The 72,089-nt window shown below is 34.6% G+C and overlaps 1 protein-coding gene across 1 annotated transcript; it reads left to right on the top strand.

Moving 5' to 3' along the window:
* The first annotated feature begins 27,371 nt into the window (after positions 1–27,371).
* On the top strand, positions 27,372–27,854 carry LOC124915860 (agamous-like MADS-box protein AGL62). Its single transcript, XM_047456608.1, has one exon. It carries the CDS (start codon positions 27,372–27,374, stop codon positions 27,852–27,854), a length of 483 nt encoding a protein of 160 aa, XP_047312564.1.
* Positions 27,855–72,089: the final 44,235 nt, after the last annotated feature.

The following is a 72,089-nucleotide window of genomic DNA, read 5'->3' as shown; positions in this document are numbered from 1 at the left end:
ATCAGAGGAGGAGGAGGAGGAGGAGACGGTGGACTAAGTTATTTTTGTTCAATACTATTAAATAAATAAATTTATGTTTTTTTATTTTTTATGTTAAAATAATATAATAAAAAAATAACATTTGACAATAATCTTAAATAAGTTAACAGTGTTTTTAAATCATAAAATATTAGGAGGGTTATAAATTTAACAAAATTATTAAACTATTGTACTAAATTTGTTATTTATCCAAAACAATGAGACTATAAACCTCTAAATATGTTACTAGATTAGACTTGGATAAAAATAATATTTTAAATTTTTTTAACTATAAACCTCTAAATATGTTACTAGATTAGACTTGGATAAAAATAATATTTTAAATTTTTTTAAAAATTATTGTTTTAAATATTTTATTGAGATTTTAATTTAGATAGATTATTATTCTGATATATATTTTAATTATGTATATATTGAATTTATCCGTTAAAAATCAACTCCACTTCCCTTTTAGTGAATTGAATTTAAGAGATTTTTAGTGAAATATTTTTATGATATATTTTCTTCTTCATTTTAAAATTGTCATTCTCTCCAATTAAACCACTTTTTTTAAATCTGCTCACATCTTTATTGACTTTTCGATCCTCCTCCATCCTTGGCCAGTCAAATAGGTAACACTTTATAAAATGTTATGTTTTAAAAAAAATATAGTTTATTGTCATTTCATTAAAAAAACTCAAAAGTTTGGAAAATAATTTTAGAGTTAAGATCAAACCTAGACAATTTATTTCTTTGACTAAGAAACAAACAATAAACCAAAATTACAAACAACTAAGAGAAACAAAAATTGTCTAAAGCGTTTTGAATCTAATTTTGTTGGTGAATATTCTATAGGAGATATTCTATCTTTGGCTTAAGCTACAGTTTTATTCATTTTTCTGAATTCTTCTCAAAGTATGAATTAGTGCATTTCTATATGCAACTACATCTTCTCAGACTTTCTTCACTGATTTGCGCATTGTACTGTAAATTCTTGCATTTCTTTCCCTCCATACATTGTAAATAAATGCTCCAAAGAAGCATTTGGACAATTTAATGTAGAAGTTGTCTCTCTTCCCTTTTACTGTAATCATTTCTTTGATTTCATTCCATGTTCAGGGAAGTTAGAGACATATGTTATGTAATTATACTCCTATTTTCTTTTTATCTTTTCTACCTACTTCATATGTTGATACTTTTTTTTTTAGAAGGTTGATACTTTTTGATTTGCCTTAATGGAGAATCATATATTCATTAGTCTTCTTTTCTTCTGATATTTATTTTTGTTTCTCTAACTATAATTTTTTATTTTGATTGATCTACTTGCTGCTTCACTTTTCTTATTATGTTTTTTGTTATGTTTTTTGTGCTGCTTCAATTTGCTTATCAATCAAAGTTTCATTAATTTCCTCTTACAATTATTCACAATGCAGTTCACTTAAGTTGATACATTATTATAGACATTTATTTTTTACTTCTCAATAATATAGTGTATATATTTTAAAAAATCCTGAATTTATTTTTATACAAAATTCATATACATTCTTCATTCATGAATTATTAAATGAGAAATTGCTTTTAGAGCCATTGATGTGTAAATTGGGTTACAAAATAATTAATGACATATTTTTAATAAAAGTATGGTGGTAATAATTTAAATTGAAATAATTTTGGCTATTATTATACTTACAATCATTATAAAATACTTAATTAGTTTTGGAAAAAAATTTGTTTTACAATTAAGTAAAAAATTGATTTATGAGTTTGAAATAGATTTTTTTTAAATAAATTAATCCTGAGAATATAAATTGATTTTAAATAATTAGTATTATAAATAATTTTGACTTGATTTTTCTTTTACAATTATGTAATATGTTTTGGGAATTTATTAGGTGTAAATGAAGACTCCTTAGAAAATTATAAATTGTTTCAGGGAAATACTAAGTCTTTCGTTTTTCATATAATGAATATGTTAGTTATAATCGATTTTAAAATAAATGATTTTATGTTTAAAATATTTATTTTATTTTCGTAGGGTTTTTGAAAAAAAAAATGAAGAGAATAAATAGAGGAACCAATCAATTTGGGAATTGGAGAGAAATACTAGAATTTCAATTCTCGGTGAGGAAGAAGATTGAAACAACGTCGTTTCATTGGACGCAGTCTGCGTGCCATTCGTCATTTTCATTGGACGCAGTCTGCGTTCCATTCGCAGTCAATGACCTTGACTAACATGATTAGTCCAACCCGTTAGTTGATCCAGTGGGGATAGGCACTCGGTTTCGCTGCATTCAGATGTGTGGTGCATTCCCGCCGGCGTTGGATGATGCTTGGATACTCATTTGATGGACCAGGATCCTAATGCAAAATTTAAAAAAAAACATCTATTATAGTAGATTACAATATTTATTTTTTATAAAAAGATTATTTGAAATCAATTTTTAATCCTTTTTTCATGTTTTTTTTTCATCAAAAATTTCACTAAAATTATTTCTATCAACAAAATAAAAATTATGTTCATTTTTTATTTTTTTTGTTATTTTGGGGATTTTTTGAGTATTTATATAATTATTTTAAGTAATAAATTAAACATAATTCATTATTAAATTACAATTAAATATTAAACCTCTTCTTTGGTATATTTTGAGTAAAATAAATACAATACTTTAATTTCAAATTATTTTTGAATTTAAGAATGTTTTTTTAATTAGATTTAATTATCATAATAATTAACCCTTAATTATGTTTTAATTCATTCTATAGTTATTTTGAATATAAAAATTCAAAATATTATTTTAATATTATTAAAAATAATAATATTATTTAAAAATATAGATAGGTTAAATTTTTATGTTTACAATAATTTTATTTATTTTAATTATTTTATAATTTATATAATTATATATATACATCAATTATATTCAAATATTATATATATATATATATTCAAATTTTAATTTTCAATATATTTAAATAAAAATAAATTAAACTTTTTGATTTTTTATTTACCTTTAATATTAATATTTTCTTTTACATTCTAAAATTATTAAACAGATCATTATTTTAACTTTTTTTTTATATTAATTTTTTAACTTTTATATATTTTTTTCACAATAAATATCATGATATGTATATATATCAAAAAAATATATTTGTATTAATTATTTTATTATTTATATAACGGTCATTTAAAAAAATTATATATATATATACATATAACAAGTTTTTCAAAATTTAATTTATAATATATTTAAAGAAAAATAATTTAATCATTTTTAATATTTGTTTCTATTTTATATTAATATTTGTTTTAATTCTCTCCATATTTATTAGATACATATTTATTATTACTCTTTTTTAAAATCTAATTTTTTTATCTTTATATTACTTTTTCAATATATAATTTTTAATAAATAATAATATAATTAGATGCACATGAACTATTTTATAAAATTATATATATATATATAACAACTTAAATAAAAATATATTAATCTTTTTAATTATTTGTCTCTCTTTTATATTAATATTTGTTTTACTTCTCTTTATATTTATCAATTACATTATTTTTAACTAATTTTCTTGATTTAAGTTTTTTGTTTTTTCTTTAAAAGTATTTTTTATTAATAAATATATATATATATATATATTATCAATAATTCTATTTGTTTTCATTATAATATATTTTCAAATAATATATATATAAATAAATAAAATAATAATATTTCTTTATTATTTATCACCTTTATATATTAATATTATTTTTTATTTCTCTGAAAAATCATAGTTTAATTTTTTTTCTTAATTTAATTCTTTAACTCTTATAACTTTTATTCACTATATTGGTTTTAACAAATAATTATATATATATATATATTATATTATATATATATATATAAATAATTATTTTGTCCAAATTATTTTATAATTAATTTAATTATATATATATAACAATATATTCAAAATTTATTTGGTGAATATATTTAAATAAATATAAATTAATATTTATGATTATTTGTCCCCCTTTTATATTAATATTTTTTTTATTTCTCTATATTTATTAAATACATCACTATTTTAACTATTTTTCTTAATTTAATTGTTTTACTTTTATATTTTTTATTCACTATATTGTTTTTAATAAATACTTGTATATATATATATAAATAATTTTATTTATATTAATTATTTTATAATATATATAATTATATATACATAAATAATATTTTATTTATATTCTTATTCGTAGAAATGTGTGTGATTCATCATAGTTTATGTAATAATATTTAATTAATTATTAATATTTTTAATTCATAAATAAAAATGTTGATGGAACTTAAGTATGTCATTTCTTTATAACAAAATTTAATAAATTTTAGATCTTATCTTGATGGTAATAATTTATATTACGTTAAAAGAAATTTATACTAAGAGTCATGTTTTTAGATAACTTGCTTGAAGTAATATATATATATATATCAATTCAATTGAAAATTTATATTTATTGTATTGGATAATATTTAAAAAAAATTTGATATATTATTTATTGCTATTTCAAATTAGTTTTTTATTATGTTTTTTCTAAATTGTTTTGCTTATAAATTTTTCTGCGAGCATCACACATAAATCTCCAGTATAAATAAACTATGTATATATATAATAAATAATTAAATTAAAATAAGAAAATAATCTTTCAAATATAAAATTTTAAAAAAGTCTCCATATTTAAACGATAAAAGTTTTATATTAAACTCATCTTCTTTCCTAACACAAGAAACCATTGTTTTATAGATTTAAAATTTTTCTTACTAAAAACCTCCACCATTCTCTGTTTGATACTGTATCCGCAATAGAGTATAACTATAAGGGATCATCCACATCATACATGTCATCAAGAACTTTGGAGCATTCATCTAAGTTCGGTTCATCCGCTTCTTTTAAATTCTTAAGAAATTTTAATATTTAATTATCAATATTTTAATCTTTGTTTGTCATGTCGTTAAGGCTTTGAAAGTTTGATGTTAGCGAGAGATACAAGACTATTAGGTATTGTAACCCCCGTGAATACCTTGTCTCGGAAAATCCCGAGTTTCAATAAATTTTAATATAGGTTTGTGTATCGAGTATCATTTGAATAAAACATTATTTAGAAATATTTATAAAAACATGTCTCAACATTTTGAAATTAATTATAACAATAATTGATTTTGATCAAATCTAGATAATCTTTTAAATTTAAAACAATCAAATTTGATTAAAGAAATATGTATCTTAAATTAACTAAAAATATTTAATTTAAAAAATTATTGATTTGATGAAAGAGTCTCCAATTGATTTTTAATTTAAAATTAATAAAATTATACGTTTACAAACGCATATTTAACTAGATATTCTTTTAAGTTCCCGTTAAAAACAGTCTCTACTTTATAAAGTCTTGTCTTTTAAAAATTTGTTTTATTACGTTTTGTTAGGAAATGAGTCAACAATAACAGGGGATTGACCAAGTATTGTTAACCGCGAAAAACCTTCACTTTGATATTAACTTTGTGAGAAGTTAATATATGTTTTATTCTTCACAACTCTTCATAAACTCTTGAACAAAATCAAGTGAAGAACTGTTTGTTTAGACTTGAAACGACAGAAAAATGGTTGGAAGATTCGGAATGTAAAGAATAGAAGAAACAAAGTTTGTTTATGGATGTTCGGAACAAACTCTCATACGTCACCCCGTCTTCTCAACCTCGAGAAGGATTCCACTAGATCTTTTGATTTGAATAGCACCTCTACACAAATCCAGTAAGAAAACAGGTCTTAAACACTTCCTATTTCTGAACTCCTAGCTCATACAACACTTTTTGAATATATACTATCTATTCAACTTACAAGGAGCTCAAAATTAAAGAAAAGTGATACAATAATTTTCGGTATGAACAATCTCTCACAGAAAATTACTAAGGAAAAAACTTGAATATATATTTGTAGAGAGAAAATTTTAATTAGTAAGAGAGCCAAGAGCATCAAAGTCTACTTTTTGTTTAGATATTCTTTTATATCCAAGGCACAACAACGGTCAGATCTTCTTCAATGGACACTTGTCCTCCTTCCGTTGGATGTGTGCCAAGATAGTACATCAGAGAACATTCCTGAGATCGTAGTGTACATGATAGTATATCACATGCAATTTGAATGATAGCGCATATGTGGTAGTTTCGGGTTGTCGGATGCGCATATGTGGCAGTTTCGGTTTGCCGGATGCATTGTTCATTTCGGTCAGTCGGATGCGCATACTTGGCAGTTTCGTTATTTGCAATTTGAATGATTGCGCATACGTGGAAGTTTCGATTTGCCGGATGCATTGTTCATTTCAGTCAGCCGGTTGCGCATACATGGTAGTTTCAGTATTTGCTCAACTTCCGTTTTTCCTCATCAAGTCGAATGCACTATAGAGAGAGCCAAACCGGACGCGCACAACTAAACTTGCATCCAGAAATAATAAAACTCCAATTATTATTTGCACATGATGAGATTCGAATTCTGGTCACCAGTGTGACAGGAGGAAGTACTTACCACTATACTACAACACCTTGTTGTTATCTTTATATATATATTTATATAATTGATATGACTTAACAATTATATATATATATATATATAATATTTTAACTTATATATAATTAAAACATAGTTTTATCCATTCATTATCAAAGCCATTTCATAAATTATAATCTAACAATTTCTACCTTTTTAATTATTTAAATTAAATTATGAAAACCAAGTGAAATCATTTATAACTTATAAAATCGATTAGGTTAATTATCCTAAGTTAATTAAAACCTTAGTCTAACAATTTCTCTATTTTTGATTGTTGAGAATAAATTATCAAAACCAGTGACTTCATTCTAACAATTTCTCCATTTTTTATTATTTAAACTAAATTATCAAAGACAAGCGAATTTATAATTAAATCAGTTTAGGCATTATCGTAATCTAACATTCCTAAAATATTTACAAGGTAAGAAAACTTAGACTCGGGAAATGGCTACGTGAGGATGTTAACCACTTCATGTTTGTTGCCTGTCATATGCTATGTCGGTCATTAGTCGGCTGTCCAGATATCATGCATAACCTTCCACGTTGTAGTCCTGTTTTATCTGCATTCATAGACAGTAGAAAATCTAGTTCCCAATTTGCTTTGGGTCCGTGATGGATTAGTCCCTTAGAAATCCATACCTTAATTATGCTTATAGATTTCCCATTGTGTGTGAGTGTGGTAAATTTGGTAGATCCCTTACTACATGTTAATGATTCTTTAGCTTCAAATCATGATTTTTGGTAAACATTTCTTGACTTACTGTCATGTTTTTCCTTGCCATACCAACTGATTGTCCTTCTCTCAAGTTTCAAGCAGCTTGAAGTTGGCTTAACATAAATTACTTCATTATTTGAAGTCAAATTATCACAACTTGAATCAGTTCCCTTTTCAATTGATTGTCCCTTGACAAAACATATTGAAGAAAGTTTGACTTTGTTAGGTTTCAACTTCTTGGTGGACATGCTTGGGTTGTTATTATCATAGCCTAGACCAAATTTACATTTGGCAGGCCTTAGTTAAATTGTCATCTAATTGACTGCATCCCCATATTTTTTCCATGCATCGATCACGTATTTAGCTCTCTCGTTTTCTTTAGTCAACATTTGAACTGTCTTATTGAGCTTCTCATTCTTAGAGGATAGTTAATTTGTCTTACTAATCATGACATTTTATTGAAACGAGATCAGATAATTTCTTTTACTCAATGACATTTCATTGAGTGTAGTAATCAAGTCTTCCCGAATGAACACTTTAGAGGAGAAATCAAATACATCATCATCGTTCGCCATGAAACATTTGATGTCCTTATCATTTATGTCGCTAGATTAGCTTGAGTCCGAATCGCTTTTGGACCATTTACTTTTTCTTTCTTCAGCCATCAACATCTTCTGATCCTTTTTATGCATGGATGTTTTATGATTCGCCTTATATTTCTGATCAGTAGGCTTCTTGTCGTTTTTTCTTGGCTTTCGGAATTCAAACTTGAAGTGACCTAGCGTATCACAATTTAAACATTGTATGTTAACCTTAGAGTCATTATAGTTATTATATAAAGAATAGTTAGATTGATCATTCCTCATATATTTGACAAAATTCTTGACAAATAAAGTCATCTTCGCTGATCTGCTCAGCTAACTTGATGGTGTTAGAAATAATGTCTTGAAATAACATAAAATATATATAAAATGATGTTACAAATAAATTAAATAAATACTGTTAAATAAAATTAGACCGGTTCACATAACCTAACTTAAATAAACCTTCCATGCAGGAACAAGGAACCAGACCGGTCAAACAAATAAACCGGTTAAAGAAAACTAGCCGGTCAAGTCACTAAACCGACCAGGAACACTTAGAACATGACCGCACAAAAAAGGATCGGCCAAAGCTTAAAACCAGAAATATTAGACAGCCGATCAGCCACAAGGCAGAGGAATAACCGGAAGCTGTCCGGTTAAACCCCTCACACCGGAAGCCATCCGGTTAAAGACAAATGACCGACCAAGTACAAGAAGACAATTTGGGTATCTGTTGAAGATGATACCCAAGGTACAGACTGAACACTTCTATATCCATACATGTCTGAGGGAAGCCTGCAGGTTGCAGAAGACAGTCCTACAGGATCTTTCCACTTCGGGATAAGTCAGAAAGGAGATCTTCCAAGTACAGACAACTGTTTAACAGACAGTGTCCACATTGAGTAAAAGACAAACCTAGCAGGTTTGTCTTACACACCGGAAGAACAGACTGCCAAGTCTGTGATATTGACCGCCAGGTCTGACCAATTGACCGTAGGGTCTGAAACACTAAATCACTGAACCTCTGAACCTCTGCTCAGCCAATCAGATTCAAGGAATTGAAATATGACCGTTGACATATTTCATCTATAAAAGGGGCAGTTGAAGAAGAGTAAATGCGGGACACCGTGAACAATTAATTTACAAGTGATAAGATTGTGTTCTCTCTCTAGAAAAGGTCTAAGTGCTAAAGTTGAAGTTTGTATTTACAATTTCAGTGTAAATTGTAAGAGTGTTATCAAGCAGGAAATAAGTCTTGATCGGATTGTACTTGTATTCCTTAGTGAATATCCTTCTCGCGGTTTCGAGAGGAAGGGGTGACGTAGGAGCTTTATCTCCGAACATCCATAAAATCTGTCTTGTTACTTACTTTTTGCCGGTTCCATTTTCTAACCGACTGACACCTCTCTAACCTATTTGACCCTACTCAAACCGGACCGTCAGGCTACAAAAACCGACCCATCAATTTTTCAAACCTTCATCATCCGAAACCGGTTCTGCCTATCATACACGTGTGCTGCTTCAACCTAAAACAAACCTCTTCCGCACTTGAACCTAGTTCAAGGGTTTGTGACAGTTTGTGTAGTATTGAAACCCCGGTGTTAATCTCTAACAAGATTAACCACCACCCTTTGAGTGAGAACTGGTGACCGGTTCAACCCCGGTCCTCCAACGGCTACCTAGATCCTAACAATTGGTATCAGAGCAGTTAGTTTCAATACTCAAGCAAGCATGTCTTTCGATAGGCCTCCAATGCTAGAAGGTGATGACTTTGCCAACTGGAAGGCACGCATGCACCTACACTTAATCACTTTGGATGATGAGATGGAGTCCATTCTGACCGAAGGACCGATATTCATTGATAAGGACAGAAAGGAATGGACAGCTGAAGACAGGAGAAGAAACAACCTGGATAATCATGCTAGAAACCGGATCTCCAACAGTGTGAATAAAAACACATACTGCAAGATCAGAGACTGCAAAACCGCGAAGGAGACATGGAACACGGTTATTCCGATCTTTGAGAGAAATGAAAGAACAAAGGAAAACAAGGTAATGGTAGCTACTCAGAAGTTTGAAAGCATCAAAATGAAACCGGGAGAAACAATGAAAGAGTACAGTGACCGGTTCACTGGTGTGTTAGATGATCTAGCAACTCTTGGCAAGAGGTATGACAACAAAGAGGTTATCATGAAAGCTTTGAGATCTCTTCCAAGTGCTTGGGACATAAAGACAATGGTAATGAGGGAATAAAAAAGCCTACGTAAGATGAAACTACATGATGTATTCGAAGATCTTAAGGCATATGAGTTCGAAATGAGATCTAGGACTGAAGAAGAAGTCTCGGCCTCAACATCAACCAGAGCACTAATCACATCTACAGAACCACCGGCACCGGCACCTGCACCTGCACCTATAAGAACCGCCGAATAGTTCACCGAGGATGCCATGGCTATGCTTGCACAGAAATTTGGGAGGTTCATTAAAAGAAGCCAACCGACAAACAACTACTATGGTGATAAATCCAATGTAAGATGCTATTACTGCAACTGTTTGGGACACTTCAAGTGGGAATGCAGAAAACTGAGGAGGGATGACCGGAAACCGGATTACCAAAATAACCGAAACAATTATCAACAAACTGGTGAAGGAAGTGAGATTCAGAAAGCATTGATAGCCGATGATGGAGGAAGTCTATGGGCTCACAGTGATCGTACTCCTAAACATGCATGCTTAGTTAAGAACTCTCAAGGTATCGTACTCCTAACCGGAAATAGGCTAGGTAATATTTACAAGGTAGACTGAAAAACTAAGGCAGAACACCCTATATGCATGATATCTAAGACTGATCAAACCTGGTTATGGCATAAAAGACTAAACCACCTAAACATGAAAACCTTAAACTACATTCGCGGTAAAAAGCTAGTTGAGGGTATTCCTGACATAGTATTTAACCAGGACAAAGTTTGCTCAGCATGTCAAATGAGTAAACAAACTAAGTCAACCTTTAAGAGTAAAGGAAATATCCAATCTAGCCGATGCTTAGATCTCTTACACATGGATTTATTTGGACCGATTCAGGTCGTTAGCCTAGGAGGTATGTTGTACACCATGGTAGTTATTAATGATTACTCTAGGTTTACATGGGTAATATTTTTACCATATAAAAGTGAAACCGCATCAAACCTGATCATACTTCTTAAACGTTTGCAAAATGAAAAATCAACTCGCATTAATAGCATCAGAAGTGATCGAGGTACCGAATTTACCAATAGTACTTTAACCGCATTTCTTGATGAATCTGGCATTAGACACGAGTTGTCTAGTGCTAGGACTCCTCAATAAAATGGCATGGCCGAGAGAAGAAACCGGACTCTCAAGGAAGCCGCACGGTCCATGATAGCCGATTCGGGCATTGCTCAGAAATTTTGGGCTGAGGCTATCAACACTGCATGTTATACACAAAACCGGTCTTTGATTAACAAGTTTCATAACAAAATACCATATGAGGTTTATTTTAATAGAGTTCCCAATCTTAAGTACCTCAAGATTTTTGGTTGTAAATGTTATATTCATATAAATGGTAAAACATATCTTTCTTCTTTTGATGCAAAAATCGATACTGGGATCATGCTAGGATACTCAGCAGTAAGTAAGGCATATAGAGTGTATAACAATAGAACTTTAACCATGGAGGAAACACTTCACGTTGTTTTGGATGAATCGGTTGAAAGTAATACTGCATCATGCTTTGATCTACACAACAGATTGGAAAACAACAATATCCACTCTGATAGTGAAGATGAGACACCGATCTTCAGGCGGTTTGTCCATGACCAGATGGGTAATATTGAAACCCAGCCGGATAAAGCTGTCCCACGACAGGAAGCTGACACTTTGGTCCAATCCGAGGAAGTCGGTCGATCTGACAATCTTGTTCAGCCTACTGACATGTCTAGCCTTGATCAAATAAACGGTAATATGGTAGACATCCCTGAACCTAACTTCAAAAGGAACACCAAACATCCTCCTGAACAAATCATAGGTGATCCTTCAGAACCTGTTCGAACTAGGGGTCAACTAATGGAGGAATACCTTAATTCCGCTTTTATATCCCAGATTGAGCCGAAAAGAATAGATGAAGCATTGTCAGATCCGGATTGGATCTTGGGAATGCAAGAAGAGTTAAACCAGTTCGAGAGTAATAAAGTCTGGTACCTAGTCCCTAGAGCGAAAGATCATCCGTTCATAGGAACAAGATGAGTATTTAGAAACAAACTCAATGAGGACGGTTTGGTCACAAGGAACAAAGCCAGATTAGTGGAACAAGGTTATAAACAAGAAGAAGGCATTGATTTTGAAGAATCATTTGCCCCTGTAGCTAGGATTGAGGCCATTAGGATTTTCTAGCCTTTGCTGCTTTCAAAAATTTAAGGTTTTTCAAATGGATGTTAAAAGTGCATTTTTGAACGGTGACCTACGTGAGGAGGTATATGTTGAACAACCACCCGGTTTTAAAAGTGCATAATTTTCAAACCATGTATACCGGCTAAACAAAGCTTTATACGGTCTAAAGCAAACACCTAGAGCCTGGTATGACACTCTAACCGCATTCTTAATTGCACATGATTTCACGATCGGCTCGGTGGATAAAACGTTGTTTAAATTTGAAAAGAAGGAACATATCCTACTTGTTCAAATCTATGTAGATGATATCATTTTCGGTTCAACCGATCCTAAATTGTGTGATAAATTTTCAAAACTGATGACTAACAAGTTTGAAATGAGTATGATGGGCGAATTAAGTTTCTTCCTAGGTCTTCAGGTTAAGCAACTCGAAGAAGGAACTTTCATTAGCCAACCTAAGTACACCAAGGAGCTCCTAAAGAAGTTTGGGATGGACACATGCTCCTCAGCGGCTACTCCAATGAGCTCATCAGTTAAATTGGACAAGGATGATGAGGGTCAATCGGTAGAACAGATAGCTTACCGGGGCATCATCGGTTCTCTCCTATACCTAACAGCGAGTAAATCGGACATTCTATTTGCAGTCGGTGTGTGTGGGAGATTCCAAGCAAATCCAAAACAATCCCACTACACAGCCGCAAAGAGGATATTGAAGTACCTAAAGGGGACACCTGATGTCGGCCTGTGGTATCCAAAGGACTCGTCCTTTAATCTAACAAGTTATTCAGATGCAGACTATGCAGGTTGTAAGATTGACAGAAAAAGAACCAGCGGAACATGTCAGTTTCTAGGTGACCGGCTTATTTCATGGCATAGCAAGAAACAGACATCGGTGGCCACATCAACCGCAGAAGCTGAATACCTGGCGGCCGGAAGTTGTTGTTCACAACTCCTTTGGATTCAACAACAACTGACGGATTTCGGTGTCGTAGCCGAAGAGTCTCCGATCTTCTGTGATAACACAAATGCCATAGCAATCACCTACAATCCGGTTCTCCACTCCAGAACCAAGCACATTGACATAAGACACCATTTCATCCGGGAACATGTCATGCTGAAGCATATCCGGCTAGAATACGTACCGACAGATCAACAAGTAGCCGATATCTTCACCAAGCCTCTACAGGAAGCTAAGTTCTCTCAATTCAGACTTACTCTCGGTTTAACCGACATTAGTCAAATCTTTCCTAAGGATGCTTAAAAAGTAAAACCGGTTCGAACAGACAAAACCGGTAGTTCTTCCTAACCTGTTGGACTTCAAATTTTCTTGGTATCTATGGAAGAACCGCCCAGCTTATCAGATAGAGTAAACCGATCGGCTACTTGGTGCATGCACCAAATAACCGCATCGGGATGAACAACTGATAGCTGACCGGTTCGGAAATAGGCTATCTTAGATCATTTGAAATTCAAACAAAAGTGGAATAACTATCAGTGTTTAAAGATATCTGTTCTGAAACATTGCCTTTTCAAAGTAAAATGGTCGCACCTAAAAAGACGTGAAGATCTGATGATATCTTTCATAGTCCAAGTCTATGACCAACATCCTAGACTGGAAACATACCTATTTCGTGCAATATCCTTTATCCTGCAGTTAATAGACATCATCTCATGTAATACCTGGACATTAGGATCCTCCCACAACTAGTATTTAAGAAGCAAATATTGACTAAAACACTCACAAGACAAAAGATCATTCTCTCAGTAAGGCAAAAATGTCTCAGTTTCCTAACATCTTTCAAGTTGATTTCCAATCTGCCTTGAGCACCGAACACTATGAGGTGTACAAAGTGATCAAATCCCTGGAAGATATTGGTCTTCGGTACTTCCTGGATGATAAGCAGACTATATACTCTAAATCAGTCCTGGAATTTCTGTATAATGCCAGGGTGTTCAGAGGAACTCCTCATTTCGATACTCATATCCAATCGAAAGTAGGAGATATAGTCTTTGACTTCACCGAGAACGACTTCGCTAGGTGCTTCAGCTTACCGAAGCAAGGGTTAACAGATCTAAATGTTCCGGCCGATGTCAAGGCCGAAATTTCCCTCACCTTCGCACGTTCAAACGAACCTGTCGATGATCATGGCACTAAATCACTCTTGAGAGCTGAATATCAGCTCCTCAACGATGTGATAGGAAGAAGCATCTTGAGAAGAGATGTAACAAACACTTACTGCACAGCGGCTTTCAACATGATGGCAGCCATCACCACCGGTACACCGGTGAACTGGTCAAGGGTCATGTTCGATGTCCTGATCTGGATGATTGGGGTGCGAACAGTCGGCCTGGTTCCACAACTAAGCTGCCTACTAGTTGAACTTGGGGTACCGACCTGTCCGGGCGAAGGTCTAAACCAGTCTCAAGTGCTGACTAAAGAGATAACCGACTCCTTCTACGAGCGGTTCGAAAGGGCTTGGAGGAGAAGGAACCGCCGCAACAACCCCAACGGTGTCGTCAATTCCCACGAACACTAAGTTACTCCTTCCTACACCCGGTCATTTTGTTGCACGTACCGGGTGTATCGTTGTCCAATTCCATTATGATTCTTCGGTTTTATCCTTGTTCTCTTCGGTTTTATCCGTGCCTTCTTCGGCTTTATCTATGTTATTCTCGGTCTCTTTTGATTAATCTCTTGTGTGTTGGTGCATTAATGAAAAGTAATATTTAATTAATGTGGTAACCCCTAACCACCTGAATAATTACTATCCAACTAACTTGGTTACTTCTCAACTAACACCTACCTCGGGCTTCGCAATCAGCCTCTTCCCAATAAACCTTGGAAACATAAAGATTCTCTTTCCTAATAAAACAAAACTGACATTCAATGCTAATATTTCCCCCCAAAACCGACCCTATATATAAAGGGCCTTCCTCTAATCAACTCCACACATCCTAAAATCACAAAACTCTCTTGAAGTCTTTTGAATTCTATCTCTTAGCAAAAATCATGCCGAGCCGAACCTTATGAAACTTTTTAAGCGTTGATTTCAACTCATGTATGGAAGAGTGGGACGGAAATCATGGAAAGGAGTTCATGTTTCACTCTCTCATTGTCACCGGTCTTCGACCCTTTCTCGAAGAATCCGGTCTCATACTCCTAGAAGATGTCAAGACCTTCTTCAGAAGCGCTTGCATCAGGGGAAACTACATCGTCTCTACGGTAAGAGACCATACCTTCTGGCTTGATGAAGCCGAATTTGCTCACTTGCTCAACCTGCCCACAGAAGGGTTTTCTGATTTTCTATCAATAGAGGGACTTGCGGCATTTGAACACGCATTATACCTCTCTGCCACTATTGAACCGGTGGAAAACTATGGGTTAAAAACCCGACTCGCTAGTCACTCTCAACTCCTTCTTGAGATTGTGACCCGGTCTATCCTGTGTCAGTCACCGAATCAGCGGTACTCCAAAAACACATACAACATAATGACTCATATTGTTGGCAAGACGGCCATCAACTGGTCAACGGTCATCTTTCAAAACCTGAAGAACAAGGTGCTTACCAAGAAAGGTCTCGGTTATGCACCTCACATAAGTAAGCTGATTCTCAAGTACCGGCCAGAGTTTGGACCGGGTACAACGACATCCCCTTCGAACATCCTTGACGTGGATGGGGTAGAAGAGAATTTCTCCAAAATGGTTTTTACATAAGTTGTATTTTTTCATCTTTTGTATGTCTGTTTTCGCACCATTTTATCTTTCGGTTTCCTTTCTGTAATGTTTCTTGAATACAATTCCATTTCAGTTTAAATGACTGAGTCATCTTGAATATCTATCTAAGTAACCGGTTAATATTGTCAAAATAACCGCGCCCCTATCCGGTCTCAAAGAAAAACCGCTTAAATCAAAAGATTGCAAAATTTTCCTATAACCGGTTAACTTTAGAAAACCGAAGCATCAATCGGTCTCAAAAGAAGATTGCGTCATCAATGTCGAAAACAAAATTTTTGGAGGGAAATTTCCCGCCCAAAACTCCCGCCTCCTGGTTTACCGCCATGGGATTGGCGCCTATTCGTTTACCGCCCTTGGTTTCCCGCCCATGGTTTGCCGCCCATTCGGCTTGGAGGGAAAACTCCCGCCAAATGTTGATGGGAAGGTTGGGTTTCCAAACCGCACCTATAAAAGGGCTCTCGGCCATTTCATTTCATTCTCACGCGAAACAACTTTCTCTCTCTAAACTCTCAAACTCTCTCAAGCGGTTATCTGCCCTTGTATTCTTCAAACTCTCTTAAACTTCTAAAATGGGGCGCAACTCGGTCTTGTTCAAACACATGACTCAAGTGGATTTCGAGGAAATCCGACAGAAGGGAACGCCTGCAGTAGTAGAAGTCATTAACCGGGTAGCCGAGGCCGGACTTGAGTACTTTCTCGGCGGTCCTCACGTTCTTTATAGAAATGCGGTTGAAGAATTTTTCAACACCGCAACTCTTTCGGGCAACAAAATTACCGCGACCGTAGGCGGTACTAAATTCGAGCTAACCGAAGAATCGGTAGCGGAGAGCCTGCGCCTTCAAACAGCCGGTCAAGATGCAACGGCGGACATAGAACTTAAAACGTTCGAAGAAGCTTGCCAGATACTCTCAGCGACTAAGGAGCCGATAAAGGTATCCGGTAACAAAGCAACATTGCGACCGGAGTACATACCGATTTGTGATATCTTCACAAAGGCGGTTCAAGCAAGAGGAGGAAACTTCAGCAGCCTCACCAAGGACAAAATCAGGATGCTAGTCGGCCTGATAGAAGGCACACAAAAGTGAACTGGGCGAAGGAAGTGTTCAACAACTTGAAGAAAATGGTGAAACCGGACTCAACCCGGTCATGGGCATACGCCATCCCTCATGGTAAAATATTTCTTCACCACAACATCAACACCGGTCCCGGTGTCATTATCTCATCCGGAAGGTTAATTAGATCCAAACAATTCCTGGAAAGGAGTAAGCCAGCCCCCGGTGCCACAGGTGGCCGAAAGAAGACATCCAAGAAATCGGCCGCGGCTAAAGAAAAGGTCGAAGGCAAGGGCAAGGAGAAGGTAGTCTTCTCGGAACCGCCCCAACAAACAGAGGAGGAAGAGTCGGCTTCCACATCTGAAAGAACCGAATCGGAGAAGACCGATGACGAAAGACCGGATGATGAAGAGCATTCGGGCCCAAGTCCCGATAACACCGGTACGGGTGCAAATCCTGAGACCGCCGAGGGCGGTGAAGAAAGCAGTGAAGAAGAGGAGGAGGACGACGAACCGACAAAGGCCGATACTATAGCGCGCAAAATCCTGAAGGTCATTGAACAGTGAGCTGACAAGGTTGGCGAGATATACCGGGAATGGCACGAGCACCGGTTCAGCAAACGTTACAGACACATTCTACCGGGCTTCACCGACGAAGAGTGTTTCCAAAGGCTGAAGGAAATAGAGGACGTAGTCATGGACCTCACAAACTCCGAAACCATTCACGAAGCCCTGGGCCGAACCTTCGTCTTAAGACCGCGAGCATAGCTACGGAAGCTAACCATACGGATCCGGAAGATTACGGCAAGGTTCGAAGAGGTAACAACGGAGGATACCTTAACGCTTTTGGTCTTACAAAGGCTTGAGAAAGCGAGAGGAGAACTCGTTGAAGAAATAGAGCGGCTGGAGGTGATGTACAGACAAAGAGAAATACCGCACTATACACCTCCACGGATCGATAAGAGTCACACTCACGGTCCGACACCTCCAAGGGCAAATCCGGCAACAAATGAAACCGATGAAGGGACGGAGACCCCTCTTACAGCGCAACAGCAAACTAAACAAACCGGGGCTTCCGAACCGGGCGTTACAAAAGAATGGGTGAAGAGTCTTCTTCAAGAGTTTGCAGACTCCGCGGTTCACCCATTGGAGGAGAAATTCAAGAGAACAGTTAGCTCGGCACTCCGGTTTGCCAACAACACAAAGCGATATCTGTTAAGGGCAGATGACCGGTTCTCACAACTCGAAGATGATCACCAGGAAGAAGCGGTTCTGCGCAGCAACCACCTTCGGCGAACTGTGATTTTGGAAGATAGGACCTCCGAGATAGAAGAGAACTTTGACCGGCTTGAAAGAGAGACCGAAGAAAGGCTGACAGAGGTTACTAAGGATCTGGTCGGCACAACACTTGACAGGGTCTCCGACCTTGAAAAGAAGAATGCGGGTCTCGAGGCCGACCTCAAGGCGCTCACCGCACAAGTTGCCGAATTGCTCAAAGCAAAAATGAATGCGGATGCCGCGGTTGTGGAGGCAAATGCCCGAGCGGCTCAGGAAGTCCAGGATGCGCTGTACAACGAAGCAAGAAAAGCAAAGGAGCCACCGCAACTCACTGAAGAGGAAGTAGCCGAGCGTGAACGAAGAGCGATGGCTAAGTTTCCGGGTCTTGCAGAAACGGTAGCCGCTCAGCAACGAGAGGATGCAGAGCGGTTAAACAATGAAAGACAGAGACTCGCTAACTTTGCAAAAGCTAACGAGAAGAAAAAGGCGGCCTCTTCCGTCTCGGTTCCGACAAAACGAAAAAGGGAATCCTCAAAGAAGGTTCAAGTGGCCGAGCTGCTGAATGAGGTCACTGACACAGTTATTGAGAGTATACCGGAGCAGGCTACTCACGTCGAAGAAGAGGATGAAGTGCACCTACAGCGGAGGCCCACACGACAACGAGTCTCGGAATCCGCCAGTCAACCGCAAACGGTGAAGAAAAAGCGGAACAAGGATCTGATGGCCAGCTATGACTTCTCGGACTCGGAATAGGGGCTCCCTTTCTCTTCACTATGCCTGTCTTAATATTTCTATATGTTATTTTCTATTTTCGGTTATCTATATATATAAAGTTATTTTTGAAACCGGCCTACACTTGCATTTCTACATGGTTTTGATAATTTTAAATAAAATAATCAAAAAGGGAGAAATTGACAAGATAAAAGATAAGACTTTTCCAAAAATTTTCTCAAAATTTTTCCAAATTTTTCGAATAATTCTCCAAGTCAGTTTCAAAAAATCCGGTCAAAGAAAGAACCGGCCTACGTTTGCAAACTTACATGATTTTGATAATTTAAAATAAAATAATCAAAAAGGGAGAAATTGTTAGATAAAATTAGATCGGTTCACATAACCTAACTTAAATAAACCTTCCATGCAGGAACAAGGAACCGGACCGGTCAAACAAATAAACCGGTTAAAGAAAACTAGCCGGTCAAGTCACTAAACCGACCAGGAACACTTGGAACATGACCGCACAAAGAAAGGATCGGCCAAAGCTTAAAACCGGAAACATTAGACAGCCGATCAGCCACAAGGCAGAGGAATAACCGGAAGCTGTCCGGTTAAACCCCTCACACCGGAAGCCATCCGGTTAAAGACAAATGACCGACCAAGTACAAGAAGACAATTTGGGTATCTGTTGAAGATGATACCAAAGGTACAGACTGAACACTTCCATATCCATACAAGTCTGAGGAAAGCCTGCAGGTTGCAGAAGACAGTCCTACAGGATCTTTCCACTTCGGGATAAGTCAGAAAGGAGATCTTCCAAGTACAGACAACTGTTTAACAGACAGTGTCCACATTGAGTAAAAGACAAACCTAGCAGGTTTGTCTTACACACCGGAAGAACAGACTGCCAAGTCTGTGATATTGACCGCCAGGTCTTACCAATTGACCGCAGGGTCTGAAACACTGAACCTATGAACCTCTGCTCAGCCAATCAGATTCAAGGAAGTGAAATATGACCGTTGGCATATTTCATCTATAAAAGGGGCAGTTGAAGAAGAGTAAATGTGGGACACTGTGAACAATTAATTTACAAGTGATAAGATTGTGTTCTTTCACTAGAAAAGGTCTAAATGCTAAAGTTGAAGTTTGTATTTACAATTTCGGTGTAAATTGTAAGAGTTTTATCAAGCAGAAAATAAGTCTTGATCGGATTGTACTTGTATTCCTTAGTGAATATCCTTCTCGCGGTTTCGAGAGGAAGGGGTGACGTAGGAGCTTTATCTCCGAACATCCATAAAATCTGTCTTGTTACTTACTTTCTGCCGGTAACCTATTTGACCCTACTCAAACCGGACCGCCAGGCTACAAAAACCGACCCATCAATTTTTCAAACCTTCATCATCCGAAACCGGTTCTGCCTATCATACAAGTGTGTTGCTTCAACCTAAAACAAACCTCTTACGCACTTGAACCTAGATCAAGGGTTTGTGACAGTTTGTGTAGTATTGAAACCCCGGTGTTAATCTCTAACAGGATTAACCATCACCCTTTGAGTGAGAACCGCTGACCGGTATAACCCCGGTCCTCCAGCGGCTACCTAGATCCTAAAAAATACAATATTACAAGAATGAAATTACTAGATAAAATGTTGATTCGAGACATGTGTTAGACACATTTCCCTTAAAATAGTTCCATCATCTCCTGTTTGTGCTGGAGCTTATCGTAGATGGCTGTCTCCCAGGGTACAACGAATCCAGTAGTGATTCTGCACTGAAATCACTACTCGTCGAACTTGATCAGCATACCTGAACTATCACCGGGTTTCAACGGAAAATATCGAGCGAAGAACTCGAAGAACACTCAAAAAATAAGAAAATGGCTTTTGGAATTCTAGAGTGAGAAAGAATGAAATGATGAAGTGAGTTTTTGATTAAAGATGAGAGGTCTTATATTGTTGAAAAGTTAAACCATTAAATAAAATCATCATTTGATCCAACGGTTGACATTGTTTGCCTCTTCATTACCTTAACGTTTTTCTCTTCATTATAGAATAATTGTTTGCCAAAACAATTAAGGCATTTACAATTCAATACTAACGTTACATGATTTTCCAATTTGTTAATAATAATATTAATTAGCATAAAAAATAATAATAATAACAAACTCATGTAATTTACACTACAAATTAACAACATTTTTTTAATTGGTTATCAAGGTATTTTAGATCAATTAATTTAAATTAATTGATTTAAATTATACATTTGGATCAAATTTCACCCTTTAATTCACGTTTGAATTTCATGTGAATTTGATTTGATTTTATTACCCACATTCTAATTTCCATTCATTAATGGAATTTATAGAATTAGTTTAAAAATTCCAACAATCCCCCACATTAATGGAAATTGAAAGATTAACCTGGTGAAAGGTTCAACAGTTGAATTCTACATAGGATAGGTGTAACCATTTGAACATTTCCGTGTGAAAGCATATAACTTTACTAGTTGATTAGTAGACTCGATATCCTTGAACTATTCTGCCTTTTGTGTAAACGATTACACACTTTCACATAGAATCCTCCCTGATACATGTCAAGCTCTCATGGTTGTGTCCGTTTTGGCCATGGAACACGCGCCTGGTTCTGTGAGAGGGTCTAGAATTGAGTCGTGCAATTCCTTCAAAGCGGCCCCACTTCTCCCTCACATAGGTGATCTTTTTGTTCACAAAGAATCATTAAAAGCGATATGCTTATCCTCGTCAAAATATATATTGTTTCATTATAAAATTAATCCTCAACAATAACTTTCCAAGTCAGTACAATTAGGTTCTCCCATTGAACCTATTTCTTGGGATCTCCAGTCTGCATAGGTTGGGTTTTCCTTCATACCAACTTATAGTAGGCTAATTTCTCAAAAGACTTCAAACTATCTCTCTATTCAATAATCTGATTAGTGGATCCATAATGTTATCTTTGACTTACATAGTCAAATTTGATAACTCCATTAGAGAGTATAGTCTAATGATATTATGTCTAAGACGTGTATGTCTAGACTTGTCACTGATTCTAAGCTTGTCCAATTTCCAATTACTATCACAATAATTAAAAATTTATGTTGGTACATTCTTAGTTAACCTTGAACATCTTCTAATAAGAAGCATAGTCATTCGTACATGCTTATCATTTAAATTTTTTATGAAAATATTGTTTACTTGGCTAACTAGTAGACAAAATGTCTTTGAACTATTCTGCCTTTGTGTAAACAATTATATATTTTACAAAAAAATATTTTATTTTTCGACATAAGTCAAAAATATAGATTATAACGTTTAATCTATCCATCATAAGTTTCTTAGAAGATTTCCATACGTAGATTGCACTTCTAAGTGTAAACATATTCACTTTAAGACGTAAAGTCTTTCATTTAATAATATCAATATATCATTTGATAACAACATGATATTTCGTTTAGTGCAATTCATACCCTTTATGAATTTAATCATTTTTATCGTAACTTTCAACGATAAAAATATCGTACAAAAGACCATAATGAAATAATTTCATTGTCTTCATGATATATATAATTATCAGATCCATTTTTTAATAAAAGTATGATCAAATTTTCATATCATTATTATAAAATTTGTTATAAGTCATATCAAAACTTTATAAACTTTCATTTTCATTTATTTCATAAAATCCTTTTGAAGACATTGGTTCTTCAAAGTTTATAAAAATAATGTCAAAATATGACACGTTTCTTAATTTTAAAATCCTCAAATCTAAAAATATCGATTTGAACACCAACTCAGCAAATATAAACAAGACATTTTCTTGTTATTTTATTTCTTTTTATAAAGTTACGCAAGTCTATCTTTTATAGAGAACACATTTCTCTAACAACAAATTATTTTTACATTTATCATAATATACACAATTATTTTTGTGTTATAATCAATAACAATATTTGCCCCCACATTCGTGTTAGTATCCTTTTTAAAACACACACATTTGTATGATTTAAATCAATGATTTTCTAATCAAGAAATTGTCACACAATTCTTTTAAAAATTTCTTTTGTTATACTTATCATACATTGAATAAGATAACTATGTTATAAATATTTAATAGAATAAAACATAATTTATATACGAGAGATTAGAATGTTTATTCATTTATAAATCATTCTTCGCATAATCTCTACATAAGAAATTAAAATATTTAATCAATTAAAATATTTATTTTAACACTTCATTTCTATAAAAGAAATTAGAAAATTTATTCAAATAAATATTCACCGTATCACATGATTTCTACAAAAGAAATCATAATATTTCAAGCATCTTTGACTGAAGTCGCTCAAATATTTATTTTTGGTTGCACGTTTGCATCCCATAATATCGGCACGTTTGCCACATTATTCTCAAATAAAACAAGACTTTCCTTGTAATTATTTGATTTCAAAATTATCAAATTAAGTAAGTCTTAATGATGCGTTGAACAATGTATATCAAATATATTATATTAAACCAAAATTAATATATCCATATATATGATATTGTATATTATTGCTTCATGAATTTTTGTCACCACAACAAAACAACTATAATATATATAGTCAATAACATAGAAACGTAATCAAATAAATAATATGTCATATATTATTAAACAAATATATATATACAATTTCATTTATCATTAAAAATACATTTAAAAAATACATGATAATTAATTAGAATATTAATTATTACACTTAATTAGAATGTTGATCATTTATCTTTAATCGAATATAAAACTAACTAATAAAAATAAATATTCATGTCATCAATTATTCGTTTCTTAATTAATTAGATGACCTTTAACATTGTTTAACAATTCTTTGTCAATCAAAGAACACAATTTGTGATAAATTTCAAAATTATCTATTAAAATAAAAATAGATAGAAAATAAATCTTAATATATATATATATATAAATTTCTAGATAGTTATACTTATTTTGAATAACATGAATCATCATATTATTAGCTAATATGCATGATTTATAATAATAATCAATTAGCACATAATCCAATTAAATATAACTAAAAATATATTTTATATCTTAATTGAAGCACTTACATTGCCATGTTTTGAACAATAATCGACATGAAACGACTATGCATGCTAAAAAAAAAATCTGAGTATATTGTTCTCACCGAGACAATTTCGACTAACACAGTCGTGTCTCTTTAAATGCATGATTAGAATAAGTTTTAAAACAAATAACTTATTTAATCTCATTATACATATGACCTTCATTTTCTATCATTATGAATCACATAATTTCTATAAAAGAAATCATTAGGATACCCAATTCATTTCATAATTTCTACATAAGAAATTATAATGATTTCAACTTTCATGATTAATGTCATTTAGACAAATCATATTATATATTTATATATATATTTTATAAAAATCATTATGAACACATTAATCTCATAATTTTTACACAAAAAAATTATAATGATTTCCACATGAAGACTCAAGTCTGATTTCTACCAAGAAATCATTGACTACTCATTCATCTCATAATTTCTACACAAGAAATTAGAATGATTTCAACATCAATGACTTTAACAATTGACTACCCATTCATCTTATAATTTCTACACAAGAAATTAAAATGGTTTCAACATCATTGACAATTTCATTCATCTCATAATTTCTACACAAGAAATTGGAATAGATTTTAACATCAATGACCATAGTTATTTTAGTAAATCTGATTTCTACAAAAATAAATCAAATTATCTCATCAATTGGATTCAAACACAGGACCTCCCTCCATCACGCACCATTGCGTCTGAACTTTGAACCACTACACCAATGCGCCATTTCATTGTTGTACCGCTTTTATGACATTTTGTCTTCTTTTTTAGAGACAACTTATACATCATATTTAACTAGACTCTGTCAACAAATTAATATATATACATTTAAAACGATAACTTATTACTAGAATAAAATGTAATATATAAAACAATGTATAAATAAAGATATCATCTCTCTTTATTTATTAAATCATCCTACCATATTCTTATTAATTATATTGCTTAATTAAAAAGAAGGTATATATTATAATTAATTATTTTAAAACCGAAACCATATGTTTCAATTATAATAAATTTTAACACCATAAATTTTATAAAAATTGAAAGCTAACATATTAGTTACTTTCTTATTTTCATTCATTATTATTAATAATTTTAATAACCAAACAAATCTTTAAATAAGACTAGAACAAATTAAATTATTGTGTTCTAATTTATTTTCTATATAACATTTGTATAATGAATATACAAATTAATGTTTCTTCAGAAAATTTTCATATCAAAATATATTAGCTTATAAAACTAAGCTTTAACAACATAAAAACATATGTGTTAATAATCAAACATATTTATATGCAATAAAGACTTATCTTTATTTGTAGATAGTTCTATTCCTTTAGATGAACAACTTTATCTTGTCGAAATAAGTCATCATCTGTTTTATAACATTATAACTCGTATTCCTGAAACATCAAACACAAAAATTTCGATGGCACAAGCTACTAAATAACTTAGCACATGGAAACTGTTTTAAGATTGTTAGAAATAATGTCTTGAAATAACAGAAAATATATATAAAATGATGTTACAAATAAATTAAATAAATACAATATTACAAGAATGAAATCACCAGATAAAATGTTGATTCAAGGCATGTGTTAGACACATTTCCCTTAAAACAGTTCTATCGTCTCCCGTTTGTGCTGGAGCTTATCGTAGATGGCTGTCTCCCAGGGTACAACGAATCCAGTGTGATTCTGCACTGAAATCACTACTCGTCGAACTTGATCAGCGTACCTGAACTATCATCGGGTTTCAACGGAAAATATCGAGCGAAGAATTCTAAGAACACTAAAAAAATAAAAAAGATGGCTTTTGGAATTCTAGAGTGAGAAATAATGAAATGATGAAGTGAGTTTTTGATTAGAGATGAGAGGTCTTATATTGTTGAAAAGTAAAACCATTAAATAAAATCGTCATTTTATCCAACGGTTGACATTGTTTGTCTCTTCATTACTTTAACGTTTTTCTCTTCATTCTAGAGTAATTGTTTTCCAAAACAATTAAGGCATTTACAATTCAATACTAACGTTACATGGTTTTCCAATTTGTTAATAATAATATTAATTATCATAACAAATAATAATAATAACAAACTAATGTAATTTACACTACAAATTAACAACATTTTGTTAATTGGTCATTAAGGCATTTTAGATCAATTAATTTAAATTAATTGATTTAAATTATACATTTGGATCAAATTTCACCCTTTAATTCACGTTTGAATTTCATGTGAATTTGATTTGATTTTATTACCCACATTCTAATTTCCATTCATTAATGAAATTTATAGAATTAGTTTAAAACTTCCAACAGATGGATGATGGAACAGCTAACTCAAATGCGGACACCAGCACCTTAGTCGTGGTCGAGGATGAGGGCTCATATTCATTCCTAGATTTCATCTCGAATTCATGGACTTTCATATTGACAAACATGTCGTGCAACTCCATCTTGTGGAGGTTTCTGGACTCTCTCATCACTGTTGACTTGATGTCTCAAGCACTGAGAAACGCCTTCAACGCCTTAACGATGACTTCTTTTTTCCATAGACCTTTCCTAGAGTGGAAAGTTCAATGACAATGCTGGTGAAACATTCGTCAAACTCGTTCATCGACTCCCCTGGGAGTATCTTGATGCTATCGAACTTTTGAGTGATTTCATAATCATTTCTCATAAATTAATAATTGATTAGGAATACATGATGTTGATCTCCATAATCAATTCAAGAGCCAATATATATAAAATAATTATCTCATCTAATTTTGTAAAAAAATAAATAAAACAAAAATAATTGTCTATATTATTATCAAAATTTAACAACTAATTAAAATAAAGTATATAAATAATATTTTAAAATAACAATATAATTATTTAAAATTTTCTATTTATATATAATCAAATTAGGACATTGAAATATTTTTATTTTGTAATTAGATTTCTTTCTTTTTATGAATATACATAATGTTCCTATGCGAATTTTGTTTACTTAAATCTATAAATAGACTCCTCTAATCTAAGAAAAATTAAACATTTTATCTATTCATTACATATTATATCTCCCGTGTTTTATCTTTATCTAATCATGGTCAAAACAAACAAAGGGCGTCAAAGAATCACCATGGCCAAAATGAAGAACGAGAGTAATCTTAAGGTGACATTCTGCAAAAGGAAAAGTGGGCTTTTCAAGAAATTCAGCGAGCTTATCACACTATGTGGGGCTGAAGTTTTACTTCTAGTATTTTCACCAACAAACAGAGTGTTCTCCTACGGTCACCCCAGTGTAGAAGAAATAGTTGGGCGATTATTTGGTTCATCCTCTCCGATGGGGCTTTCCTGTGAAACTCAACAAATGATTGAATATTATAGGTCATCAAACATTAGGGAACTAAATTCTAATGTGATGCAGGTTGAGGAATTGATGGAGGTTGAGGAGCAGCATGCGAAGCAGATAAATCACGACAAGAAAGTTGGGCAGGATCAAAGATGGTGGGAGAGATCGAATAAAGAGATGAATTATCAACAACTTGAACATCTCAAGATGTCTCTATTGAATTTAAATGCAATTGTGACACAAAAGATGTTGGAGTTTTCTAACCCGTAAACTCAAACTTGTTTACGGGAAATAATTATTATTGTGATAAGTTATTGATAAATTTATCTTGTTGTTTTTATTTTTTATAATTTTAATTGTTATTGTTTTGATTGATGTTTGTGTTATGAATTTTATTTTAATTTATTTATGTGTTTTTAACCATATTTTTTTATTTTAATTTTTTTTTATTTTTATACTATTATCGATTATGTTTTATGTGATTCGATAAGAAAAAAATATTGAGAAAAAAAATAAAACGATAATGTCACATTTTTATTGTAAAATAAATAATCGAATATCTCAATCTTCATTATAGTTAAAGATCTCATCTTTTTTGGATCTCCAACCATAGAATACACTTTAATGCAAAATTTTATAAAGTATATTATAATATATAAAAATATCTTAATGTAAAATATAATTTTATATTTTAATAAATAAAAATCTTATTTTAATTTCCTATCTTTATTATCATAAATTTTAAATTAAAATCTGTTACAAATTAACAATTAATTAATTTTCATGATAATTGATTAGATAGTTATTACTGTAGTAAATAGAGAATTACATGTTTATGTGTGAAATGAGTAGGCCTGATGATATCGTTGGAAATGAGATTCTCATGTGTTGCTGGTTAGATTCCCTTTCCTTTGAATACCTACCAAGAAGCAATAGAGATGGCTTGATTATAAAGATGATAGTTTTCTTTCTCTCATTAATTTTGAGAAGTAATTTTCTGTTTTTTCTCTTAATTACATTTTATAAAGTAATTATTCAACCACACATATTCTATTCTCCCTCATTTGGTCTCAATATCTTTATAAATATTTAAGAAGATAATATACAAAATATTGTAAATCAATTTTTAGTTAACTTTTGATTATATATTATATTATTTCATATATAAATAATATATATTCTTTTAAATCTTAACACCATAATTAAACTATTTAATTATATTATTTACTTCGTAAATAAATAATATTATTTTAAAACCTTAATTCAATAATTAAATCTTTTTAATTATGTATATATTATTTAATTTTATAAATCAATATTATATTAATTAATATTTATATCTATTAATAATTAATAATTAATGATTAATGATTAACAATCATTTTCTTTGATATAATTTATAAACTCTTAGTTTGTGTCCTCGTAGGACTCAATTATAATTGTTATAAGTTTTACCATATTAATCCTAATTGTCTTCTAGACAAGCACTATGACTATTAAAATAATTGGATTAAATTATCTTAAATAATTATTCAATTCAAAATTAACATTGCACGTTAAATTAAATGACACAATTTTTTCAAGGGATGGTCGAATAATAAAAAATTTGATACTTCTCTAGCGTGGAAATTCAATCAGGACGACACACGCAAATCTTTGGTCGTATGAGATCATAAATGAGCTTCATTTTTGCTTTGTAAGAATAAATCAACTTCTAGATATTTCTTGATGAGGTGAAATATCTACTTTATCATGTTTTTGAATATACTCTATTAAGTTTTTAGATTTGATTTTGATTAAGATTTGTGAAGTTTATTGTGAATTCTTTTTTATTTTTTCTTATTTTAGGTTTAAACTTTTAATAATTAAATATAGACTTCTTACTAAGAAAGTTTTTAAATTATTATTGGATTTCTCAAATGATATTATTTGAGTTAATTAAGATTAAATCTAAGTATATGTCTATTATTTTGAATGTCATCTCTAGTTATGATAAATTATAAAACTTTTACTATTGTTTTTTATTTATTTAGTAAGCTTGTTTCATTATAATCCAAGCTTGCATATGAAAAATGATGTCAAAGATTTTATGAGACATTTTATGTTTTTATAATATTTAATTATAGATTTGAAACTATCTTATTTGGTATGGATTATAAAAAACACTTTTTTTTAATTAAATTAGCATATTAGAATATTTTTTATATAAATATAAAAATAAATAAATACAATTTATATTTAATTCACTTTTACATTTTTTTAATTAAATACAACTAAAATAATTGAATTAATTATAATAAAATAAACAATATTATTGAATAATATTAAGTTCACAGTTTAAAAAAATATAATTAATATTTAGTTTGGAATGTAAAAACCTAATATTAATTCAATTCATATAGGTATTAATGAATAAAATGATTTGGATTACTGATTTTTTTGATAAATATAGTTTAGATTAATACGGATAGGTTTGACCCGTTTCCTCATACTATATATCAATGATTTAATTATTCTTTTTCATTTTCTATTCATAATACTTAATATAACCATTGTGGATGGAAGAAGATCTTGGACAAGTTTTTCCAATTGAGTGTAGATAGTAACGAATAATGATGATATACATACAATTAGATCGGAACATGATCGACAAACACAAACGCAATTACACAAATTTAAAAGATAATTTACATATAGAGAGCAAAACACTTACATAAGAACTATACACCAAATGGGTAAGTGGTTGATGGTTCCTGAATTCAATCTAATACCCAAGTCGTAATAAAAACTTAACTTGAAAGACTAAGAACAGAGGGAATAAAATAAACAATGTATTGTTGAAACATAACTTAATGTAAATTCAGTTATCAAAAGCATATTAATAGAATGTTAGATTAAATTAAATAAAAAAAAATGAAAACTAATTAAAAGAGAAATAATTAGTTAAGGAAAAACATCTTAATAAACTTAGGTAAATAAGTTTAATTCAATATGACATAGTTTTAATGATATGGTCTGCACAAAACGAAGTTGTAATCTGAACAAAACATAACTATGGTCTGAACAAGAACTAAGTTGTGTAATTTGCCTTTGTGTAGCTACTGCCCCAAAGACGTATGTCTATAGATGTAGTCTAAAGAAAGAGCGAGCAGACATAGTCTGAATTTCATCAGACGGGTTGTCTAAAGAAGTCCGCGAGCAGACGTAGTCTGAACTTCATCAGACGGGCTGTCTAAAGAAGTGCGTGAGAAGACGTCTAGGACTCAATAGACGGGTTGTCTAAAGAAGTGCGCGAGCAGACATAGTCTGAACTTTATCAGACGGGTTGTCTAAAGAAATACACGAGCAGACGTCTAGGACTCAACAAACACTCTAGTCTGAAGAAGCGCTAACTGATGTCTAGGTTTCAAAGAATTCTCTAGTCTGAAGAAGCGCTTGCAGACGTCTAGGCTTCAACAGACGCTCTGGTCTAAAGAAGCGTTAACAGACGTCTAGGATTCAACAGATGCTCTGGTCTGAAGAAGCGCTAGTAGACGTGAAGGCTTCAACAGACGTTCTAGTTTGAAGAAGCGCTAGCAGACTATTATGATCGGGATAGCCGAAAGAGACTTGGGGTCTTTTTAGGTCGAACGCTTACACAACACGCCGGTTGATACTAACTCGGTTAGAAGTTAATATCGGTCTCAATACTACACAAATCGTCAAAAACTCTTGAACCGAGTTCAAGTACAAAAATGTTTGTTTCTATTTGAAGCAACATACACACGGATTGGACAGCAATAGAAGCGTATGAAATAGAGAAGAAATACAATACAAGATTTATGGATGTTCGGAGATAAAGCTCCTACGTCACCCCTTCTTCTCAAACATTGAGAAGGATATTCACTAAGAATATTTAACACACTTTACAATACGTCAAATAACCAAGGCTTATTACTACTCGTTATTGACTTACAACTCTCACTTCTTACACAAAATGAATGGAATTGTAATATCCTTAGCACTTTGGACAGTATCTAAACAAGAACAGTTTAGGCTTTGATTCAATTCTAAAATATGTTGTCTCACTGTCTTGTATATCTTCTTGGGTATATCTTCTAGGTATGTTGCTGCTGTTCTTCAAGATTCTCCTAAATAATGAAATATGACAACAGTCATATTTCTCATTCAATGGATACTTACATGGTAATCCTTGATTCTGATTGGTCGGTCAAGAAGGTACATCATGACATTAAATGTGGTTGATACTTCTCAAGAAACATATCAGTCGGCAGGTTTGTCTTCCATTGATTTAATCATCTGAAGCAGTTTGACAAATACCTACTCCTTGGGGACTGTTGTTGGACTTATACCAAAATAGGTATCTGATCACTTTTGATAGTGTTTTGCTTCCCAAGGTCTATCATCAGACTTGTATCAAAATGGAAATAATAGTTTGTATATTTGAAAGCTTCCTTCTGCATATTCCCAAAGTATTCTGAATTACACCAAAATGGAAACTTCCAGTCGTTCTCAATTTAAATCTCTTAGTATGTGATTGATTCCACATCTTTGATTTGATCGGTTAAGTTGCCGGTCATTTTATATATTGTATAGAAGCTTAGGATTGCACCAATTATTTTACCGGAAAGATCACTAGTTGCGCCGACTTTTCAATATCGGTGGACCGGACATACTGAGGAAGAATAGAAGATGATTTCTCTTTGAGGTATAAATGATAGGTTTACTGATCATACAACTGAGCGGTAAAGTCAATTTTCACTGTCGAGTCGATCCTCTACTTGTTTCGTTGTAAAGATAGTCGAATAGATACTTTGATAAGATAATCCTGGTTTGCACCGCCTTTGTAATATCGGTCGACCGGACTAGAGTGATAAAGTTGTTTTGAGGATATGACCGAATTCTGCATTTCCTGCACAAACGGTGGATTTGGTTAGGTTCTTCAAATATTTAATAATATAAATATTATGAAATAATTAACTAATAATAAAATTAAATATTAATTTAATTAATTATTTACTATAAATAAATTATATTTTAACAAATAATTGATAGTTAATTATTTAGATTATAATAATATTAATATTAGTATAAATGACTAAAAAATAATAATTAGGTTATTACATTAATTATATAACTTTATAAAAATATAATATTTCTACAAATTACGAAAATATCAAGTAATTCTCTAGAGTAAATTTATAAACTAATATTATAAGAAAACTATTTATCTTAACCATATTTTGTTGTCATATACTAATTGTGGTATAAGATAATAAATTGAACAAAGTGAACTATTACATTATTATTGCTTCACATAATAGATCAAAGAAACGGAACGATTACGATTATTTTAATATTGTTTTACCAATTTTTGAACTTAATCAATAATTAAAAGTCAACGGAATAGATGCTCGAATCACCTGAATGGTATTTATTGTATTGGATAATATTTTTAAAAAATTATTGATATATTATTTATTTCAATTTTATATCAAATTAGTTTTTTGTTATGTTTTTTCTAAATTGTTTTGCTTATAAATTTTTCTGCGATCATCACACATAAATCCTCCAGTATAAATAAACTATATATATATATATAATAAATAATTAAATTAAAATAAGAAAATAATCTTTCAAATATAAAATTTTAAAAAAGTCTCCATATTTAACCGATAAAATTTTTATATTAAACTCATATTCTTTCCTAACACAAGAAACCATTGTTTTATAGATTTAAAATTTTTCTTACTAAAAACCTCCCCCATTATCTGTTTGATACTGTATCTGCAATAGAGTATAACTATAAGGGATCATCCACATCATCAAGAACTTTAGAGCATTCATCTATGTTCGGTTCATCCGCTTCTTTTAAATTCTTAAGAAATTTTAATATTTAATTATCAATATTTTTATCTTTGTTTGTCTTGTCGTTAAGGCTTTGAAAGTTTGATGTTAGCGAGAGATGCAAGACTATTAGGTATTGTAACCCCTGTGAATACTTTGTCTCCGAAAATCTCGAATTTCAATAAATTTTAATATAGGTTTGTGTATCGAGTATCATTTGAATAAAATATTATTTAGAAATATTTATAAAAACATGTCTCAACATTTTGAAATTAATTATAATAATAATTAATTTTGATCAAATCAAGATAATCTTTTAAATTTAAAACAATCAAATTTGATTAAAGAAATATGTATCTTAAATTAATTAAAAATATTTAATTTAAAAAATTATATATTTGATGAAAGAGTCTCCAATTGATTTTTAATTTAAAATTAATAAAATTATACGTTTACAAACGCATATTTAACTAGATATTCTTTTAAGTTCCTTTTAAAAACAGTCTCTACTTTATAAAGTCTTGTCTTTTAAAAATTTATTTTATTACGTTTTGTTAGGAAATGAGTCAACAATAATAGGGGGTTGACCAAGTATTGTTAACCGCGAAAAACCTTCACTTCGATATTAACTTTGTGAGAAGTTAATATATGTTTTATTCTTCACAACTCTTCATAAACTCTTGAACAAAATCAAGTGCAGAACTGTTTGTTTAGACTTGAAACGACAGAAAAATGGTTGGAAGATTCAGAATGTAAAGAACACAAGAAACAAAGTTTGTTTATGGATATTCGGAGCAAACTCTCATACGTCACCCCGTCTTCTCAACCTCGAGAAGGATTCCACTAGATGTTTTGATTTGAATAGCACCTCTACACAAATCCAATAATAAAACAGGTCTTAAACACTGCCTATTTCTGAACTCCTTGCTCATACAACACTTTTTGAATATATACTATCTATTCAACTTACAAGGAGCTCAAAATTAAAGAAAATTGATACAATAATTTTCGGTATGAACAATCTTTCACAGAAAAATACTAAGGCAAAAACTTGAATATATATTTTTAGAGAGAGAATTTTAATTAGTAAGAGATCCAAGAGCATCAAAGTCTACTTTTTGTTTAGATATTCTTTTATATCCAAGGCACAACAACGGTCAGATCTTCTTCAATGGACACTTGTCCTCCTTCCGTTGGATGTGTGCCAAGATAGTACATCAGAGAACATTCCAGAGATCGTAGTGTACATGATAATATATCACATGCAATTTGAATGATAGCGCATATGTGGTAGTTTCGGGTTGTCGGATGCGCATATGTGGCAGTTTCGGTTTGCCGGATGCATTTTTCATTTCGGTCAGTCAGATGCGCATACGTGGCAGTTTCGATTTGCCAGATGCATTTTTCATTTCGGTCAGCCGGTTGTGCATACATGGTAGTTTCAGTATTTGTTCAACTTCCGTTTTTCCTCATCCAGTCGAAGCCGGTTGTGCATACATGGTAGTTTCAGTATTTGTTCAACTTCCGTTTTTCCTCATCCAGTCGAATGCACTATAGAGAGAGCCAAACCGGACGCGCGCGCACAACTAAACTTGCATCCCGAAATAATAAAACTCCAATTATTATTTGCACCTGGTGAGATTCGAATTCTGGTCACCAGTGTGACAGGAGGAAGTACTTACCGCTATACTACAACACTTTGTTGTTATCTTTATATATATATTTATATAATTGATATGACTTAACAATTATATATATATATATATAATATTTTAACTTATATATAATTAAAACATAGTTTTATCCATTCATTATCAAAGCCATTTCATAAATTATAATCTAACAATTTCTATCTTTTTAATTATTTAAATTAAATTATTAAAACCAAGTGAAATCATTTATAACTTATAAAATTGATTAGGTTAATTATCCTAAGTTAATTAAAACCTTAGTCTAACAATTTCTCTATTTTTGATTGTTGAGAATAAATTATCAAAACTAGTGACTTCATTAAAACAATTTCTCCATTTTTTTATTATTTAAACTAAATTATCAAAACCAGGCGAATTTATAATTAAATCAGTTTAGGCATTATCGTAATCTAACATTCCTAAAATATTTACAAGGTAAGAAAACTTAGACTCGGGAAATGACTTCGTGAGGATGTTAACCACTTCATGCTTGTTGTCTGTCATATGCTATGTCTGTCAGCAGTCGGCTGTCCAGATATCATGCATAACCTTCCACGTTGTAGTCCTGTTTTATCTGCATTCATAGACAGTAGAAATCTAGTACCCAATTTGCTTTGGGTCCGTGATGGATTAGTCCCTAGGAAATCCATACCTTAATTATGCTTATGGATTTCTCATTGTATGTGAGTGTGGTAAATTTGGTAGATCTCTTACTACATGTTAATGATTCTTTAGCTTCAAATCATGATTTTTGGTAAACATTTCTTGACTTACTGTCATGTTTTTCCTTGCCATACCAACTGTTTGTACTTCTCTCAAGTTTCAAGCTGTTTGAAGTTGGCTTAACATAAATCACTTCATCATTTGAAGTCAAATTATCACAACTTGGATCAGTTCCCTTTTCAGTTGATTGTCCCTTGACAAAAAATATTGAAGAAAGTTTGACTTTGTTAGGTTTCAACTTCTTGGTGGACTTGTTTGGGATGTTATTATCATAGTCTAGACCGAATTTACATTTGGCAGGCCTTAGTTGACTTGTCATCTAATTGACTACATCACATATTTTGTCCATGCATCAATCACGTGGTTAGCTCTCTCGTTTTCTTTAGTCAACATTTGAACTGTCTCATTGAGCTTATCATTCTCATAGGATAGTTAATTTGTCTTACTAATCATGTTGTCTGGTTGAATTGAAACGAGATCAGATAATTTCTTATACTCAATGACCATGTCATTGAGTGTAGTAATCAAGTCTTCCCGAATGAACTCTTTAGAAGAGAAATCAAATACATCATCATCGTTCTCCATGAAACATTTGATGTCCGTATCATTTATGTCGCTGGATTAGCTTGAGTCCGAATCGCTTTTGGCCCATTTAATTTTTCTTTCTTCAGCCATCAACATCTTCTGATCCTTTTTATGTTTGGATGTTTTATGATTCGCCTTATATTTCTGATCAGTAGGCTTCTTGTCGTCTTTCCTTAGCTTTCGGAATTCAAACTTGATTGACCTATCGTATCACAATTAAAACATTGTATGTTAACCTTAGAGTCATTGTAGTTATTATATAAAGAAGAGTTAGATTGATCATTCCTCATATATTTGCCAAAATTCTTGACAAATAGAGTCATCTTCGCTGATCTGCTCAGCTAACTTGATGGATGATGGAACAGCTAACTCAAATGCGGACACCAGCACCTTAGTCGTGGTCGAGGATGAGGGCTCATATTCATTCCTATATTTCATCTCGAATTCATGGACTTTCATATCGACAAACATGTCGTGCAACTCCATCTTGTGGAGGTTTCTGGACTCTCTCATCACTGTTGACTTGATGTCTCAAGCACTGAGAAGCGCCTTCAACGCCTTAACAATGACTTCTTTTTTGCCATAGACCTTTCCCAGAGTGGAAAGTTCAATGACAATGCTGGTGAAACATTCGTCAAACTCGTTCATCGACTCCCCTAGGAGTATCTTGATGCTATCGAACTTTTGAGTGGCAACATGAGCTTATTCTCTCAAGTTTGTCTGTTGCCCTCAAAAACATGAGTAATCTTCAACCATATATCCTTAGCAGTGGAACATGCTTAGATTTTTCTAAACATGTTCTTGTCAAGAGTTTTGTACATGATGTTTTTGGCCACGTTGTCTAGATTGGTCATTCTCTTATCTTTGTTTGTCTAGTTGCATCTTGGCTTCTCAATCTTTATCGAGCCATCAATGATAACGAACCACATATCGTCATCTTTGGTGGCCAGATCCCCCTGCATGCAAATCTTCCAATCATCATAATCTTCATTGTAGAACATTGGGAGTTTGTTTGAGAAAGACATGATGATATCTGATTGCATGAGAATAGAAACACTCGCTCTAATACCACTTGTTAGGAAATGATTCAACAATAACAGAGGGTTGACCAAGTATTGTTAAAATTGAAAAACCTTCACTTAGATATTAACTCTGTTAGAAGTTAATATTTGTTTCCATTCTTCACAAGTCTTCACAAACTCTTGAACGAAGTCAAGTGCAGAACTGTTTGTTTAAACTTGAAGAGGATGAAAAAGAGTTGGAAGATTTGGAATGTAAAGAACACAAGACACAAATATTGTTTATGGATGTTCGGAGCAAACTCTCTTACGTCACCCCTTCTTCTCAACCTCGAGAAGGATTCCTCTAAAAGATTAGATTTTAAATAGCACCTCTACACAATTTCAGTCAGAAACCAAGTCTTAAACAATGTCTATTTCTGAACTCCTAGCTCACACAACACTTGTTGAATAGATACTATATATTCAACTTACAAAGAGTTCACAATTAAAGAAACGTGATACAATGCTTTTCGGAATGAACAATCTCTCACAGAAAAATGCTAAGGCAAAAGCTTGAATATATATTTGTAGAGAATGAGTTTTTAATTAGCAAGAGAGCCTAGAGCATCAAAGTCTTCTTTTTGTTTTGCCTTTGATATTTTTTATATCCAAGGCACATTAACGATCAGATCTTCTTCAATGGACACTTGTCCTCCTTCCGTTGGATGTGTGCAAGGATAGTACATAAGAGAATATTCCTAAGATCGTGGTGTACATGATAGTATAACACAAACAATTTGAATAATAGCGCATACATGGCAGTTTTGGTTTGTCGGATGCATTATTCATTTCGGTCAGCTGGATGCGCATACATGGCAGTTTTGGTTTTCCAGATGCATTGTTCATTTCGGTCAGCCAGATGCGCATACATGGTAGTTTCGGTTTGTTAGATGCAATGTTCATTTCGGTCATCCCGATGCGCATACATGGCAATTTTGGTTTGTCGGAAGCACTGTTCATTTCGATCAGCCGGATGCACATACGTGGTAGTTTCAGTATTTGCTCAACTTCGGTATTTTCTCGCATATGTGACAGTTTCGGTATTTGCTCAACTTTGGTTTAGGCTCAACTTCGGTTTTTCCAGACATCCAACCGAATGTACTGTAGAGACAACTGAACCAGACGTGCACAACCGAACTTGCATCTAGTCGAACATGACACGCACAACTAAACTTGCATCCAGCCGAACCGAATGCGCTTTTTCATTAATCTGACCGCTCGGTCGCTTCTCTAAAATAATAAAACTCCAATAATTATTTGCACATGGTGAGATTCGAACCCGGGTCAATTGTGTGACAGGCGAAATTACTTATTAATGTATTACAACACCTTGGTTTTATCTTTATATATATTAATATAATTCATATGACTTAACAATTATATATAAAATTTAACTTATATATAACTAAAACTTAGTTTTATCCATTCATTATCAAAGCTATTTGATAAATTATAATCTAACACCTTTTATTTAACAAATTATTTTTCAGGTCTTATACATGTACATGTTTTTCGTGCATTTATAATTTTAGAATGATATTTAAATGTTGGTACCTAAGATTGATGTCGACGATTGATGAGGAAAGCACCTGAAAAAATATTAGTTTAAGACATTATGATTTAAAACTAAATTCTAAACAGACCTATACCAAATATTTTTTATGAAAATATTCAAAAAAACATTTTGAAATTATTATATATTTTTTTCAGATTTTCCGAAAATGTTTTGTGTTTCCAAAATTAAAAAAAAAATTAAAATTCCAACCAAACATGCCTTAGGACCGACACTCTCGATCTTAGGTGTCGTGTGTTCCCTCGGTCGAGGTGCGGGAGCTCTCGGTCGTGGTGCGGGAGGCTCTCGGTCGGATGTTGGAGGCTCATAGTCCTTGTCTAATGATCTTCGGTCAGGGTGTGAGGAACTCTCGATGAGTGTGCGAGGAGCTCTCGGTTGTAGGCTAAGGATCCTCGGTCAGGTGCGAAGAGTCCTCGGTCGGGTTGCGAGGTGCTCTCGGTCGGATGCGATATTTCTCGATCAAAGTGATTCAGAGAAGGATGAACCAGAGTAATCCCTGCAGATTCACACTCATATTAGTCCAATTCGGACCACTCCAGCAGATTCTCAAGAGATTTCATCAAATGAAGGAACATCCTATAGTGATGCAAAGCATATGAAGTCTATGACAACAATGATGGGTACCCTTCAAAAAACTGTTTTGGATTTGCAATCCAACATGGTGAAGATCTTAAAGAATCAGAAATCTAACAAGAAGGAGTTTGCCTATCTCGTTAGAACTCATAATGAAATGGAGGAAACCATGAAGAGGAACACGTACGAGATCAATGTCCTAAACAAAACATACTCATAATTTGAAAAGAACTTCTTCAAATGACAGATCGATTTGTATGACTTCAAAAGGGAAAACTCCATTGAACATCATCAAGAAGTTATGGATAGAGTGAGCTTGCTTCAAAGTCAAATGGTTGAGATACAGGGTAATATGAGCAGAGCTGATGCTGAGCGATTGGAATAAGCTGATTCTTTTACAAGGCAAATTCAGGTTGTAGAAGATGTTGAAGCAGCTGTTAATAAAGAGAAAAAACTCATTTCCCATGGCGATGATTATGTTAAAAATGGGGAAGGAAGTTCTAGAGGTGGCGGTAGTAATAGAGGGGGCGGTGGTGTTTCAACCGGCACCAGATCAAGGAGAAAACAAACTAGTGATGGAAGTTGGAATCCTACCAAAAGAGGTGGAGGTCGCAGCGGTGATTGTGGTGGTGGAAGTGGTGGAAGTGTTCGTGGTGGCCATTCTCTTCCTCCTTTTCGAAACCTTCTAAGCGGTGAAGGATTCAGCGGTGAAGGATTCATCTACCCAGTCGTGAAAAGGGAAGATCAATAATTTCTTGTCTTCTAAACTTTCTTTTGTTGGTTTGTGAAATTGGTTTTTGAACATGGCTTCTTTCTTTGTTAAACTTGGTTTTGGAATATTGGTTCTTGGAACCTATTTTTGTAGTTTGCAAACAAGTTTCATTCGTTCCTTAAATTGATGGGTGTTTATCTAATCTTTTAATAGCGCAAAGTTTTAACAACATCGTCAAAAAAGGGGAAAATGTTGGGTCAAATTATTTTGACTAAGGGTCAAATCATTTTGACTATCGGTATTTTGATGATGAGTTTGTATAAAACTTAAATAAAAAGCAAACTATGTCGTCTAATTGTTTTTGTGTAGGTGCATCAAAACGTGCTAACTTAGACTTAAGACTGAATGAGGTTCATTAGACATAGACTTATTGGCTATTAGACACGACGTAGTTAGACGTGCAGTCTAACAGATGCGTAGTTAGACGTGCAGTTTAACAGACGTAGTTAGACTCGCAGTCTAACAGATACGTAGTTAGACGTGTAGTCTAACAGATACCTAATTAGACATGCAGTCAAATATATACAGAGTTACACGTACAGTCTAACAGATGCGTAGTTAGACGTGTAGTCTAATAGATACGTAGTTAGACGTGCAGTTTAACATATGCGTAGTTAGACGTCTAACATATGCGTAGTTAGACGTGCAATCTAACAGATGCGTAGTTAGACGTGCAGTCTAACAAATGCGCAGTTAGACGTGCAGTCTAACATATACGTAGTTATACGTGCAGTTTAACAGATACGTAGTTAGACGTGTAGTCTAACAGATACGTAGTTATACGTGCAATCTAACAAATATGTAGTTAGACGTGCAGTCTAACAGATACGTAGTTAGACGTGCAGTCTAGCAGATGTAATTAGACGTGTAGTCTAACAGATACGTAGTTAGATGTGTAGTCTAACTCCATTAGACTTGGTGGTCTAATGGATACGTAGTTAGACGTGAAGTCTAACGGATACGTAGTTAGACGTGCAGTCTAAGTCCTTCAGATTAGTCTGAAGGGACACGTAGTTAGATGTGTCGTCTAACTCCCTTAGACTCGGTGGTCTAATGGAACCTGCTATTAGACGGGGGCGTCTTAACTTCATTAGACTTGTCAGTCTAATTGGAGCACATCTAATGCCTTGCTTCGACAATTCTTGAAGCTAGCATCCGTCCACCCACGATCAACTAGATGTACTCTACTCCTACTCCACTTATCCGTGCAGATCAATATGACAGTCAGTTACATCCAATGAATTAATGTCACGTAAGCAAATATTCTTTCCACTACTTATATTTTACAGGACAATCCTAGAAGAATATTCGGCGCACTACCAGATTGGTACGACCACGTTCATAGTGCTCAGTGTCTACTATACTTGTGTACTATGGAGGCTCTTCAATGGGTATTCGCCACATTTCATTGTAGAAGATTCGACCATTTGTACCTGTTCTCTATTTAAAGATATTCAAGGACAACGGACGAGCAGAGTGTGACATACAAGCTGATGCACGAACGAACTAATGAACTTACAATCTCACGAATTGTTTTCTTGTTTTACTGTGTTTGTAAATCAAGAAAGAGATAGAATCAAAGTATTGTCTAGATGAGTGATATTCTTCAATATACTGTAAGTTGAGCACGGTCTATTTTGTTCAGCAGTGAGCTATCTTTGCAACTGTTTTTTATTCTAAGAAAAGTATAGTGAATCCTTCCGGTGGTTGGAAGAAGAGGTGACGTAGGAGAGTTTTGCTCCGAACATCCATAAACATCTCTGTGTGTCATTTAAATTCTGTCATCTTCTCCTTCATCGGTTGTTAGCTTCAATCTTGAGCAAACGTTTTAGCACTTGAATCGTTAAAGAGTTTGCAAGAGTTTATGAAGAATAAAAAGTGTTACAAATCCCTAACCGGATTTCTATCAAACAATTTTTGTACTAAGTTGTCATCAATAGTTAGACCCTTGTCTCTATTGGTTCCACCGATCCTTTCATTATTCATCCAGCGACAGTGATGATGACGAGGTTGCTTGCTTCATGGCAAGAGAAGAAGAAGCTCAGGAATCTGAGGTATTTGACTTCTCTTCTGAAAAAATTTCAAGGGATGAACTAGTAGCTTCTCTAAATGACATGGTCATAGAGTATAGAAAGCTATCAGAGTCCTAAAATGAAATAAAATTTTCCTCTGAAGTGTCTCAACCCATTTTATCTCAAACTTTAGAATCAAACATTCTTGAAAATGGCAAGGTCGAGATCTCATCTAAGAATGAGATGCTCAAAGAACAGATACAAATTCTCTCTCTGGAAAACAAAAGATTAAACTATATCGTTAGCGCTTGGACAAGGTCCGGAGAAGATGTCAAATACCAGATTAATTTGTTGAAACCTGCTGGATTTAAATTCGGTTTAGGATTTGATAGCAATGACCCAAACTTGTCCTGTAAAAAGTTAAACTCAGCAACTGACAAGCTTAAGCCAGTAAGCTTTGTCAAAGGGAGTCTAACTAACACTAAAACTGATCCAATTCATGAGGAGTTAGTTTTAAAGGATGAAATAACTTATATTCCACCGACAGTTAGCTGGCTGAAAAACAAGTTAGATGCAACTAGCATGTCTGGCTATATAAAACCTAACAAGAAGTCAAGGAATTTTCAAAGAAAGTCATCCTCTAAAGTTAAGGGATCAGTGGGTAGCAGAAAGACGTCTGCTAAGTCAAAATCATACGCATTAATCATAATACAAAATGGGGAATCCATAAAAATAACTCAAATATGCATTCCTAAGGGACTGATTGATCGAGGACCCAAGTGAATGTGGGTACCAAAGTTTGTAAATATTTTCTTATGTGGGTGATATAGGGAAGCTGCAGGAAGAAAGCTTGGAGCATACTCTTCTGAGTACATGCTCTAGAAGATCAATAGTGGCTCTTGCCACTCCAAAGGACTAAGTGTTTTCTGTCTTAAAATATTTTTGGTCTTAAGGACCTCAAAATATTGTACATGCATAAATTGAGAGGGAAATTTATTGTATAAATAAAGATACACACAGACTAAAGCTTTAATCAGTCTATTAGACGAGGTCGTCTAAAAGAAAAAGCAAGTACTTAGACGTATTCTTACCTACACACTCTATGTCTCTAAGTTAAATTTTCTTGGTTAATAACCCGCGCGGTTAGACGTTGATGTCTAATAGACATTTAAACATTTATAAGACAAGAGAAATTGGACGCTCACGTCTAACCAAACACACATATAATAAGTGTTGTTCATGCATAATTAGACGTTGACATCTAATAGACGTTTAGAAATCTATAAGACACGTGATTAGACGCCTGCGTCTAATAGAATCATGTGTCTAATAGATGCTTAGATCACATGGATTGTAAAAGTGGAAAAAAACATCTAACTACGTGTGCTATTAGATGCTTCTTTTTCAAAAACTGATCAAAGACAACTGTTCTCTATGTTGTGTCATCTAAATCTCTTGCTCAAACATTAAAACAGTCACTTTAAAATAACATGAAGACACACGTCTTTAAAGTTAAAAGAGTGACTAATATACCCGTAAATTTAATGATGACTTTGTGGGAAAAGACTTCTAACATTAATTAGTGGGTCATACCTTTATGAAAAGTGACGGTTAAGCCATGCAACTCTTCAAAGTCTATTTAAGGACATATTGCATGCAATTGAAACGTTTACGCTCATAAATATCTCAAGAACTCTATCTTTCTCTAAACTTCTCTATTAAGAATCATGTTCATCTTAAGTCTGTTCATCTTCCCTCAAATGGCTAACAAAAATATTACCCTTCGTCATTGCACTTTAAAGGTAGATTTTGCCTCGGTGTATGCTTTCGATCAACATGAAGTGGTTGACATGTTCCGATCCTTGGAGTATTCCGGCCTCGGAAAGTATCTCAGCGACCCGTTTATTTTCTATGAGAAGGAAGTTTGAGAGTTCTTCAAATCGGCGACCATGGTTTGTGATTCCATCTCTGCAATAGTAAACGAAACGATTATATCTTTTGATGAGGTGTCTTATGCGGAGTTCTTTGAACTTCCATCGGAGGGACACACATTTAATCTTCATCCCCCAACAGAAACTATCACAGAAATGAAGACTGCTTTTTCGGCAGACGGTTCGGAAATCAGGCTGAATAGGAGTAAGAAAGTTCTCAAACCCCACTTCATTCTTTTAAACGACATTGTTGAGAAGGCTCTTCAAGGAAGAGCATTTTCTTTTCATCTCTATAGTCAGTATCAATTGAACTATATGACAGCTATCTCAAAGGGCATTCAAGTCAACTGGGCTTCGACGCTCTTTTCAAATCTGTGTGGGTCAATTGACTCTAAGAACAAGGAGAGTGTGGGATTCACTTCCCAACTCAGTCGATTTATGGAACATTTGGGGGTTCCTATGTGAGAAGGAGAGGCTATTCATACTAGCCGTGTGTTCAACATCTTTACCATTGCCAACACCCTCACAAGAATGAAGAACTCAAAGGAGTCCTTCTCTGGCGCGTCTAGCCAACAAACGAGTGGCAAATCTAAATCTCGTTCCAAGCAACCAACAACCTCTATTCTCTCTACGGGGGCTAAAAGAGCAAGAAAAATTAATGAATCAGAGGCTAGCTCTAATTTTCAAAAGAGTTATTCGAAGAAAGATTATGGATTGGTCGACTCCATAGCAAAGGAAGGTATGCACTTGCAGCCATCCCGATGTCTCCACTTTATCCATCCGCCAGCTAGTTGAAAAAGCCGGTAAAATCTTTCGTTTCAAAAGGTGAAAAGTTAAAGGCGCCTAGGGCGTCTAAATCATCCAAAGGTCCCTCGAAGATAACTCCTCCTCCTTTTCTAGCCGAAGTACCTAATGTTAGTGTTTCTATGTTGGAACAACTTGTATCTGCATCTATTCCTGTGTTGGAACATGCTGTCGGGCCAACTGTTGAGATAGATGGTCCAAATGTTAAAAGTATTGACAAGATTCAGTCTCCTCTCCGCCCAAATGATCATTTAGATGCTGAACCTCTTGTTACTTCCCAAATAGTGTAGGGTGTTGTTCCTACCCCTGTTGTTGTAGTAATGTCTAAACAAGATCTCATTCTGCAAAATGTCAAGCCACCAGTATCTAAAAGTGTTCAAGAAAAGACTGTTGTCATGGGAAAAGGAATTCAGTCTAACGCTTTATTAGGGCATTTTTCCAAGCCCTTAACTCCTCACGAAATCATGAGTGTCACAAGGGGAGCTCCTGGCATATCTATCGGTGAACCAAGGCCAATTCCTAAACATGTTGAGGTTATTGGAAAGGGCAAGGCTATCGCAACTTTATCTAATGAGGAAGTTTCTGAAGCAACATGCATTGTCAATCTAATGATGGATCAAGCCAATGCGAAAGTAGCTGCGAAAATTAACATCTTCGATACCTGGGTTATGAATAGAATGGACAATAGATTTGATCAAATTATTAAAGGAAATGATGTAAGCGAAAAGTGGTTGAAGCTGGTCAACGTAGAGAAACGAGTCCTGAAATGGGCTAAAACCTCAGAGGTCTATGAAGCTCTCAGGAGGAAAGAACTGGTAGAAGCCAATATCAGAGGTCGAGCTCTTTTTCCTGTGCTCGAAGCAAGAAAAAAAAATTTCAATCCGATGGAAAGAAATACTGTTGCAGAAGTAAAGGCATTAAAAAGACTTGATCAAATTATGCAAAACTATAGTTCAAATTTTCTCAAATTTGTTCACGATGCCAACTATTTAGTGTTCAATCCATTTTATAATCCATCAGATGAAGACGAGCCAATGCAAATCTCTGAGGATAATAATTTGATTTTACCAGAAGAAGAGCAAGCTGGTGCTCACCTTATTAAACTAGGGAATGTTTCTGTTGAAGAAAAACGTCTTTTGGCTCAGCCCCGTATTGATAAGACTCTGGATCCCGTAAAAACCTGATCCAATCATGGAAGAAGAGGATAATAATGTTGTATTCATTCAACCGCCTATTCTATAGGAATCAAAAGCATTGGAAACCCATGGTCTAGAGGTAGAAAAATATCCAGAGAAAGAGACAGAGGCTAATCAGCCTATTGAAGCACAATCTAAGGGGGAACCCTCAAAAGAAAACGAATCTGATAAGAGTTTTTCCGCTGAGGGGGAACATGACAACAATGATAATTCGTCACAAGGTCTACCGTTATCACAATTCTTCATTCCATGCTCACCGTCTCCTCGATCCTCTCCTGAAATAACAACCGTGAATATCTTTGAAAAAGTTGTTGATCTACCTCTTCATTCCGAAGGACCTTCTGAACAGATTCGCAAGGTCTATGAAGACATTCTCAGAGATCAAGAGAAGTCCAAGGATGAATCTGAGGAAGATGAACCAGAGCACTCTATGCAGGATCATACTCATGTCAGTCCTATTAGAACTGTTCGAGCCAGCCCTCCAGAGATGTCATCTGCTGAAGAAACCCCTTGTGATATGGAAAGCTGTTAATATCTATATCGAAAATGATGCAGTCTCTTCACAAGAATATGTTGGACATGTAGTCTAGAATGTTAAAACTCGAGAAGAGTAATATTTCAAACAAGAAAGAAATCTCTTCTTTTCTTGCAACTCAGAAAGAATTGGAGAAGACCATGAAGAGAAATATTTATGAGATCAACATCGTCAACACTATCTATTCCAAATTTGAAAAGAACTTATTCTAAAGAAAGTCATAAATGTTTGAGGAAGAAAGGGAATTCAACCTGAATCTTCATCAGGAAATTATATATGGAATGAATCTTGTTCAAAGTCAAATGGTTGAGATGACCAATTGCATGAACAAAGTCGACACTGAACGTATGGAACAAGCTGACTCCTTTGCAAGATCAATTCAAGCCATGGATGATGCTGAAGCTGTCGTTGAGAAAGAGAAAAGTCTTATTGCCATTTATGTTGATAATGTTCAAAAGGGGGGAGGAAGCTCAAGAAGAGGAGGCAACAGCTCTAGAAGTAGTACCTTAAGAGGAGGTGCCCGACAGACACCAGTTCAAAAGGAAAAGTTGTTGAGGAAGGAAGTTGCATACCTACCAAAAGGGATGGAGGTCGCGGTGGTGACAGAGGTGGTGGAAATGGTGGAAGGGGTGGTCATGCTCCCAGTGGTGGTCGTGCTCTCGTTCCTCAATTTCGTAATCTCTTGACTGGTGAAGGGTTCGCTGATCCAAACGTGAAAAGGGAAGGACAATAATCTCTTTTCTTTTAAATTATCTTTTGTTGGTTTCTAAACTTGGTTTTTGGAATTTGGTTTTTGGAACTTAGACTTGAAGTTTGTGACTAATGTCATTCTTATTTTAATTTCATGGGTGGTTGATAGAAAAATTAAGTGAATTAATTTTTCTAAACTGGCTAATAAGCAAATCTTTTAAACCGGCCATACATTACATGTTTTGAATATTTATTCTAAATAATCAAAAAGGGAGAAATTGATAGAAAAATTAAGTAGATTAATTCTGGAACCGGCCATACATTACAATTTTTGAATATTTATTCTAAATAATCAAAAAGGGAGAAATTGATAGAAAAATTAAGTAGATTAATTTTTGGAACCGGCCAGACGAACTAAACAGAAGTTAATCTTCATGTGCAGGTACCTCTAAAACCGCATGAACAGGTTGGCGTTGTAAAACCGGCTGATACTACAATTCAAAGAAACCAGCTTCAAGTGATCAAGTTAAAGATCAGAGGAACCGGTTTTCACTTTATCAAGCAACCGGTTAGCCAAGACAGAAATTTACACTCCAACCGAATGATACTGCACAAGACACAAAAACCAGATGGTTCAGAACAAAAGTCAGAAGATTCAAACTTCAAGAGTGACGTACCATGACGGAAGAAACGTGTCTTGAAAGAATAAAAGAAGATCAGATCCGATCAGAAGCATGCGAGGAAAGCAATGATGCTTTGTTGATCCGATGCTGACAACCGGTAGTGGATGTTCAACACGTGTCTCAATCTAAAAACCGGCTATGTCATCCTATGCTCAGAGTCACCTGCATGAATGTCAGGTGTTGAGGAAGGTGAAGCGTGCAAGCAACCTTTTCTGCAAACAGGCGTGCTAATGATCGACCAATCCGCAAGAGAGAGAAGAAAGTAACCGTTGGCTACTTTCAGCTATAAAAGGAAGACGGATCGTCTTCATTCAATGCAGTTCGGTAGTTGTAGTTGTGAGCATCATAAGTTCTGAAAGTCATAAAGCATTAAATTCTAGAGAGATAAAGTTCTATACTGTAAAACCGGTGTGTCTAAAACCGGAAGCCTTTTGTGTGCGTGTTTGTGTTGATTTATTGTATTACATCAAAGAGTGAGTTTGGTGTAACCGGCGAGTAGCGAAGTTGGGCTCGACCGGAAGTGTTGTTGTAACTCTAAAGAGTTAGTGGAGATCCTTCTCATAACCTGAGAAGAAGGGATGTCTCGTGTTCTTTCCTTCATTTTCATTTCTTGTTTTCTTAACGTAAACCTCAAACTAATCATACTCCTAAAACCGGTCACTCACCTCCATTAAACCGACTCCTTCTTAAACATCATCTAAAGTCGCATTCGTTGCTTCAACCTGAAACAGACATTTCCGCCCTTGAACCCGGTTCAAGAGTCTGTGACAGTTTGTGCAGTGCTGAGAACGGTTATAGTCTTTAACCGGACTATCACCAAAAGAGTGTTGTGTGTTGTAAGCGGCCACCCTTCATAAAACCGGAAACACCCCGGTCCTCCAAGGGCGTCCCCGATCCTAACAAGTGGTATCAGAGCGAGGTTCTTAGCACTCAAGCAACCGAAAAAGATGGGAAGCATGACCCACAGCGACAAGCCGCCAATGCTAAACAGTGAAGCGTTTAGCAGTTGGAAGAAACAGATGTATCTACATCTGATTACGTTAGATGATGAGATGAGCCGAGTCCTGAAGGAGGGACCGATCAAGATCAACAAGGAGGAAAGCCAATGGACGAGTGAAGATCGGAGAAGAAGTAACCTGGACAACCATTGCTTGAGGCATATCTATAAGGCTATAGATAATAACACTATGAACAAAATATCAGAGTGTGAAAATGCAAAGGAAGCCTGGGAAACGATTATTCAGATCCACGAGGGAAACGAAAGAACCAAGGAGAACAAAATCTTGGTGGCTACGCAGAAGTATGAAAACATAAGGATGAAACCGGGAGAAAATATGAAGGAATTCAGCAACCGGTTCACCAGCGTAGTAAACAAGCTTCAGACACTCGGAAAGAAATATGACAACCGAGAAGTGATCATCAAAGCTCTAAGATCTTTGCCAAGCACGTGGGATATCAAGACCATGGTGATGAGGAAGTCAAGCACCCTTGGGCAGATGAAGTTGCATGATGTGTTTGAGGACTTGAAAGCCTACGAATTCGAGATCAAGTCTCGGATCGAAGATGAAGCATCCACATCAACCGCAACAAGAGCATTGGTTACATCGGTGGAACCGGCGGCCCCAGTATCAACCGCACCGGCTCCAGTCAAAAACACCGATCAAATTACCGACGATGTGATGGCGATGCTAGCTCAGAAATTCGGGAAATTCATGAAGAAGAGCCAGCCACCATCTAATAATGACTTTAATTATAACTATGTAGATAAATCAAACAAGAGATGTTATAACTGTGATGGTTTTGGACATTTCAGGTCAGAATGTAGAAAACCAAGAAGAGACGATAGAAAACCGGAAGGAAACTATCAAGGAAATAATTATCAAGGGAATAACTATCAAGGCAACCGGTATCAGAGAAACAATTATCAAGGAAACAATTATCGAGGAAACAACAACAACCAACGAAACGACTACCGGAGAAATGATGATCAACATTCTGATGAAGGAAAGGAAATTCAAAAAGCACTCATTGCCTCCGACGGTGGAAGCGAGTGGGCGTACTCCGATAATGAAGATGGTGAAGAGAAAGTAACCTGCTTCATGGCAAACGACGAAGAGGTATTTGATTTCTCCTCTGATGAGTTTACTAAAGAAGATCTAGTTTCTGCACTCAACCAAATGGTTGCTGAGTTCAGAAATATATCTGCGTATATACCAACTCCTGTAGAACCTAAAACCGAACAAACAAATAATGTATATGATAAAACATGTGAAATCGAAACGTATGAACCGGATGAACTATTCTCCGATAATGAGAAGACAGTTGAACCGGTAACCGAAACCGATAAACGAGCAATGTATGTCACGGCTGCGTGGGAGAGATCACGTCAAGCAGTAAAACAAATGTGTAACTATAAAAGACATCCGAAGTGTAGATATGGTATAGGATATAAACCAAATAAACAAAATGAAACAAAACAACCTAACGGGATGAAACTAACGAAAAATAATCTTCCATTTATGAAATTTGTCAAGAGTTTACAAACCGAAAATGACCTAAAACCAGAAGAAACGCTTAAGTATGTAGGTCCTAACGAATCTGAAAAATGGCTTCATCCTGAGAAAAGGAAAGCCAACCGGAAACCAAGTAAAACTAATAAAAACCGAAGAAGTCCATCACCACATAAGGCATTCTTGAGCAACAGCCAAGAAGTTAAGCCAAATATTATCAAAACAATAACCGGGAAAGTGATCCGACTCATTCAAGTCTGGATCCCAAAGGGACTAATCAACCATGGACCCAACTAAATGTGGGTACCAAAAAGGTGTAAATAATTGTTTGTTGCAGGTTAGGAGGAGCAACCGGTTAAAGAATTCTGAATGGTACTTGGACAGTGGATGCTCAAGGCACATTACCGGAAACAAGGAGCTATTGACCGACATCAAGTACGAAACCGGAGCATTCATCACATTCGGGGATAACTCAAAAGGTAAAACCGTGGGCAAGGGTAAGAATGTCCATGGTGAATTATCCATAAATAATGTACTATTGGTAGAAAAACTAAGTTTTAATCTGCTAAGCATAAGCCAAATGTGTGATGTGGGCTACAAAGTTGAATTTCATAAAAACTCATGCTTGGTCAAAAATCAAGATAATGACACCTTGCTAACCGGTAACCGGATAGGAAACATTTACAAAGTAAATTGGAAAACTGATTTCGAAAAACCTGTGTGTATGATAGCCGGAAATGACCCAAACTGGCTTTGGCATAAACGGTTAAACCACTTGAATTTCAAAACGATTAACTTCATTTGCTCCAAAGAACTAGTTCACGGTTTTCCAAATGTTAAGTTTTCAAAAGATAAAGTATGTGCTGCATGTCAAATGGGCAAACAAGTAAAATCATCTTTCAAAAGTAAAGGAAATTATCAATCTGAAAGATGTTTAGAACTCTTGCATATGGATCTGTTTGGTTCGGTTAAAGTAACCAGTTTAGGAGGCATGCATTATACTATGGTGGTTATTGATGATTACTCCAAATTTACTTGGGTTACTTTTCTAGCTTCAAAGAATCAAGCAACTCCAAACTTGATTAAACTGATTTTGAGAATACAAAATGAAAAATCTATTCGAGTAAACAAAATCAGAAGTGATAGAGGAACTGAGTTCATAAACAGTAATCTAACAACTTTTCTTGATGATTCCGGTATTAGGCACGAGTTGTCTAGTGCCAGAACTCCTCAACAAAATGGCCAGGCTGAGAGAAGAAACCGAACTCTCAAGGAAGCCGCAAGGTCAATGATAGCCGATTCGGGTATCGCGCAAAAGTTTTGGGCTGAAGCTATCAATACCGCTTGCTATACACAAAATCGGTCTTTAGTAACTAAACGGTTTTCGAAAACTCCTTTTAAAATTTATTTTCATCAAGTTCCAAGTGTACGGTATTTTCGAATTTTTGGTAGTAAATGCTTTGTTCACAATAACGGCAAGAATTACTTGACCGCTTTTGATGCTAAATCCGATGAGGGAATAATGTTGGGATATTCAGCTGTGAGTAAAGCCTACAGAATATACAATACTAGGACTTTAACAGTTGAAGAAACCGCACACGTTGTTTTCGATGAATCGGTTGAGCGAAACACTGCATTACCCTTCGACCTTCACAACAGAATGGAAAATTTCAATATCTATTCTGATGATGAAGACGAAGTTCCGGTTTTTAGACGCTTTGTCAAGGACCAAGCTGCTGATGTTGAAATTCAGCCTGATCAAGCTGCTTCACCGCAGAAAGTTGACGCTTCAGTTTCTACTGAAGAAATCGGTCGGTCTGACTCTGTTCAACCTACCGATCAGTCTAACCTTGATCAGCCAGCCGAAAGCTTGGTAGACACGTCTCGGATTAACCTCAGAAGGAACAAAAATCATCCTCTTGAACTAGTAATAGGTAACATATCCTCACCCGTCCGAACTAGGCAACAAAATTTGGATCACTATGGAAACTCTGCTTTCATATCACAAATTGAGCCGAAAAAGGTGGATGAAGCACTATCAGATCCAGATTGGATCTTGGCAATGCAAGAGGAATGAAACGAGTTTGAGAGAAATAAAGTCTGGTACCTAGTCCCTAGACTGAAAAACAAACCGGTTATAGGCACACGATGGGTATTCAGAAATAAACTCAATGAAGACGGTTTAGTTACGAGGAACAAAGCCCGGTTAGTGGCTCAAGGCTATAAACAGGAAGAGGGCATTGATTTTGAAGAATCATTCGCCCCTGTAGCTAGACTTGAGGCAATTAGAATATTTTTAGCATACGCAGCTTTCAAAAATTTCAAAGTTTATCAAATGGATGTTAAGAGTGCTTTTCTAAATGGTAAAGTAAATGAAGAGGTGTATGTTAACCAACCTCCAGGTTTTAAAAATCCAGAACATGAAAATCACGTTTACCGGCAGAATAAAGCTCTTTACGGTTTGAAACAAGCTCCAAGAGCTTGGTATGATACTTTGACACAATTCCTATTTGATCACAAATTTACAATAGGTTCGGTAGACAAAACCCTTTTCAAATTTGAAAGAAAGGAACAAATTTTACTTGTTCAAATTTATGTTGATGATATCATATTCGGGTCAACCGATCCAAAATTATGTGACAAGTTTTCGAAAATGATGACTGATAGATTTCAAATGAGTATGATGGGGGAAATGAGTTTCTTTCTAGGACTTCAGGTCAAGCAGATTGAAGCCGGAATCTTTATAAGTCAACCGAAGTATACAGTCGAACTGCTGAAGAGATTTGGGATGGATACATGTGCCGAAGCGGCTACGCCAATGAGTCCTTCCGTGAAGCTGGACAAAGATGATGATGGTCAAGCCGTTGACATCACAGCATATCGAGGAATGATCGGATCGCTGCTGTATCTCACGGCAAGCCGACCTGACATTCTGTTTGCGGTTGGAGTGTGCGGAAGGTTCCAAGCAAATCCAAAGCAATCTCATTATACGGCGGCCAAAAGAATCCTAAAATATTTGAAGGGAACTCAAGAAGTGGGACTTTGGTACCCAAAGGACTCGAGCTTCAACCTAATAACCTATTCAGATGCCGATTACGCGGGATGCAAAATCGATCGAAAGAGTACAAGTGGAACCTGTCAGGTCCTGGGTGACCGGTTAGTCACTTGGAGCAGCAAGAAACAAACATCAGTTGCAACTTCAACCGCAGAGGCTGAGTAACTAGCGGCTGGAAGCTGCTGTGCACAACTCCTCTGGATTCATCAGCAACTAAGGGATTTCGGAATAGAAGCCAAGGTGTCTCCAATCTTTTGTGACAACACCAGCGCCATAGCAATCACATACAATCCGGTGTTGCACTCAAGAACAAAGCATATCGACATCCGACACCATTTCATCCGGGAGCATGTTCAGGAGAAACACATCCGGATGGAATATGTATCGACCGAGCAACAGGTAGCGGACATCTTCACGAAACCGCTACAGGAAGCTAAGTTTTTACATTTTCGAAATATCTTGGGTCTTACTAATCTTAATCAATTGATATAATCATGCATGCTTGTATATAAAACCGGGATATGTGTTCAGAGAGAAGCTAAAGCTTCTCAAACCATATTCAAATAGGCCATTAATAAATCAAACATGCTAACCGGGAGGAAGTCTCCGGTTATGCCCGATCACTTCATAAATTCGAATCAAATGTATGCTTACTATACGGTTGAAATAACCGGGTTGAAGTGGATAAGTCAAATCCAAAGTTGAACAACTGTTGACATTAATCAACTTTTCTTCACAAATGTAAATATCCTACTAAAACCGGTCATGGAAAACCGCTTAGTACATATGCACTCTAGTCTGATGAAATGAACTTTTCCGGTTAACCTGAGATGACTGACTGAGTTTTCATGCATGTTTTGAAAAATGAAGCATGTAATTAATAAAAACAAGTCTACCACAATCGAGATGACGACATGTGTCCATCATCAAGAGAGGGAGACTCACATCTTGTCAATAGATATTTTTCATCATTGCTATCTTAGTAATAATTAGATTTACCTTAGAAATAACCATAAGTTACTTCAACAAGTTAAGTCTATTTAATAGATGATGACATCATCAGGCATGCTTAACCTCATTAAAGAACAAGCCGAATCCCCGGGCTATATAAACTCAATACAATCCTTCACAAAATATCACAAGTTCACTATTCACAAGTATCATTCTTGAGATAAAATCCTCTCTCTCAAAAAACATGAATACCAACTCCTTAGCCAAGAAAATCCTATTGGCAGATTTTGAATCAATCTACCTATATGAGGATCATGAAGTAAAGGAAATGTTCTTAGCCATAGAAAGGAGCGTGCTAAGAATTTTTCTTGAGAACAGGTTCATCATCGACTACCTTGTAGTCGAAGAACTCTTTGAGACCGCGAAAGAGGTGCATCGAGATATACTCGTTGCACAGGTCTACGGTCAGAAATTCCTATTCAGCGAGACGGATTTCGCTGTATATTGCGGTTTTCCCAATGAAGGGGTAACCGATCTAACATACTCCCCGGTAACAATCGAAGAAATGTGTCGCCGGTTCTCAGGATCTGACATCCCGATTAAACCCTGAGTGCTAAGAGTCAACTTTCTCACAAGTACCAGATTCTCTGCGAGATTCTGGGAAAATCTGTCTTGTGCAGAGAGAAGAGTTATTACTACACCCAAAGGGTCTTCGAGATGATGATCGCCGTAACGGTTGGGACACCGGTTAACTGGTCCTAGATCATCTTCAGTAACCTGAAGAAGATGCTTCTCTCCAACAAGACCGGCTACGCTCCTCAGCTGAGCGGTTTCTGTGCAAGTCTGGACATCCACTCCGGACCCTTTGTCACTCTTCACCCAAGGCATGTGCTCACCAAGGAAAGAGTACAAGAGATGATCGACCGGTGGGAAGCGGTCAAAGCCAGAAGAATTCAAGCGGCTGAGGCATCAAATGCTCAAGCGGCTGAGTCATCAAATGTCTAACCTGTTCCTTCCTCTTTTCTTTTATCTTTCTTCTTTCAAAACCGGTACTTTTGTTGTACTACCGGTTTCGTACTCCAATTAATGAATCAGATTTCTTTCATTTCCAAGTCAATCCAAAATATTCAATGCGTCATATCAAAATAAATCATATCACTCTTGGAAACACAAATTCTCATTATCAAAAAGCATGCCTGACTTGATTTGACAAGACATGTCTTTATTCTCTTGGAAAAACACAAAAACATTAATGACTAAGCATAAACGGCTAGATTTTTCAAATCCTCTCATTAAATGCTCTCATTCATTCCAGGCTATAAAAGGGGACTCAACCTCCATTTTCAAATCACGCTTCCAGCATTTCTTCTCTCTAAAACTCGAAAGCTCAAGAACTCTCTCAAAATCTTCTTCACTACTCATCACTATGTCTGCCGAGCTAAGAAATACTCTTATCATTGATTTTGAAGATATCAAGAATAGCGCCTACTATGACTGCATTTTTCAGCATATCATAGAATCTGGCTTGCAAGGCTTTCTCAAAGGTTCGGACACCATCCTCGTGGAGGAGGTGTGCGAATTCTACAACAACGGTCACATTCTCGATGATGGCAGCATTCGCACCATCATCGACAGTCAATTCCTCCAGTTTTCTGAGGAGGAATTCGCTACCTTCTTTCACCTTCCGACCGAAGGTTTCTCTGATTTTCCGACGCCGTATTTACCGGCTAAGGAAACCTTTTTCAAGATCTTCTCTTCATCCTACACTCTTATTAAGGATTTTGGGAAGAAAGAAAATCTCGCCCCTCACTACCAGCAATTTCACGATCTGGTCCAAAGGTCTATCATAGGCCGAATGCCCAACCAGAACTACAGCCGGGAGGCATTCGATATTATGATAGCCATCATCCGCGACTTTGCCATCAACTGGGCGTCCTATCTTTTCAATAAGCTGAAGCAGCTTATGACCGGTAAAAGAAGAAAGATCAGCTACGCTCCTCAAATCACCCGGTTTCTGATGTCCAAGCGTCGCAACCTTGGAACCGGTGTTCCGGTTGGACCATCCAACACCATCACCATAGAAATGATATACAAATGGTTAACAAGAATTGAGGAACGGTTTCCTCAAAACACCATTGGAAAGTGGTATGAAAGGAAGTTGGAAGGAGGATGGTTCACAGAATAATTTTTTTTATTTTTTTTTCGTTCTTTCCGGTTTCTGGTCATTTTGTTGTACGACCAGAACCGCCCCAATGTTAATCATTTCCCTTATTTATTAATGAAATATTTCAATTCTTAAAAAGTCTCCGGTTTTCATTCACAGTATTCCTTCCGGTCTTTCGAACTTATACAAAATATTAAAGCTAACCTAAAACTTCCGGTTAGCAAGTCGACAAGTAAAACCGGACTTTCGAGCAAAGATGAAAGTTTGAAAATTTAAACCGCCCATAGTTTTACCCCTCAAAATTTACCGCCCACTGAAATCCCGCTTTTACCGCCGAAAGTTACAGCAGTAACTTTTTGGAGGGAAAGTTGGCGCCAAAAACATCAAATTGACGGTTCATCTTCAAAACCGCTTGGAACCGCCATCTATATAAGTTCAAAACATCCCATTCGACACATGTGCTTTCTCTCTCTAAAAATTTCCAGAACTTCAAAGGCTTTTCTCTCTCCGATCATCATCGTTCTTCATCCTCTATCTTCAAAACTATCATGGATCTAGGCAAAGCTCCATTTCAATGGATGTTACAAGTAGATTTCGCAGATATTGACGAACATGCTGACGACAAGAACAAGGCTGTTCTTCAACTTCTACGGGAATCTGGGTTGGAAAAGTTCCTTTCTGGTCCGTTCATCATCCATCCGGCGGCGGTGACGGAATTCTTGGCGACGGCGACGCTGTCAAAAAGGAAGATCTCGGCGACTGTTAACGGGAGGGCCGCTCTCATCACCGAAGAGATTTTTGCGGAAGCTCTTAGTCTGCCCAACACAGGTTCGGACCTAAAGATTGACTTAACCGAGGCAGAATCAAATGCTGCCCGGTTGGTGGTATCTTTCTCAGGTCAGGATCTGGTGATCCACAACAGCCGGAAAATCAAGCTCAAGCTGGAATATAGATGGTTGGTGACCGTCATCGCCAAATCAATCCAAGGAAGGGGAGGTAATTTCGACAACCTCACAAAATTTAAACTTAGAATGATGGTGGCTATTGTCCGCGGTGACAAGGTGGACTGGGAGTATGTCATCTACGAAGAATTCTGTCAAATGGTAATAAAGAAAGATGGCCGGGTGCAGGCCTATGCTATGCAAATCGTCAAAATCCTTGAGTTTCTCAAAGTGGAACTAGGTGAAGGCATACCGCTTCCGATCTCCAACATTCTTGACTCAGAGTCAATGATCGAAAAACCGGATAAGACGATCAAACCTAAATCCTCAAAGACCAAATCATCCAAGGGAGCCAGTTCATTGGCTCGGTTGAAGAAGAAACCAGACAGAAGAAACCGTCAAGAAAAGCGGTTGAAGCAGAAGTTCCACCAGAACCGAAAAGGAGGAAGAAGGTAGCCGTGAAGAAGAGCTCAAAGAAACCGGCGGACTCCGAGAAAACACTTTCCTCGGACAATCCACCGGAAAGAACCATAGATGTATTTCAGCCCATCCCACTAAACACCGTCATTCCCGTTCCCATTCCATCCCATTCTCCAAGGCAAACCGAATCTTCGGGGAGTAAGGAGAACAAGTCAGTTTCCAAGGAGGAAGCAGAGGTAACCATTCACTCTGAAAACTCCAAGTCACCGAGTAAACGAGTTGGAGAGGTATTGGCCGATGTGGGCTTGAATACCTCAGAAGCAATCAATAATGTGGTCCAAGAGATCACAAAGGAAACCGAAGAGGACGATGTTTCAAGTCGTCGGAAGCCAGATAATCAGGTTGAAATACCTGATCAGAATGAAGCACAACCGGTCGATGAGACGGCCAACACAACAGAAATTGCACCTCCGGCTCAGGAGGGAAATCATAAAGAACAGGAACCTTCCGGTTCCGCAGGAGGGAAGACAGCCTTAGAAATCCAACCGGCCACAACACCTGAAGGTTCCATTCAGGTAAACAAAGGCAAAGGCATTCTCATTGAAGAAACAACGGAAACCGGAACGGGCACGCTGCAAATCGACCCTCAACTAACCGGGGATGAGATCTTCGAGGAACTCATTCAAGACATGAACAAAGGTGCAAGTGATGCGCTAGCGCCATACATCTTGTGGGTGAAGCTCAGATGCGAAACCAAGTTATCCGACATGGTTCCAGGTTTAAGTGGCAACAAACAGTGGGACAAGCTCATCAAGCTGGAAGAAAGGGCACTTAACTTAGCTAACACCAACCTAATCCAACCGGCGTTTAGCAAAGCTCCGGTAATCCTTGAAAATGCTCAGTTACAGGCAGTTGAGAACGCTTTTCAAGAAACCCAAGGAAAGACGCTAAACGCGATTGAAATGAGGATGGCCGAACGATTTCTTGGGGTACGAGAACAGCTTGTGCGAAATCTTGATCGTCTTGATATGCAATGGTGGAAAGGTTGCCAACGTCAATTCAACAATGCCTAGTTATATCAAAGTAAGCCATTCTTTATAAGTGGTGAGACATCCGGAACCTCTGAAAACTTGGAACAAGAAGCATCTCAACCGGTCAAAGTTCTCGAAATAGATCAAATCAAGCAAGCGATGGCTGAAACAGTTGACTCATGCCTTGGAAATTTTAAAGTCGTAACCGACGAAAGAATTGCAGTGGCTGAAGATAAACTGTCAAACTCTCTGCAAACCATGATGGACACGACCATGCAGACAACAGTAAAAACCATGATTGCCGAGTCCGTCAAAGCCGCAACCGCTCCATTAGTTGACATGCTGCAGGCAATGGCTATTCAAATCGGGGAAATGTCCAAGATTCAAGTCAGCACAACCCAAACGCAAATCAAAAAGGATGCTGAAACCGCAAAGAAACTGCAAGAGGAAGAGATAGAAAGGGAACGGTTACAGAAGGAGATTGAAGATAAAGACTATGCGCTTGCCCAACAATGCAACGAGGAAGAGCAGGCCAACGTCCAGGAACTTCCACTGGCTCAACCGTCCCACTCCATGAATACAAGGAACAAGAAGAAGCGAAGTGCAGTTAAGAATGTGATGAAACGGGCAGAACAGAAAACAGCCTTACCGGTCGCGATAAATGCGGAACCGCTTGATGAGGAAGAAGAAGAAGACCCGGAGGAACTCAATCAACGGAAGAGAAGGACAACCGGAGAATCCACCGCAACTCCAAGCTTCAGACCTCCAAATGCTCCACCACCTCCACCACCAAAGCCAGTTTGTGCCAACTTCAATCTCAAGAATAAGGGCACCGGTCACTCAAGTGTATGGGCTGGTGTGCTGATCGATTCCGAAAGACGTGATAGAGAACACAGAGCAAGGCAAGAAGAAGAAAGAAGACGGTTGGAGAAGGAGCTGGAAAAGGAGCCACACAAGGGGGGATCATCCAAGCCTTAAATCTCTTTCTTTGTTTACTTTGAACAAATTATGCCTTACTATGTTTCAGAACTTGGTTACTTTTCTTTTTCTGATAGGTTCTCACTTATTTTCTAAAAACAATCAAACCCATGCATTTGAAACATCATTTTTTTTTAAAACTCATGTTGTTTTTTAAAAACCGGTCATACATTACATGTTTTGAATATTTATTCTAAATAATCAAAAAGGGAGAAATTGATAGAAAAATTAAGTGAATTAATTTTTCTAAACTGGCTAATAAGCAAATCTTTTAAACCGGCCATACATTACATGTTTTGAATATTTATTCTAAATAATCAAAAAGGGAGAAATTGATAGAAAAATTAAGTAGATTAATTTTGGAACCGGCCATACATTACAATTTTTGAATATTTATTCTAAATAATCAAAAAGGGAGAAATTGATAGAAAAATTAAGTAGATTAATTTTTGGAACCGGCCAGACGAACTAAACAGAAGTTAATCTTCATGTGCAGGTACCTCTAAAACCGCATGAACAGGTTGGCGTTGTAAAACCGGCTGATACTACAATTCAAAGAAACCAGCTTCAAGTGATCAAGTTAAAGATCAGAGGAACCGGTTTTCACTTTATCAAGCAACCGGTTAGCCAAGACAGAAATTTACACTCCAACCGAATGATACTGCACAAGACACAAAAACCGGATGGTTCAGAACAAAAGTCAGAAGATTCAAACTTCAAGAGTGACGTACCATGACGGAAGAAACGTGTCTTGAAAGAATAAAAGAAGATCAGATCCGACCAGAAGCATGCGAGGAAAGCAATGATGCTTTGTTGATCCGATGCTGACAACCGGTAGTGGTTGTTCAACACGTGTCTCAATCTAAAAACCGGTTATGTCATCCTATGCTCAGAGTCACCTGCATGAATGCCAGGTGTTGAGGAAGGTGAAGCGTGCAAGCAACCTTTTCTGCAAACAGGCGTGCTAATGATCGACCAATCCGCAAGAGAGAGAAGAAAGTAACCGTTGGCTACTTTCAGCTATAAAAGGAAGACGGATCGTCTTCATTCAATGCAGTTCTGTAGTTGTAGTTGTGAGCATCATAAGTTCTGAAAGTCATAAAGCATTAAATTCTAGAGAGATAAAGTTCTATACTGTAAAACCGGTGTGTCTAAAACCGGAAGCCTTTTGTGTGCGTGTTTGTGTTGATTTATTGTATTACATCAAAGAGTGAGTTTGGTGTAACCGGCGAGTAGCGAAGTTGGGCTCGACCGGAAGTGTTGTTGTAACTCTAAAGAGTTAGTGGAGATCCTTCTCATAACCTGAGAAGAAGGGGTGACGTAGGAGGGTTTGCTCCGAACATCCATAAACAAATCTCGTGTCTCGTGTTCTTTCCTTCGTTTTCATTTCTTGCTTTCTTAACGTAAACCTCAAACTAATCATACTCCTAAAACCGGTCACTCACCTCCATTAAACCGACTCCTTCTTAAACATCATCTAAAGTCGCATTCGTTACTTCAACCTGAAACAGACATTTCCGCCCTTGAACCCGGTTCAAGAGTCTGTGACAGTTTGTGCAGTGCTGAGAACGGTTATAGTCTTTAACCGGACTATCACCAAAAGAGTGTTGTGTGTTGTAAGCGGCCACCCTTCATAAAACCGGAAACACCCCGGTCCTCTAAGGGCGTCCCCGATCCTAACAGTGGTTGTCTTATCTTATTAATTGTGCAAAATTTTAACAGCATCAAAAAGGGGAAATTATTGAGTTAAATTATTTTGACTAACGTTATTTTCATGATGTATTAATAAAACTTTGATTAAGAATGAAGTTAAGCTGTCTAATTATTTTTGTCCAGGTGCATAAAAAATATGCTAAGTTATACTTGGTTTGAAACAGGCGAATTAAATGTGCAGTCTAACAGATACGTAGTTAGACATGTAGTCTAACAGATATGTAGTTAGACGTGCAATCTAAAAAATACGTAGTTAGACGTGTAGTTTAACAGATACGTAGTTAGACGTGCAGTCTAACAGATACGTAGTTAGACGTGCAGTCTAACTCCATTAGACTTGGTGGTCTAATGGATTTAGCTATTAGACGTGGGTGTCTAATTTCCTTAAATCTGACAGTCTAATGGAGCACGTCTAATGCCTCACTTCAGTAGCGGCTTGAAGTTAACATCTGTCTACCCACGATCAACTAGTTGTACGCTACTCCTACTCCACTCATCCGTACAGTCTAGTACGCCAGCTATTTGTACCCAATGAATGAATGCCACGTACGTGAATATTCCTCCCACTACTTGTTCAGTAAATGAAAGTTCGAGAAGAATATCAGGCACACTACCAGTTCGGTACGGCCACGATCCTTATGTATAGAGCCTGATGTACTCTTGTGCTATGGAGACTTTCCAATGGGCGCTTGCCATGTGTCCATCTAGAAGATTCGACCGTTGGTGTCTGTCTTCAATATATAGATCCTCAAGGACAACGGTCGACGTACTAGAGAGAGAGTAACAAGTTTTTTACAAGCGTATCAGTCTTACTGATTTTATAATCCTTACTTGCTATCAATTATATACTCTTGCACTTTCTGATCTGTACATCTTTAAGTTCAAGAGAGAATAAAAATCTATCTAGATGAGAAATAATGTTAATCATATTGTAAGTTGAACAGAGCCTATTCTATTCAATAGTTAGTTAGCCAGTAAACTGTATTTGATTCAAAGAAGTATAGTGAATTCTTTCGGTGGTTGGAAAAATGGATGACGTGGGAGAGTTTTCTCCGAATATCCATAAACAACTTGCTGTGTCTTTTTCATTCTGTCTTTCCTTCTCTCATTAGTTCGTACCTTCAAACCTGAGCAAACATTTTCGTACTTGAATCGTTTTAAGAGTTTGCAAGGGTTTGCGAAGAATATAAAGTGATATTTATTCTAACAGGATTTCTATCAAACGGTTTTCCAGAAATTGTCATTAATAGTTGGACCCCCGTCTCTATTGATTACACCAATCCTATAAGAAAGGAGTCAACAATAGCAGGGGGTTGACCAAATATTGTTAATTGCGAAAACCTTCACTTTGATATTAACTATGTTAGAAGTTCATATTTGTTTATTTTCTTTGCAAGTCTTCGCAAACTCTTGAACGAAGTTAAGTGCAGAACTGTTTGTTTAGACTTGAAGTGGTAGATAAATAGTTGAAAGATTTGGAAAGTAAATAGCACAAAACACAAAGTTTATTTATGGATGTTCAAAGCAAAATCACTTACGTGTCACCCCTTCTTCTCAACCTTGAGAAGGATATTCACTAGAAGATTTAGTTTTAATACAACGCATACACAAACTCAGTCGGACAACCAGGACTTAGACAATGTCTGTTTACGAACTCCTAGCACAACAATACTCTGTTGAACAGAACAAATTCTGTCAACTTACAATACTGAAATCTCTCAAAGAAAAACAGTATGTAATACAACTTTATAATCTAACAACTTTATAAGCTTGAGCACTTGAAAGAGAGTTCACACAAAAAGCTTATGACTCGTAAAAGTAATGAACAACCAGTAAAGCCAGAAAACCGAGAGATTGAAAAAGTTGAGAGGTGTAAATTTTCCTCTATGTTCTTCTTAAATAGATAACATCTCAACGGAAAAATTTGCTTTAGAGGACTTTTATCCTATTTGGGTTGGATGTGTTCCAGGGTAATACATCAAAGAATATGATTTTGATCGTGGATGTACTGAATGAAGATAGTGCGCCGAATATTCTTAAAAGAGATTGTGGTGTACTGGGAACGTACATCACAGAAAATTTGAATTAATTTGGCACGTGACAGTCTTCTATGGGCTTAGCTCACTTGCTGTGTCAGAGTACCAATAAAGGATGCTTGATCAAATACCGAATTTAATCAAGAACTGTAAGCGCTTCATAAAATATCAAAGATGGTTAAAAAACAGAGAGCGCTTCATAAAACTGAATTTGATCAAATACTAAATTTGATCAAATACCGGAAATGCCTTGTATAGAACCTAATAGGTTAAATAATGGAAGCGCCTTGTATAAAACCGAACTGGTTAAATACCGGAAGTGCCTTATATAAAACCGAACTAGTTAAATACCAGAAACACCTAGCAAAAGTCGAGCTAATCAAACTACCGGAAGTGCTTTTGCAAAACAGATGTTAACATAAAACCGGAAGCGCTTCTCCTAAAACCGATTTGGACAAAATATCGGACGTGCTTCTTCAAAATACCAAAGTGATCATAAAACTGAAAGCACTTCTCCAAAAACCGATTTGGACAAAATACCGGACGCGCTTTTTCAAAATACCAAAGTTGATTAAATACCGAATTTGATCAACTACCAGACATACTCCTATTTCATTTTTCTTCACTTTGACCCTACACATAAACAATTAATACGCCTTAGTCTTATTAATACACTTATAATTAATAAAAGACCTTAACTTAACACTTTATCAGGTTTCTTTTTTTGTCTGTCGTTAATTTAGTTTTTCAATTTTCAATAATATTGTATATTCATTTGATTTGATTTGTATGATTGTACAACAGTTTGATTGTTAAATTGATTGAGTATTGATGAAGTTAAACACATGAAGGAATTTCATATCTTTTCCAATTACAAAAATTCAATATAAAAAAGAGACCACAAACTTGTAAATAATAATTAATTTTGTAAAGATGTGTTCTTGATTTTATTATTTGAAAAGAAGGGTATTAAATGATGTTGAATGTTGTATGTTAATAGAATAAAATAATTACAATTCTTGAAAACAAAATAAAAATACATTATTTTGAAGAATCCTGATGATTTTATTGCATGATTTTAGTTTGTTGATGTTAAGATTTTAAATCTGATTATATAGGTTATATAAAACTAAATATTAATTTTAAGCTTTTTTCGGTAATGTGTGTTCTTGGGGTTAGTGTGTTTCAGAATTTAACCATATTTCAAGTTCTTTGATCGTGGCATGGTTATTGACCGAGAAATCCTAGATTAACATGTTTTCTGGTTGATGATTATAATCTCTGGCTGCTGTCTGACCAAAAAGACAACCGAGAATCATTCATGGTAAAAAATCTAGATAGAGGCCCAAAATCTTGACTAGCATGGTTTTTGACCGAAGAAGCCTCCTACTTTCCATTCAATCGAGAAATACCGCAGCCAACAGAGGAAGAATGTTTGGGCATAGTTTCTGACCGACAAAACATTGCTAATGACCGAGAATCATTTTTGGCTTATTTTCTTTATTTTATTTGAAGATCTTGTTTTGTTTCGTGTAAGTATGTGCTTTTTTCTCTTAAAATTTATTTAATTTATAAAAAAATATAAAATGAACAAAAAAACAATATTTTCTATGAAAATATAAAAAAGAAAATCGAATAAGTCCTTTTGGCCGAAAAACATTTATTTTTTCTCAACTTTTATAGATGTACATGAGAGTTTAATAAACTTTCTCACATGAGTTACTAACAATTAACGTTTAGCGTGATCATGTTAAACGTTGAATGGGTGATCATTTGATTAACATTTAGTCACAAGGTCATCAATGGCCTTTTATTTGTTCTTTAGCTAGTTTCTCATATATGCAATGATCAGGTTATAGGTGAAATGATCACCAGAGTAGGGTGATCATTTCACATTTTGAACATAGTAAAATGGTGGTGAAAAGAAAAAGTTCCATCTTTGAAAAATCAAAGATGGAACTGTTATTATCTTGTTCATCCTCACGAGAAAGAAGACAATGCATGCTAAAAACGGTGTCGTTTTCTTCTTCTACGTTTGAGCGCAGAGTAGCGGTCGAAACAACGTCGGTTCGAGCCAAAGTGTGGATGATGGGCATTCTATTAACGCTCTATTGGTGATGGGAAATACAGGCGCATCTAGCTTGACGATGTTAGAGGCGTCCTCCTGCGCAAAAGCATTCTTTTTTCATTGCAGCGGGCTATGTGGAGTGTCCATGGGCGTCGGATGGATCATGGGAGATCATCTAACTATTATTGGGCTTATTGCATTGAATTTTCTTCATTTCGACTACAACGAATCTCGCTCCATTTTTTTTAGGGATTGTTAAATTGATTATTCCTTCATCCGTTTGCCCTAGTATTTTTAGTATTTAGTAAATAATTTATTTGGGATAAAATGGATACAAAATTTATCCTAAAATATTTATTTTATTTTTATTTCATCCCTTAATTTTCTTAAAATTAATTTCAAATAAAATGAGCTTAACATTTTTCTCTAATTATTTTGTTTATTTTTCTTGGCCATTACTTTAAGACAAATGATTGGGGGAGGGAATTTGGGTGAGGGAATAAGAGGGGGAATGACGTGGTGTAATTTGATTAGCTTAAAAAATCAAATAATTTTTCTCTCATTCCCTACCCCCAAATTCCCTCCCCCTAGCACTCCTCTTACTTTAATTAATTGGGGTTTCATTATAATAATAAGTAATCCAATTAAATATTTAATCATGTTTTGGCCTTAATTTTGATTTTATTTATTCAAGATAATTATTTTAAAATTTATAAATTGGGTAAGTGGAATTCTAGTATTTACAAAATGCCCCTCTCGAACCAAGTTTGATTAAAAAAAACTATTTTTAAAAATGTGGGTTCGAGTATACATCTAACACTAATTTTTCATGTAAAATTTATATTTCTTTGTTAGGGTAATGAAAAGATAGAACCTTGACTGAGCAGATGTGGAGTGGCCTTCATGTTGTTGTGTGCATCATTCGTTGATGCTTTTAAAGCATTGGTCCAGTATTATAAATCTTTCTTTGGTGATTATCCTAACAAAGATTTATTTTTTGTCGAGGGTGGACTTGATATTCAGATCATATTCAGATCTTAACAAAGTATCCTCAATGTTTATAAGATGATGGTGTAGAAATGATCATGGGTATTATTTACAAATCAACTTTTTATTGAACATGAATATCAATAGATTATTCATGTCAGATACATTTTTTATAATTATTAGCCGATAGTATTTGGTTAAGGTTTTTGGGATGATCATAAACGATCAAAGTTAATGTCAACAAACAAGATATGGGAACATGTTGATGAACTTTTCTTGTGAATTACTTAACAAGTAATTTTAAAGATGCGATCATATAAAAATGATCGTAGTATTATCAATAGATAGATTTACATGAGAGTTTAATAAACTTCCTCACATGAGTTACTAACAATTAACATTAGCGCGATCATTCGTAAGTGATCGTAGTACTATCAGTAAATATGTTTTCGTGAGAGTTGATGAGCTTTCTCACGGGAGTTACTAACAAGTAAAACCTTGTGTGATCATGTGTGAAAGATCGTAGTACTATCAATAAATAGTTTTTTGTGAGAGTTGATGAGTTTTCTCACGATACTAACAAGTAACACTTAGCGTGATCATGTGTGAATGATTGTAGTACTATCAACATATAGGTTTTCGTAAAGGTTCATAAAGTGGTCACGAAAATTAATAACAAGTAACATGTTGAAAGGATCATAAATAAATGATCGTGGAACAAGCAACAAAAATATTTTCGTAGAAGTTGATAAATTTGTCACGGAAGTTACTAACAAGTAACATGTTAGAGCGGTCATATATATATATATATATGATTGTGGTACTGTCAACAAATAGGTTTTCGTAAAAGTTGATAAGCTTGTCACGAAATTTACTAACAAGTAACATGTTGGAGCGATCATATACAAATGATCGTGGTACCATCAACATATAAGTTTTCATAAAATTGAGCGAGTTAGGATTAAGGAAGAGAGAAGAGAGTTGGGGAGAAATGAAATTTTTTTTAAGGTTTGATTCATTTTTTCCTAATTCATTTGATGCAATTCATTTTACACGGGGAGATTAAAATATTTGGACTGTAGTGGTGTGCAAATATTTATGCATTAGTCAATGGTTAGTGTGTAAAGATTAAAATTTGAAACCGTCCCACGGAAACCCACCTGAACCGAACCGATTGGTGTGGTATTTCCCCGCTTTGATTAGGGCGGGGCGAGAAAAACCGAAATTTGTTGACCGGAGTTTGGGGCGGGGATGGTAGTTAGATGCCCCGCACCGATCCCCGAAGTGAATCGATAAAATATAATTATATTGTTTTAATAAAAATATATTACTTAATGAAATCATTATTTAATACAATCATTACTTTTCTCTTTTTAAAAAAAAATCTCTTTATCTTCCTTACCTTCACGTAATTTCTCAATTATCTCTTTACTTTTTACCTTTCATCACAACTATATCTCCATTTACTCTAGAGTCTTGAGGACATTTTCAGGATGAAGGTTAGTTTAACTTTTGTATATTATTTTACTTTTTTTTCTTTCTAATTAATATAAACAACACGACATCACATTTTTTCTCCCTTCAAGAATGGTTTCTTCTATCTACGTCTTTTTTTCACAACTTTTTGTTACATATACTATTGACTTGACGACAATATTTTCAGTTTTAGGTCAGTTAAGTTTTTTTATTTTCTTATTAACAGTTAGTTTAGATCGCTATTATTTTGAATAATATATGAGTCAAATAATTTTTTTTGCCTTTACATTCATGTAGAGTATTTTATTGTTTCTCAAATAAAATATAGTGTTACAGGTTATTTTTTAAATAAAAAAAATAAAAGTTAGTAATCTAATATAGTTTGAGATTATGACACTTCATTTATATATTTATTATTTCTCAAATAAAAAAATAAAAAATATGTTACAAGTTATTTTTTAAATTAAACAAAAGAGGAAGTTAGTAATCTAATATTTTTTAAATAAGGTAAAATGATTTTATTTAATATAGTTTGAGAAGTATGATACTTCATTTATACTTTTATCATTCCTCAAATAAAAATATTGTTACACGTTATTTTTCAATTAAAACAAAATAGAAATTTAGTATTATAATGTTTTTTAAATAAAGTAAAATGATTTTATTTAGTTTAGTTTGAGAAGTATGATACATCATTTACACTTTTATTGTTCCTCAAATAAAAAATGGTGTTAAAGGTTATTTTTCAAATAAAACAAAAAGGAAGTTAGTAGTCTAATATTGTTTAATTAAGGTAAAATGATTTTATTTAATATAGTTTCTTTTATTGTTCCTCAAATAAAAAAAATGGTGTTACAGGTTGGTTTTCAAATAAAACAAAAGGGGAATAGTAATCTAATGTCTTTTAAATAAGTGAAATGATTTTATTTAGTATAGTTTGAGAAGTATGATATTTCATTTATATTTTTATTGTTATTCAAATAAAATATGGTATTAAAGGTTATTTTTCAAATAAAACAAAATAGGAAGTTAGTAATATAATGTTTTTTTATATAAGGTGAAATGATTTTATTTAATATAGTTGGAGAAGTATGATACTTCATTCACACTTTATTATAATTTAATATATGTGTTAGTTTGGTTAATGATAATTACTAAATATTGATAATAAATATTCAATGACAACAAATATTGAGAATTTATCAGGCAATAATACTTCTAATTCAACAATACATGCAACAACACCTTAAACAATTCCCAAAAGTACAATAAAAATTTCCAATTGTTCAAAAGAAGAATTATTATTTGGAATTATTTTTCAGATTGTAGACATCAATGGAGCTAAAAACTAAAAATAAAAATATTGTTATAAGTTGTTGGGAGGTGAATCAAAAAATATAACTCGTCACCTACATGATTACTTTAATTGTTGTATATAAGGACCAAAATGTTTGGGTTTAAGATAACAAGTTTTCACAAATACTTTGTCAAAAAATGGTAAAAAATGTATTGTAAACTACATATTTGATCAGGATGGTGTTAGAAGAGAATTGGAAAACATGATTATCATGTATGAATAACCTCTTTCCATAGTAGATCATTTAGGATTTATAAAATTATTGGGTCTTCAATAACCACTATTTAAGGTTCTAATGACAAATACAATAAGATGTGACAAATTAAAAGTTTGTGAAATAATGTCTATGATTGATGACAATGACAGTAGAATTATGGACAAATATAAAAAAAAACAAATATGCATGATTGTTACAGAACACTTTATTGACCATAGTTGGACATAGTTGGACATTGCAAAATTGAATATTGAATTAATGTTTTAATTTTTATTTATAATTATTTATTTATTTGGGCGGTTCTAATTCATTTCTCATTTAAGCCTACTTTATTTTATTTTTAGGTTCATTTATGTGCCATGTCTACGTACTAATTAAAGAAAATCTTTCTCAAGTTTTGTTAAATTATCGGATGGATTGAAATATTGACACAAAGTTATCCACTCCAACTTTAGATAATTGTTCACCAAGTGACGCTTTAATAAAAGACATAATAAAGAAGCTACAGAGAAACACATTAATATTGTCAAGTATGCTCCTTCATATGTGTGTTTGTGCCCACATACTAAACTTGATTGTGAAAGATGGACTTGATATAATTATATATGGAATTGAAAAGATACGAGATAGTGTATTCTATAAGACTGCAACTCCGAAAAGAGAAGAAAATTTTGAGGAAATTTTTAGACAATATCGTATATATTATACTAAAATGTTTGTTCTTAATTGTCCTACAAGATGGAATTCAATATTTTTAATGTTTGAGACAGCCTTAGTATATAAGGATGTGTTTTTTTTAGAGCAAAGGGAATTCACAATATAAAAGTATACCATCTAATGAAGAATGAGAATTCACCAATAAAATTTGTAAGAACTTCAAGTCATTTTATAAGGTGACTCAATTATTTTTTGGCACAAAATAACAACAGCTAACATATTTTTTCCAAAAATATGTAATATATATATGAAATTGTCTTCATGGATCAATTCTTCTAATTGGGTTATTAGTCAAATGGTGGCTAATATGAGTGTGAATTTAAAAAATTATTGGGATATATATATATATATATGTTTTACTGGGAGTGACAAATGATTTAGACTCAAGATATAAATTGAATTTATTAGAGTTCTACTTTCCTAAGATATATGAAGATTCTTTTTATTTTTTTATCAAAGATTAAAGAAGTTCGTCATTTATGTTATAACTTGTTGGAAGAATATCGTCACAAGTCTAATTTTGATAAACGATGTGATGAGGGTAGTTCTTGTTCGAATTCAGCAAATTCTAACATGACAACACTTTAAGTGATCTCCAAAAGTTTATGTAAAAAAATATCAATAATTGTGTTGGAATTAAGCTATGTCTATTAATAAATGGAAATAAGATTGTGAATAAATAAAATCAAATAAAATTCACACAAATTAAAACGTGAATTAACGGTGAATTTAATCCAAATTATAATTAAATATTAATTATTTAATTAATATTTAATGCCTAATTAGAAAATTAAAGTATAATGTTATGATAAACATTTAATTTTAATTGTCTATCAATTGACTAACGTTTAGACTCCTCAATTTGCTATCATTGAATGTCTAACATTGTATTTCAACAAATTAACGTATAGGCAACGATGTTAATTAGTTATGGACTAATTAACAAATGAATGAGCAATATTTATTGCTAATAAACGTTTGGATGGTTTTATTTGAAGGTTTAATTCTCAGCAATATATACCCATTCATTATTCATTTCACATTATTCAATCATCTTATATTTTTTTTCACTTTAGAATTCCAAAAGCCATCTTCTTGTTTAGTGAGTGTTTTTCGAGTTCTTTGCTCGATATTTACGTTGAAATCGATATTTCTGTTGAAACCTGGTGATAGTTCAGGCACGACGATCAAGTTCGACAAGTAGTGAT

The sequence above is a fragment of the Impatiens glandulifera genome, chromosome 9, assembly GCF_907164915.1.
Source record: "Impatiens glandulifera chromosome 9, dImpGla2.1, whole genome shotgun sequence".
NCBI classification, from domain to species: domain Eukaryota; kingdom Viridiplantae; phylum Streptophyta; class Magnoliopsida; order Ericales; family Balsaminaceae; genus Impatiens; species Impatiens glandulifera.
The sequence above is the reverse complement of the archived record's forward strand: the minus strand, read 5'-3'. Positions and strand labels throughout refer to the sequence as shown.

Excerpts from the sequence above, each read along its gene's own strand:
- LOC124915860 (XM_047456608.1), top strand. The coding sequence starts at position 27,372 with ATGGCCAAAATGAAGAACGAGAGTAATCTTAAGGTGACATTCTGCAAA.